General features: G+C 42.9%; 2 protein-coding genes across 3 annotated transcripts; both read left to right on the plus strand.

Moving 5' to 3' along the window:
- The first annotated feature begins 8,809 nt into the window (after window positions 1-8,809).
- foxd5 (forkhead box D5) lies at window positions 8,810-10,665 on the plus strand. The gene has a single exon (XM_020463579.2). It carries the CDS (start codon window positions 9,029-9,031, stop codon window positions 10,070-10,072), a length of 1,044 nt encoding a protein of 347 aa, XP_020319168.1. The 5' UTR covers window positions 8,810-9,028; the 3' UTR covers window positions 10,073-10,665.
- Window positions 10,666-11,585: 920 nt separating this feature from the next.
- Window positions 11,586-57,874, plus strand: pgm5 (phosphoglucomutase 5). Of its 2 annotated transcripts, XR_004205656.1 has the most exons (12): window positions 11,586-12,233; window positions 13,733-13,895; window positions 18,281-18,427; window positions 21,886-22,011; window positions 22,160-22,350; window positions 24,729-24,883; window positions 39,084-39,199; window positions 47,476-47,611; window positions 48,340-48,523; window positions 50,657-50,794; window positions 55,720-57,420; window positions 57,532-57,874. XR_004205656.1 is itself a non-coding variant. In XM_020474792.2 (11 exons), exons 1-11 carry the CDS (start codon window positions 11,976-11,978, stop codon window positions 55,807-55,809), a joined length of 1,704 nt encoding a protein of 567 aa, XP_020330381.1. In that variant the 5' UTR covers window positions 11,586-11,975; the 3' UTR covers window positions 55,810-57,874. The 2 variants fall into 2 exon arrangements, 1 of the variants encoding a protein (XP_020330381.1); XM_020474792.2 differs by having other exon boundaries at window positions 55,720-57,874.
- The last annotated feature ends 14,215 nt before the right edge of the window (window positions 57,875-72,089 follow it).

A 72,089-nucleotide genomic window follows, 5' to 3' on the forward strand; every position in this document is an offset into this window, starting at 1 on the left:
TCTCTCTCTGTCTGTCCATCTCTACCTTTCTGTATCTCTCTCTGTCTGTCCATCTCTACCTTTCTGTATCTCTCTCTGTCTGTCCATCTCTACCTTTCTGTATCTCTGTCTGTCCATCTCTACCTTTCTGTATCTCTCTCTGTCTGTCCATCTCTACCTTTCTGTATCTCTGTCTGTCCATCTCTACCTTTCTGTATCTCTCTCTGTCTGTCCATCTCTACCTTTCTGTATCTCTGTCTGTCCATCTCTACCTTTCTGTATCTCTCTCTGTCTGTCCATCTCTACCTTTCTGTATCTCTCTCTGTCTGTCCATCTCTACCTTTCTGTATATCTCTCTGTCTGTCCATCTCTACCTTTCTGTATCTCTCTCTGTCTGTCCACCTCTACCTTTCTGTATCTCTCTCTGTCTGTCCACCTCTACCTTTATGTATCTCTCTGTGTCTGTCCATCTCTACCTTTCTGTATCTCTCTCTGTCTGTCCATCTCTACCTTTCTGTATCTCTCTCTGTCTGTCCATCTCTACCTTTCTGTATCTCTCTGTGTCTGTCCATATCTACCTTTCTGTATCTCTGTCTGTCCATCTCTACCTTTCTGTATCTCTCTCTGTCTGTCCATCTCTACCTTTCTGTATCTCTGTCTGTCTGTCCGTCCATCTCTACCTTTCTGTATCTCTGTCTGTATGTCCATCTCTACCTTTCTGTATCTCTGTCTGTCTGTCCATCTCTACCTTTCTGTATCTCTCTCTGTCTGTCCATCTCTACCTTTCTGTATCTCTCTCTGTCTGTCCATCTCTACCTTTCTGTATCTCTCTGTGTCTGTCCATCTCTACCTTTCTGTATCTCTCTGTGTCTGTCCATCTCTACCTTTCTGTATCTCTCTGTGTCTGTCCATCTCTACCTTTCTGTATCTCTCTCTGTCTGTCCATCTCTACCTTTCTGTATCTCTCTCTGTCTGTCCATCTCTACCTTTCTGTATCTCTGTCTGTCTGTCCATCTCTACCTTTCTGTATCTCTGTCTGTCTGTCCATCTCTACCTTTCTGTATCTCTGTCTGTCTGTCCATCTCTACCTTTCTGTATCTCTCTCTGTCTGTCCATCTCTACCTTTCTGTATCTCTCTCTGTCTGTCCATCTCTACCTTTCTGTATATCTCTCTGTCTGTCCATCTCTACCTTTCTGTATCTCTCTCTGTCTGTCCATCTCTACCTTTCTGTATCTCTCTCTGTCTGTCCATCTCTACCTTTCTGTATCTCTCTCTGTCTGTCCATCTCTACCTTTCTGTATCTCTCTCTGTCTGTCCATCTCTACCTTTCTGTATCTCTGTCTGTCTGTCCATCTCTACCTTTCTGTATCTCTGTCTGTCTGTCCATCTCTACCTTTCTGTATCTCTGTCTGTCTGTCCATCTCTACCTTTCTGTATCTCTCTCTGTCTGTCCATCTCTACCTTTCTGTATCTCTCTCTGTCTGTCCATCTCTACCTTTCTGTATATCTCTCTGTCTGTCCATCTCTACCTTTCTGTATCTCTCTCTGTCTGTCCATCTCTACCTTTCTGTATCTCTCTCTGTCTGTCCATCTCTACCTTTCTGTATCGCTCTGTGTCAACGCAAGAAGAAACAATGTGTTGTACTTACTAACCACCGATGCCTAATTTTATACAAACACATAATTTCACAGTTGTATTTCCAGAAAGGTTCTCCGTTTGTGGCTTTTAGTTTTGGTACACCCACTGTCCCATCAGTCCGTTGGTTGCCTGGTGATGTTGTTGATACAACAGAGAGGAGTGTCTACACACCCTCAGACTCTCTGCTCTCTGTTTGTATTTTCCTCTCCTAACAAAATGGGGGTCCCATTTGAATGTAGCACATCTTTTACCATGCCACCCACACACAGTATACACATCCACCCCAGGGGGGGGGGGGGGGGGTGAGAGGGTGAGCGCAAAGAAGAGTAAAGTGGAACACCAGCACAAGTGTTACCACCAGACAACTTTGTAATGGTTACTGTATCAGTTTTACTGTTGTATTTGCAGGCAGATAGCCCTTGCAGACTTGACCATCATCAATAAGCCTGCCTTGGTGACTGGAGAGGAGCTCAACCACCTTAGAGACAACTAGTCACCTTTTACACACCTTTTATTAACAAATACACTGTCCTGCTAAAAGATTAGCCAAGTGATGATCTGTTTCAATTTGTAATAGCGCTTTTTGATTGTTCAGATCAGATGTGTGATTACTATATGTTATAGATGGTATTGTTGCGTAATAATAAACATATCTCCTTTCCTCTACAGGTCTCTAAATGGTCTGGTCAAGATTCTGGAAAGGTGGGTTGGTTCATTTGGCCTAAATGAACGGTGGAGGGTTATTGAGCGTGAATCATTGTCTACTGTAGCACTACTCTCATCTGGAGACATAACCAGACATGGAGACAACACCATGCTTCACATCACAGGGCAATTACTATGACTATTCTCAAACACATACAACTAGCACAAGCACACACCCCCAATTATCCCCCTTGCATGTTTTCCCAGCTTTGTCCTTGTATCACAGATTAAACATATTAGGCATGACATTGTATTTTAGCCCCCCACCTCCACAGGGCTGCACCCCCGCCTACACAAACACAACCCCCAACCCTACGGTGTTCAGTTTCCCACAAACCCTTGCTCTCTGACGCCCCACCAGGCACCACCGTGTGTGTGTGTGTGTGTGTGTGTGTGTGTGTGTGTGTGTGTGTGTGTGTGTGTGTGTGTGTGTGTGTGTGTGTGTGTGTGTGTGTGTGTGTGTGTGTGTGTGTGTGTGTGTGTGTGTGTGTGTGTGTGTGTGCGGACGCTCTGCATGTATCAAAGGCAGGGTGTGTCTCGGATCCAACAGAGCACAGATAGAGGGCTAACCTGAACAGCATTCCCACAACTCCTGTCATGTGTCAATGGTTCTCTGTGGACTGGATCTTATAAAGGGTTTAATAACAGTCCAGATGAGTCCTATTCATGGCAGTGGTATTGTATCATCAACATTGTTGCTTTCATTGCATATGCATGTTGTAAAACAAATATCAAAGCATTTTGTGCACCTCTACGTTGACCCACCGTCTACTCCCCTCCCGTTATAATGGAACCAAAGATCAGCCGTGTTTTACTTGGCAGGTTACTTGGCAGAATCTTGTTTCGAGTGGTCACTAGCTGGGGGGGGGGGGGGGGGGGGGGGACATGAATGGACTCAGTGCTGGTAAACCTCTCCACATGAATAGACTCAGTAGTGGTAAACCTCTCTTCACATGAATGCAGTCAGTGGTGTTTTCTCTTCTCCCAGCCAGCTGCAGTGGATTAGTGTGTGTGTGTGTGTGTGTGTGTGTGATGATCCCTGAGGAGAGCCATCTAAACACACTTGTCCACACAGATAGGCCCTTTCCCTGGCTTTCCACCCCCTTCTGGCCTCCCAGAGCCCACGCTGTTTGTTTGAAGAAACCCCCCACCGGTCCACTTGTGTGGCACTAGCAGCAGAGAGGGCTAAAGCTGCTGTACAATGTTTGTTCTCCTTGTGGGGTCAATGGGGGAGGTTGAGGGACAACAGGACAGGATCTGGGGCGGGGGGGGGGGGGGGGGGGGGGGGGTTGCGGTCCACAGCTGATCTCTCTCTTAATATGCCCCAACAGACACACACACACACAGACACACACAGTCTTTTTTAACCTTGTGGGGACACACACTTGATTCTCATTCAAAATCATATCTTCCCTAGACCTGCATTGCTGTTTGCAGTGACATATGAAAAGACCTTTCTTCTTGCAGCCATATAACATCACAGAATGCTTAACAGGCTCCAAAAAAGAATACCATATTAATCTCACAGTTAGATGCTTCCCGATTGAAGAACAAGCCATGTGTTTGCATGGTCCGTTGTCATGTAAACAAAGATACTACAGAAACACTGCACACCTCACTGTTGCTTCTTTATCTTACAGTTTGGCAGAAAAGCTACAGCTTGTGGAAGCAACAAGACCACATCTGGACAATGTAATGAGTGCCAATGGTAATCCATGAAAGGGAAATTACTTTGACTAGGCCTTCTCTATCCATGTCTTAAACAATATCGTTTTGGTCTAGTTTTTTTTCAGACGGCCCACAATCTGGCATTTATAAAGAATAGCTTAGCAGTCGTCTAATCAACAACCACAGGTCTGGGGTCAATTATATTTCACCTTTGAGGAGGTGGGATTTTTATTATTAATTTATTGAATTTCAGTTCACCCCCTGTATTGAAGTGGAATCGGCCCCAGCCCTGCTCTGTATGCAGTGGGCCAGGGAGACACAGTCCTGGGGCAGAGTTTGGCCCCTAATGCCTTCAGGGGCTGACACACTAGTGAAAAGTCCACACTCTGCTTTTCTGTTTTTGTGCTTGTGACAGTAAACCAAGTAAACCAGGATCAATTTTTAGTCTACGACCCAAAGACATCTGTCCTGATTATCCTGCCTCAAATGCCATCATATAGGGAAATGCTGGGGTAGTGTGCTCATTGGTTAGTTGAACGAGACTGGCTTGGCTTGGCAATGGGCTTCAGTCATGTTGTTTGCTCCTCACAACAGCTACCACAGGGCGTGGGCTTGTTAAGGGGGGGGGTTAATGTCTGCATTGTCATCAGTTTTTTGCCAGGTCCCCCTTTCCCACAAATTAGCTAAACCTCCCTTGCCCCACCATCCTCCCCCCCCCCCCCCCCATAGGGCCAAACTCCCCTCCCTCCCTCCAAGTTTCTCTTTTCATGCTAATGGGAGTGTTATACCAAATGAAAAAGGAAGTGTGTAACCTTAACACTTCCTCACAATGCCCAAAATATATGCGAAGTGCCCTTGAAATGCTGTAAGGAAGTATACAGCGGAGGGAGGGAGAGTGGGAGGGTAAAGAGAGGATGGGGGGGGGGTAAATAAGGGCGTCACAGCTGGTTTATGGTGCTTGATAGAGTTGAGCTTTTTGACGAATTCGTGGACAAACCCATCAGCAGCACCTAAAATGTGGTGTGACAATACTATTGTTAAATGTTAAGAATGTGCTGGTTCGATTTAACTATGATTTAATTTACTCAAGCAGGTTATATTGACATTAATTAAAGGATTGTTTTATTTAGCAATATAAAGCATGCAACAGTTTTGTTTCCCAAGTTTTAATTACAACCATAAAGCAACAATAGTCCTTTTTAGAGTAGTCATTTCAAGGACAAAAACTAGTTTACGTTTAGTTGCTTTTACGCTTATAAAATGCAACAATATTAACCATGTGCTGGGCCAATTGTGCGCCGCCCTATGGTACTCCCAATCACGGCCTGTTGTGATACAGCCTGGAATCGAACCAGGGTCTGTAGTGATGTCTCTAGCACTGAGATGCAGTGCCGTGGACCGCTGCGCCACTCGGGAGCCCGAGACTGATGATTCTCGTGAAGGCTATAACATCAATGTTTTGAAACCAAAGAAACCGAACCTTTTCACATCAGAAACGTTCCGTTTTACAATACCTTGTTTCTTTCCAGGATCTTCTGTGAGAGAAAGCATTCAAGAACAAAGCTGGACATCCCATGAATGTCATTCGGTTGAATGTGAAACAACATTCAGCCTTTGTCACTGGTTTTCAATAGGCATCCCTGTGCTAATACAGTGTGCATTTATTTTACAGTATACCTTCCATCAATATCATGCATTTATTTAACTAGGCAAGTCAGTTAAGAACAAAGTCTTGTTTTCAATGACGGCCTAGGAACAGTGGGTTAACTGCCTTGTTCAGGGGCAGACCTACATTTTTACCATGTCAGCTCTGGGATTTGATCTTGCAACTTTTCAGTTACTAGTCCAACACTCTAACCACTAGGCTACCTGCTGCCCATTGATCTTCATGGGAGATGTAAATTGGGCAACATTTGATATGGAAGCAAACTTCAAGTTAGGATTCAATGTTTTGTGTGTCTTCGTTTCTGGACACTTTAGGTACAGTTGAAGTCGGAAGTTTACATACACCTTTAGCCAAATACATTTAAACTCCGTTTTTCACAATTCCTGACATTTAATCCTAGTAACAATTCCCTGTCTTAGGTCAGTTAGGCTCACCACTTTATTTTACAAATGTGAAATGTCAGAATAATAGTAGAGAGAATTATTTATTTAAACTTTTATTTCTTTCATCACGTTCCCAGTGGGTCAGAAGTTTACATACACTCAATTAGTATTTGGTAGCATTGCCTTTAAATTGTTTAACTTGGGTCAAACATTTTGGGTAGCCTTCCACAAGCTTCCCACAATAAGTTGGGTAAATTTTGGCCCATTCCTCCTGACAAAGCTGGTGTAACTGAGTCAGGTTTTTCATTTCTGCCCACACATTTTCTATGGGATTGAGGTCAGGGCTTGTGATGGCCACTCCAATACCTTGACTTTGTTGTCCTTAAGCCATTTTGCCACAACTTTGGAAGTATCCTTGGGGTCATTGTCCATTTGGAAGACCCATATGCGACCAAGCTATCCCAGGGGATCGTGTCTATTGCAGGTAAAGCCCACCAGGTGACGTTGCAGGGGGTCCATGAACTCTACGAGCTTGATGAGTCCCCACAGGTGTGGGGGGAGGAGCCTAGGGTCAACCATCTAGTCTTCATAAGTCAGTGTGTGTGTGCGTGTGTCTGTGCATAAGTGTGTGAGTGTGTATGAATGCATTCTTCTGATGCGTACCTCACTCAATAAAGCCTTTGTATCCCCTCACCTCTACAGGGAGAAACCTGGACAAAGAGATCCTACAGGAACAGTTCATCTCAACAGTACTAAAGGTGGGGGACAGGAACTAAACAAGAACTCCCCCCTCTCTCTCCTCATGGTGAACTATTCCAGTTTATTCTTGATACACTTCACATTTGGACCTACCTACTGCAATTGTGTTAATCCTCATAATTCTGGTGTTCCACTTCAGTCCAGGAGGACCTCAAAACGTTATGGTATTTACTGTTAATGATGACTACATGCCCAATCTGATAAGCATCTTATTGACTACAATACAGTAAGGTTTTACAGAAGACCAATTGTTGAGACTTGGTGTAATTGGGCCACTTGCTCACGGGCCAGATGCTATGAGGAAACATTAGATTTGTGTGTGAACGGACTTAATCCATAATCAACCATGTTGGCTATTTCATTACCCAGTGATACACCTGACCCTCAATCAAGATAAAGCGACAACTTGAAAATAGAGATGTGATTAGTGCCCTTACTGTCATTTTCTCTGTAAATGATTTGAAACTTTGGAAACCCTTAACAATACACCCCGAACAATGAATACCTTATTAATTGAAGTTTGAGTGTATTCCTCAATAGTTAGGCTGTTTTAGGTCTGTAAGTTGTTGGTGAAGTTAAGGTTTTGTACAGACTTTTATCAGATCTCAAAAGTGGTACAACACAAAATTAGGCTGGTCTGTAAATGTCCACGCGCTTGACTATTAGCTTGTGAATACGTTTGTTTAAATTATTGAAATAAACAAGAATCTGATTTAAAGATAGGTGTTTACAATATTTAATGTTTCCCTATTATTAAGTATTGACTGGAATTTTGTTGTAATGGCTAATAATTGTGAACTAGCGAATTGATTTAAACTCGGGTCTTGTCTGAAGGTGTTTAACTAACGTGCGAAAATCCAATGCGATATTCCACAAGGTGCGTAAAAACGCTACAAGCATATAACACCTTTGTTTTATTGTTGTGAAGTGACGTTGCATGGGGTCCCCATTCACATTCTGAATTACTAAGAATTATGCTGACAAGTCTCAGTCAAGGAATTTGCCATAGTGAGAAGATGTAGGGAGTTTTATTTTTGCGATTCATGTAAAATAACGAATTTAAATAAAATAGGTGGAAGTAAACGGCTAATTAGACGGATAATTGCCCTGTAAAATCGGATGGTTTGTCTTAAGTCAAATAAATTTTGGCTTATATTCTATGTTTACAATTTTACCCTATATAATAACTCAGTTAAACTTGTTAAAATGTCATTTTCTAACATCATTGTCTTGCCTAGTTCTAAATGTTCGTCTAATTTGCTGTGGCTATTATGTCCCGTAGCCCTATAGCTCCCCGTGCAGCTGCGCTGTGTTCAACCCGATTCTGATGCTTATTGGCTCGTTAAGTTGCCTCTATAGGCTCTTTACTCTCCCGGCCACGGGGAGCTGTCCCACGGCCATTTTCACGGACACACCACCTGCGGGCATCCCGAGGTGGCAAACTTAACGAAACCACGGGGGTCTGGGGTGTAAAACGCTGCGTTTATTATCAGCGGTAGGCGTGGTGTTCAAACTTCACATTGCATCCCCTGCTCCAGCCGAGCTACTGTGCTACTCTATTCTCTGCCGGACGGAGGCCCTGCGTAGTTTTAATAGGCCTAATTGAACAGGAAATGTGCCACGGTTATCGCTCTAATGTTGACCGTGAATAAAGTTGAACACACTGTATACCAATTAAGGGTATAAAGTTGACCGCAATGTATTTGCATTTGTAGACATAATGTGCCATGTCTGGAGCGGGACACTTTGATAGAAGGAACTGGATACGCATGAGGGATCTTGCTAAAATCACCATCTGATTCTACCCTCGCTTTGTAATAAATCATTTTTGCAAACTATATATAGGAACTACATTATGATAAGTTATATTTCATTTAAAAGTCTTATGCTCCATGAACTTTGAGGTGTCTGCATACTAGATCAATATTATGTATGTGAGGATTCTCCGGAATAGTTTTCCCTTTGTCTGCCCTGACACCCTGGGGCGAGGGACGTCTCTGATAGGTCTGAGTGTGACTGGGCTGTGGCGGGGGGTACAACAACAGCCCACTAATAAAAAACTAAACTCCCACGGTCAACACAAACAGGCTGACCAGGACCACAGGGACAGGACGAGCCGAGAAAGTCAGAGAATACATATATTTGTGCGCTTTTACGCGTGTTATGAATTAATGATACGGTGGTAAAAGTTTCGCTTTTACGCGTGTGTGGACGTTGTGGTCTGAGCCATGACCCTCTCCAAGGAGTATGAAACGTCCCAGCAGACTGGCTTGCCACTGAACGAGGCTGAAGTATACATAGCGGGAGAGGACGAGCCTCTCCTTGACCGGCATCTTCTCTACCGGACGGACAACACCAGGGAGCCTAGCTCATCCGCCGAGTCCAGCGTCGAACTGGACTGCTCTGAGTTCGACTCATCTGGGGAGAGCGAGAATAGTTTCTGTGCATACACATCTTCATTGGGAAGACCTCGCGGTTCTGTAAAGCCCCCGTATTCCTACATCGCTCTCATCACCATGGCAATCTTACAGTGTCCTCTGAAGAAACTGACGCTGAGTGGCATCTGCGACTTCATCAGCAACAAGTTCCCCTACTACCGGGAGAAGTTTCCGGCGTGGCAGAACTCCATCAGGCACAACCTGTCACTCAACGACTGTTTTATCAAGATTCCGAGAGAGCCTGGAAACGCAGGCAAAGGCAACTACTGGTCTCTGGACCCCGCATCTGAGGACATGTTTGACAACGGCAGCTTTCTCCGGCGCAGGAAGAGGTTTAAGAGAAACCAGCCGGAGTATATGAAAGATGGACTCATGTTTTACCCAAACTTTAGCTGTTACCGGCCTTACTGCGTCCAAAGCCAAGTGAGCGTACCGGCTGCCCCTCTCTGGTGTATGCCCGTTCAGGACGGGCTCGTGATGCTACCTTCCTCCTACCTACCATACCCGAGCCTAAGCAGCAGCTGTAAGGTAGTTGCCCCCATGGACTTCAGAAAGCACCTTTACGCAGCAACTCCCGCAGTACAGAAGGCTGCGAGCGAAACACATACGAAGTGTTCATTCAGTATTGACAGCATTATGACTAGAACCTTTCCTTATGTATCACATAACTCAAATCCACAGAACTCCAACCCCCATTGTTCTGTTGATCTTCCCACGGGCCCTGCTCGTTTGGTTCCCGAGCCTGATTCCAGCTCCAATAACAACATTCTGCCCAAGTGCAATGTTGAGCGCTGTTCCTTCAACAACAGAGAATGTCCAAATGCCTTACCTTAGTTGTTGAAGTGTTTGTTTGTTATAGCTTTTACCAAAGAAACCTCTGTGTTTGTATACAAGTGATAAAATGATCCAATGGAGGCACGTTTACGCATTTCTCAAAGAAAGTATTTAAACTGCATGTTGTTTATGTTCATTCAATGTTGAATACAGTATGTCAAATGAAGTTAATGTAAATATGAAGACTGATAATATATTTGTTAAAATGTGAAAGTGGAACAACTTTTGCCAAATGTTAAAAATCCATTGTATTTTGATTTTCGACATTGAAATGAAACAATAAAAATAGTTTGACCGTACCGTCAGTTTGCGGTGTTTGATTATGCTTAGGCCAACTTATTTCCTTCCCCACATTTTATTACACTTAGAAATTGATTGATAGTACAAAATAACCTGAGGAAATGATTGCACCTAAAGGTTTCCCATTTCAATTTCTGGAAAACCAGGTCTAAATTAGCAGGACTCTAATATATTGCACATAATTACTTCGCAAAAAGGCAAAATAGGCATCGGAACAGTAAATGACAGTTGTTATTGTGAATTATTGTAAGCGTAGGCTCATATTTATTTTCATAAATGTTGTTTGTCCTGTAATTGGCGAAACAACCCGTGTTTGTCAATAAAACACATCAGTCTCATCAGTACGAATTTCGTGCCCTGTTTTCTTTTATTGCAAATAATTATTGTAATATTTAATTGAGTCGCTTTTAAATACATTAAATATCCATTAAAATACAATTGATTCTATCTTAATTTCCTTACAAAATCGAATGAAAGCTTGAGAACGTCTGCATCCAGCTATCGGCCAGTTCAATGCTGCCACCGTGTGGCCCAGGTTTAATGCATTTCAATACAGACAACTACGTTTATAGGACCAATAGGCCTACAATTTTGAAAAAGCACGTTTTACAAAAATGTCTTTCCTTGATTTTGCTCCTGGTTGCGCTGTCCACTAAGTTATGCGTCAGTGAACCAGCCCATATGCTTCTCTCTGGCCACCCGTAACGCATCTTGCTCTTCTGATGTTAGCTTTTATGCATTATAGTACAAAGAGAGCGAGAGATATAGAGAGAGCTGCCATTAAATAAGACGCACTCCATTTGTGTCACAGTTTAGTTATCATTCTAGTCCATTAGCTTAAAGTACCATATTAAAACCAACTAGTGTGTTTTAATTTACCATGTACTATATTGCCTCAAATGTGGGACAGGGGAGGTCTGCTTGTGACGCATTGCTTTGCCCATGGCCAACAGTGCGCCCTCGGATCCTGCCTCGTAACTTTTCCGCATGTCTTTGACCGTTAACTACTTAATGCTCGCACACTGACACTGACAGTGCTTTGCCTTGTCCGGTTACAGCCCCAGCTCGACACAATTCTCCCTGTACTCCACCGGGCTATTTTTGTCCAGAGGCGCAGCTGATTGTAGGGGCTTTTGGCCCTCCCTGATTTTGGCAGGCGCATGTCCTTGTGGAGAGTCGGGCTTATTTGGAGAATAGGGAGTTGTCAGGCGGAAGAGAAGACTTGGCTTAATATTACATTAGCCTATCCAAAGCTCTCACTGCACGTTTTCTGTGGCATGTGTTTAAAACCTACAGCAGGCCTATAACTAGCATATATCTCAAACCGAGTTTATAAGCCAAGGAATTTGTTGACGGGGATTTATCATCTTAATAGCCATCCCCCTGGAAAGCGCTGGTGTGCTGTCATTGCGTAAACGCATCCCCCACCTCCCTCGAAAGTGCTACTTCTGGAGGACTAGAGCGGACATCACTGGACGTCTCACCTCCCTAACACAGTCTGTCTCCTACATATGTTTGACTCTCCACCTCTATCCAGCCGACAGTGAGTCATCCCCGGTATAGCCAGTCGACCCGCCACTCCCGGTGGGTTCTTGTGCGGAGGATGGAGACAAACCCCATTCCCGTGGTAACGGTCCAGACGAGCCCGTTTGATGACCAGCGGCCCGGTACTAACGGGCTGCGGCGGAAGACGGCTGTGTTCGAGGGCAAGAAGAACTACCTGCAGAACTACATCCAAAGTGTACTGTCGTCCATCGACCTGAGGGACCGCCAGGGATGCACGATGGTGGTGGGCAGCGACGGACGCTACTTCAGCCGAGCAGCCACGGAGATTATAGTTCAGATGGCCGCTGCCAACGGGGTAAGACAAGAATGTAATTCCAGAAAGTTTGGAATGGTTCAAGGTTCGTGATGATGATGATGATCATGATAAACGAAGCACAGAAATAGCATAATAAACCATGGTATTTTATTGTTAATCCTCCATATGCCTATGGGTCGTATAAACTATGGTTTATACAGCTGAAACTCTAGGCAAGTGCATACAAGGGAATGCTGGACACTAGTTTACCTAGCATAGCCTGCTCTGTTTATGCGCCTCTGAAACGATTAGTCAATCCAGTGGTCTTGTGTTAACAACACTCAGAATTATGGCGATAGGCGTACGTGCATATAGATAGGCAGGCTATGTTACAACCTAAAGCTTATACCCTCTCCCAGTGTCAGTGTGTTTGTTTGTGTGTGTGCGTGCGCGGGCCTGCGTGAGTGGCGGAGCCTTTTAACCAATTGCGCAGGGCGCTTGGAAAGGACAGCAGTCTATTCTCAGATCTATGCGACAACAAGCTTGGTGAAATACCTAAATGAAAAACTGAGGGGAATGTATTTGTTTTGAGATGGGTCTATTTTTTTCTGCTGGCTCAGTTTAATGTCTCCTGCTTTATCGGCTGTTCAATCCCTCGTCCACTCCTGCCCACGCGCCACTCAGCTACATTCCTCCCTGCTTCGTTCGAAGCTTGGGGGATACCCAGTTTAGTGGCCACGAGCCAAACTCACAGGAGATAAGCGCGGGGAAGACATTGAAAGAATATTTGTGAAATTCTGGGGGCAGAGTATGGAATGATGATAGGCGTGACCTACAACGGGTCGCTGACAGGGCAAGGCAGGTGTTAAGTGCGCACCCAAAGTGCACTATTCGATCCAAAGCGATGTCTGGGATATGTTTAAATATATATTTTTATTTTTTACGGGGAGAGAATGTTGTCATTAACACAGCTGATTTTATTTGGTTTTCAAACCATACAATTTTTTTTGCTCTTATGCCAAAAACAAGGTAACCGGGTTTGATTGAATAGAGCCAAGAGTATCTCTCTCTCGAAATCCTGAAGTGAGGAGATGCGCCGACGTCATAATAATTAATTCCACAAGAATGAGGACACTTTTATTTAGAATAGTTGAGATGCTATAGCCTAGGGACAGAACATGCGAGACTGTTCGCGCTACTTCAATAAATGGATGTAGACGCACATGATGACTGTCTGGAATGTAGCCTAGTCCAAGCCTGATAGAGCGTCTGGAACCTCAGTCCGTGCCAAATTCTGGACGCATCTGGTCTGGAAAGATGAAGCCCTGAGCGTCATGACATAAGCCACATGACCAGTTCTAGAAAACATCTCTTGACTAAAGAGTTCTGAAGCTCATTACAATAAAGACATGCGAATTAAATCATTCTGTAAGCTACACTGAGCTAGTCTTGAGTTGCGATGTATGATACAATTAATTACTTCAATATGTACATAGGTCCCAGAATAAGATTCAGTCAGCTAAAGTTCCTCAAACTCTCCCTCTGTCTGTTTCTTTCAGATTGGTCGGCTGGTGATTGGACACAACGGCCTCCTCTCCACCCCTGCTGTGTCCTGCATCATCAGGAAAATCAAGGCTATTGGTGGAATCATCCTGACAGCCAGTCACAATCCAGGAGGCCCCGGGGGAGACTTTGGGGTCAAATTCAACGTGGCCAATGGAGGTGAGGTGCTTATTTGACTGATTGCTGTCAACCTGCCAGCCAGTCAATTTGTCAGTCAGTTAAAGGATTGATGGATGTCCTCCTACCTAAGGAGTTTTCTTTTCACCACTGATACTTGTGCTTGCTCTTCTTGGCTTTATGCCCAGGTTATTAGTGGGCTCTTTATTATAAATGTGTTTGTTAAAAGTGCTATATGAATACAATATTGGTGATTTATTGACTGAGTTAAGAGAGTTGGCACCATAGCCCACTCACAGCCCCAGCAATTATCTGTGTATTCTCTTAACAAGGAATACTCACCTATTCCTGAAGTTCCATCATGGACAGGCCTTCCGGGTTTTACTGTGGAATCTCAGTCATCTTCCAGTCCTATAAATAGAGCAAAGTGGTGTTGCTCTCCTCATCCCTCATGTCTCACGCAACAGTAGTTATCTTTCAGAGCCCACAGACTGTGGCTCTCAAAAGGATTCTACACAATGTTCACTTTGTCAATGTCTACATGACTCCAGTAGCTTCTTTACAATCCTCACATGGTGTATAGAAGATTATGACTACTCAGTAATATGACCGCTCAATCTAGAGCAAAATGTTATTTAACTTCCTATGAATAACAGTTGTGCATTAATATGCCATCATAGGCTTCGCTGTTCTTAAACATGTACAGTGCCTTGCAAAAGTATTCATCCCCCTTTTCCTATTTTGTTGCATTACAACCTGTAATTTAAATAGATTTTTTTTTTTTGGGGGGGGGGGGGGGGGATTTCATGCAAAGGACATACACAAAATAGTCCAAATTGGTGAAGTGAAATGAAAAAAATAACTTGGTTAAAAAGATACATTTAAAAAATAAATGGAGGGGCCTCCCGGGTGGTGCAGTGGTTAAGGGTGCTGTACTGCAGCGCCAGCTGTGCCACCAGAGACTCTGGGTTAGCGCCCAGGCTCTGTCATAACAGGCCGAGACCGGGAGGTCCGTGGGGCGACGCACAATTGGCCTAGCGTCGTATGGGTTAGGGAGGGGTTGGCCGGTAGGGATATCCTTGTCTCATTGCGCACCAGCGACTCCTGTGGCGGGCCGGGCGCAGTGCGCGCTAACCAAGGTTGCCAGGTGTACGGTGTTTCCTCCGACACATTGGTGCGGCTGGCTTCCGGGTTGGATGCGCGCTGCATTAAGAAGCAATGCGGCTTGGTTGGGTTGTGTATCGGAGGACGCATGACTTTCAACCTTCATCTCTCCCGAGCCCGTACGGGAGTTGTAGCGATGAGACAAGATAGTAGCTACTAAAAAACAATTGGATACCACGAAATTGGGGAGAAAACGGGGTAAAAAAATAAATATTTAAAAAAAATAAAAAAATGGATAAGTGGTGCTTGCATATGTTTTCACCCCCTTTGCCTCTAAGTAAGATCTGGTGCAAGTCCACCTGTGTGCAATCTAAGTGTCACATGATCTCAGTATACGCTACCGTTCAAAAGTTTGGGGTCACTTAGAAATGTCCTTGTTTTTGAAAGAAAAGCACATTTTTTTGTCCATTAAAAAAACATCAAATTGATCAGAAATACATAACATTGATAATGTTGTAAAGTCCTATTGTAGCTAGAAACTGATTATTTTTAATGGAATATCTTCATAGGCGTACAGAGGCCCATTATCAGCAACCATCACTCCTGTGTTCCAATGGCACGTTGTGTTAGCTAATCCAAGTTTATAATTTTAAAAGGCTAATTGATCATAAGAAAACCCTTTTGCAATTATGTTAGCATAGCTGAAATCTGTTGTTCTGATTAAAGAAGCAATAAACTGTCCTTCTTTAGACTAGTTGAGTATCTGAAGAATCAGCATTTGTGGGTTCGATTACAGGCTCAAAATGGCCAGAAACAAATAGCTTTCTTCTGAAACTCATCAGTCTAATCTTGTTCTGAGAAATTAAGGCTATTCCATGAGAGAAATTGCCAAGAAACTGAAGATCTCGTACAACGCTGTGTAATACTCCCTTCACAGAACAGCGCAAACTGGCCCTAACCAGAATAGAAAGAGGAGTGGGAGGCCCCGCTGCACAACTGAGCAAGAGGACAAGTACATTAGAGTGTCTAGTTTGAGAAACAGACGCCTCACAAGTCCTCAACTGGCAGCTTCATGAAATAGTACCCACAAACACCAGTCTCAATGTCAACGGTGAAGAGGCGACTCCGGGATGCTGGCCTTCTAGGGTTTCTGGGGTTTCAAATCATTTACAGAGAAAATGACAGTAAGGGCACTAATCACATCTCTATTTTGAAGTTGTCGCTTTACCTTGATTGAGGGTCAGGTGTATCACTGGGTAATGAGATAGCCAACATGGTTGATTATGGATTAAGTCCGCTCACACACTAATCTAATGTTTCCTCATAGCATCTGGCCCGTGATCAAGTGGCCCAATTACACCAAGTCTCAACAATTAGCTCTCCGTAAAATCTGATTGTATTGTAGTCAATAAGATGCTTATCAGATTTGGCATGTAGTCATCATTAACAGTAAATACCATAACGTTTTGAGGTCCTCCTGGACTGAAGTTGAACTCAAGAATTATGAGGATTAACACAATTGCAGTAGGTAGGTCCAAATGTGAAGTGTATCAGGAATAAACTGGAATAGTTCACCATGAGGAGAGAGAGGGGGGAGTTCTTGTTTAGTTCCTGTCCCCCACCTTTAGTACTGTTGAGATGAACTGTTCCTGTAGGATCTCTTTGTCCAGGTTTCTCCCTGTAGAGGTGAGGGGATACAAAGGCTTTATTGAGTGAGGTACACATCAGAAGAATGCATTCATACACACTCACACACTTATGCTCAGACACACACACAGTGCTGACATATGAAGACTAGGTGGTTGACCCTAGGCTCCTCCCCCTGTAACATCACCTGGTGGGCTTTACCTGCGACATGATCCCCTGGGATAGCACACACACACACACACACACACACACACACACACACACACACACACACACACACACACACACACACACACACACACATAGTTCAGAGACTTAGACATACATACAGTACATCTGTTCTGAAAGTCCCCAAAGTCTGCAACACCACTAAGCAAGGGGCATCATGAAGACCCAGGAGGTCTCCAAACAGGTCAGGGCCAAAGTTGTGGAAAAGTACAGATCAGGGTTGGGTTATAAAAAAATATCAGAAACTTTGAACATTCCACTGAGCACCATTAAATCCATAATAAAAAAATTGAAAGAATATGGCACCTCAACAATCCTGCCAAGAGAGGGCCGCCCACCAAAACTCACGGACCAGGCAAGGAGGACATTAATCAGAGAGGCAACAAAGAGACCAAAGATAACCCTGAAGGAGTTGCACTGCTCCACAGCAGAGAATAGAGTATCTGTCCATAGGGCCACTTTAAGCCATACACTCCACAGAGCTGGGCTTTATGGAGGAGTGCCCAGAAAAAAGCCATTGCTTAAAGAAAAAAATCCAAACACATGGCAGAAGGTACTCTGGTCAGATGAGACTAAAATGTAGGTTTTTGGCCATCAAGGAAAACGTCTGGAAATGTCTGACACAAACCCAACACTTCTCATTACCCGAGAACACCATCCCCACAGTGAAGCATGGTGGTGGCAGCATCATGCTGTGGGGATGTTTTTCATCGGCAGGGACTGGGAAACTGGTCACAATTAAAGGAATGATGGATGGCGCTAAATAAAGAGAAATTGTTGAGGGAAACGTGTTTCAGTCTTCCAGAGATGTGAGACTTGGACGGACAGAGGTTCACCTTTCAGCAGGACAATGACCCTAAGCATACTGCTAAAGAAACACTCGGGTGGTTTAAGAGGGAATATTTAAATGTCTTGGAATGGCCTAGTCAAAGCCCAGACCTCAATCCAATTGCGAGTCTCTGGTTTGACTTAAAGATTGCTGTACACCAGCAGAACCCATACAACTTGAAGGAACTGGAGCAGTTTTGCCTTGAAGAATGGGCAAAAATGTCAATGGCTAGATGTGCCAAGCTTATAGACACATACCCCAAAAGACATGCAGCTGTAATTGCTGCAAAAGGAGGCTCTACAAAGTATTGACTTTGGGGGGGTGAATAGTTATGCACGCTCAAGTTTTCAGTTCTTCTTTTCTTTTTTCTTGTTTGTTTCACAATAAATAAATAAAATGTATCTTCAAAGTGGTAGGCATGTTGTGTAAATGAAATGATACAAACCCCCCAGAAATCAATTTTAATTCCAGGTTGGAAGGCAACAAAATAGGAAAAATGCCAAGTGGGATGAATACTTTCGCAAGCCACTGTATAACAACAACCATAGGCCAGGAACAGGGTACATAATGTGCAAATATTGGTGTCCATGGTAACCGTGTCCCCCCCCCCCCCCAATAGGCCCGTCTCCAGACACGGTGATGGAGAAGATTGCCCAGGTGAGTAGGACGCTGGAGGAGTATGCCATATGTCCTGACCTCCGCATTGACCTGGCCAGGCTGGGACGCCACGACTTTGACCTGGAGAACAAGTTCAAACCCTTCAGAGGTACTGGACACACACACGGGCTAGACACACACAGACCAGACGCACACAGAGCCAGGGGCATAGAAGCCACTCTGACATTGGGGGGAACTATTTTCCTATGTGGGATTTTTTGTTGTTGAAAAAATAGGCTTTAAATGCTCATTTCTAGTGACTTTTGAAAAAAGGGTACAGAAAAATATGAACTTACAAATGGTCAAATTTACAAGGCTTAAGGGGGCCCTTGTAGAGGGGCACGTACTCCGATATAGTCCAATCAGTCTTGAGGGCCATGGCCATTCCTACTGTACTGAATACCAGTGTGACTGTTAATGTGCATATATTCAATTACACAACCATTTTGTACTCTTTCTCTGCTACTGTATGATTCATTTCCTAGTATTTTTCTCACTTCCACAATGTCAGGTTGTTACAACTGCTGCTCTACATACAGTATGGGTTGAAACTTAATGTAATATTTTCAACTTATAATACAGTTATTATACTGTGTTAAAAACTGTTTTGATAAATAATAAAATATCATCATGGCTGCCTCTCTCATGCATGAAGTTAACACATGCAATACACCCTCGACTTAAACTGCTATCGTTTCATCAGAGACCATATTTGATCATTCCGATTGATTCACACTCTGACAGATCATCAGTCTATGAACTCTATGAGCTTGGAGAGGCACTTCTCACTGTCTTACCTGCTCTCCCTCTCTGCTATCTGTCTGTCCGTGGGAATCATCATCGTTGCCTCTCTCCTGAATGAAGTTAACACATGCATTACACCCTCTAGACCAGGGCTTCCCCACCTCGGCCCATGCAACCCCAAGGAGTGTACGTTTTGGTTTTTGCCCTAGCACTACCCAGCTGATTCAAATAATCAACTAATCAACCAGCTTTGGAAATTTGAATAAGCTGTGTAGTGTTAGGGCAAAAACTAAAACGTGCAACCCTTGGGTTCCTTAGAACCGAGTTTGGAAAACGCTGCCCTAGACCCCTCAGACTCAACTCTGGACCGTGAAGCCAGTTCCAATCCTTTTTTTTCATTGTTCCCCTCTAATCAGGGACTGATTTAGACCTGGGACACCAGGTGGGCGTAATTAATTATCAGGAAGAACAGAAAACTAGCAGGTTTGTAGGGTAAGAGTTGACTGCCCCTGCTGTAGACCAAGGATGGGCAATTTTGATGGGGGTCGGGGCCACAAAAAATCAGAACTCATCACGAGGGACTGCAGTGGCTGTCAGGTCTGATTACCCACATCCATACCCACACCTGCAGTCAGAGTCGCCCCTAGCGTTTGGGGGCCCTAAATGAAATTTAGTTGGTGGTTAATTCTACTCCGCCCCATGAGACAAATGTCTTGCAATTTCCTGGAGAGAAATGTTTTCAGTTTTTAATATAATATCTGAGTGAGAGTGACTAACAAAATCAATGGGGGCTCCCTGGTCGGTAATTCGACCATAATTACTACAAGTTTAGATAGCTGGCTAGACATGCATTTTGTTAGCTGACATGGCTAATTGAGTGACTCTCAGTGACTGACATAACAAGGGTGTGGGCAGTCTATGTTGTTTTTTCTATGATTTTGGGATGTTTTCTATTTCTATGTTTCGGCCTAGTATGGTTCTCAATCAGAGGCAGGTGTCATTAGTTGTCTCTGATTGAGAATCATACTTAGGTAGCCTGGGTTTGACTGTTTGTTTATGGGTGATTGTCTATGTTGGTTGCTTGTGTCAGCACAGTTCTCATTATAGCTTCACGGTCGTTATTCGTTTATTGTTTTGTATAGTTTGTATTCAGTGTTCAGTGCTTTCTTTAATTAAAAACTTCATCATGAACACATACCACGCTGCATTTTGGTCCGTTCCTTACGACGATCGTGACAGTTACATTACAGCTTTAACCAAAAATTGATTCAATCGTTCCCCCCCCCCCATCAATCTATACCCCGTAATGACATAGAAAAAAACAATACAATTTTTTTTTTTATATCACATTCACATAAGTATTCAGACCCTTTGCTCAGTACTTTGTTTAAACACCTTTGGAAGCGATTACAGCCTCAAGTCTTCTTGGGTATGATGCTACAAGCTTGGCACACCTGTTTGGGGAGTTTCTCCTATTCTTCTCTGCAGATCCTCTCAAGCTCTGTTAGGTTGGATGGGGAGAGTCGCTGCACAGCAATTTCAGGTCTCCCCAGAGATGTTTGATCAGGTTCAAGTCCATGCTCTGGCTGGGCCACTCAAGGACATTAAGAGACTTGTCCTGAAGCCATTCCTGCGTTGTCTTGGCTGTGTGCTTAGGGTCGTTGTCCTGTTGGAAGGTCAACCTTCACCCCCAGTCTGAGGTCCTGAGTGCTCTGAAGCAAGTTTTCATCAAGGATCTCTCTGTACTTTGCTCCATTCATCTTTCCCCTTGATCCTGACTAGTTTCCCAGTCCTTGCCACTGAAAACATCCCCACAACATTATGCTGCCACCACCATGCTACACCGTAGGGATGGAGCCAGGTTTCCTCCAGACGTGACGCTTGGAATTCAGGCCAAAGAGTTCAAACTTGGTTTCATCAGACCAGAAAATATTTTCTCATGGTCTTGAGAGTCTTTAGGTGCCTTTTGGCAAACTCCAAGCAGGCTGTCCTGTACCTTTTACTGAGGAGTGGCTTCCGTCTGGCCACTCTACCATAAAGCCCTGATTGGTGGAGTGCTGCAGAGATGGTTGTCTTTCTGGAAGGTTATGCCATCTCCACAGAGGAACTCTGGAGCTTTGTCAGAATGACCTTCCGGTTCTTTGTCACCTACCTGACCAAGGCCCTTCTTACCCGATTGCTCAGTTTGGCTGGGCGGCCAGCTCTAGGAAGAGTCTTGGTGATTCCAATATTCTTCAATTTAAGAATGATGGATGCCACTGTGTTCTTGGGAACCTTCAATGCGGCAGACAATTTTTGTTACAATTCCCCAGATCTGTGCCTCGACACAATCCTGTCTTGGAGCTCTACGGGCAATTCCTTCAACCTCATGGCTTGGTTTTTGCACTGACATGAACTGTCAACTGTGGGACCTTATATAAACAGACCTTTGCCTTTCCAAATCTTGTCCAATCAATTGAAGTCTGAATACTTATGTAAATAAAGTATTACTCTTTTTCATCTTGAATACATTTGCAAACATAAAAAAAATATGTTTTTGCTTCGTCATAATGGGGTAATCTATGTAGATTGATGAGGGGGAAACATTATTTAATCAATTTTAGAATAAGGCTGTAACGTAACAAAATTACAATAAATTGAAGGGGTCTGAATACTTTCCGAATGCACTGTACGTTCACACACTCACACGCCAGGCATACACAGTCTCACCGCACATACACTCTGTTCTTGCATACAAGTAGCATACATGCTATTGGATGGATAGACACATGCAGATACACACTAGACTCTGAGCCACTGCCCTCCTCTTCTGTGTGTTGTTAGTTGAGATAGTGGACTCGGTGGAGTTGTACCTCAACCTGCTGAGAACCATCTTTGACTTCAACGCCATCAAGAGCCTTCTGACAGGACCTGAACAGCTGAAGATACGCATAGACGCCATGAACGGAGGTAGGACAATGCTAATAAAGACCAAAGTAATTACAGTATTGTATCAGGTGCTTACCAGTGATTATATTGTATTGTGTGCTATTGTATTTTGTTGTATTGTATTATATTCCATTGTATTATTTTGTATTATATTGTACTCTATTGTCAGTGATGGGTCTGTACGTGCGCCGTATCATGTGTGATGAGCTGGGGGCTCCTGCCAATGCGGCTGTCAACTGTGTCCCCATGGAGGACTTTGGGGGCCGGCCTCCAGAGCCCAACCTCACATACGCAGCCCCATTGGTTGATGCCATGAAGGGCGGAGACATTGGTTTCGGAGCTGCGTTCGATGCAGACGGGGTAAGACATCTGAGGAGGAGAGGAAGACTGCCTTCACAAAGTATAGTATTCACTTGACTTTTTCCACATTTTGTTGTGTTACAGCAGTGGTATTCAAACTTTTTCAGCGGGGACCCCATTTTTTCCCACAAGAATTTCTTGCGACCCCACCCAAAATCTAATGACACCATCTTAAAATCATTACGTTTCGATTTTTACATCAACAAATAACCTTCAATTCATTGCATTTTCATCTCTTATCAAAATGAAAAGAAACCAATAAATACATTAATTCAATAAAATTGTATCTTTCTTAAAAACATTTGTATATTGTCCCATACAATAATCTGTACTCTTAACTGTTATTTTTATTTTTATTTTGGTGATCCCACTGCAGAACTTGACTTTGAATACTTTGTTAATACTTTTTTTCACTGGCCTACACGCCATAATGTCAAAGTGGAATTATGTTTTTTGGACATTTTTACTAATTAATTAATGAAAGCTGAAATGTCTTCAGTCAATAAGTATTCAACCCCTTTGTTATGGCAACGCTAAAAAATCTAAGTTACATGGACTCACTCTGTGTGCAAAACCGTATTTAACATGATTTTTTAATGACTATCTCATCTATGTACCCCACACATACAATTATCTTCAAGGTCCCTCAGTTGAGCACTGAATTTTAAACACAGATTCAACTACAAATACCATGGAGGTTTTCCAATGCCTCGCAAAGGGCACCTATTGGTAGATGGGTAAAAATGTAACAAATCAGACATTGAATAACCCTTTGAGCATGGTAAAGTTATTAATTATATAGTGGATGGTATATCAATACACTCAGTCACTACAAAGATACAGGTGTCATTCCTAACTCAGTTGACGGAGAGCAGGGATTTAACAATGGAAACTTTAAAACAGTTATGGAGTTTAATGGCTGTGATAGGAGAAAACTGAGGATGGATCAACAACATTGTAGTTACTCCACAATACTAACCTAACTGATAGAGTGAAAAGAAGGAAGCTTGTACAGAATAAAACATGCATCCTGATTTCAATATGGCACTAAAGTAATACTGTGAAAAATGTATCAAAGCAATGAAATTTTGTCCTGAATACAAATCCAATACAACACATTACTGAGTACCACTCTCCATATTTTCAAGCATAGTGGTGGCTGCATCATGTTATGGGTATGCTTGTAATTGTTAAGGACTGGGGTGTTTTTCAGGATATTTTTTTTTACGGAATGGAGCGAAGCACAGGCAAAATCCTAGAGGAAAACCTGGTTCTGTCTGCTTTCCACCAGACACTGGAAGATTAATTCATCTTTCAGCAGAACAATAACCTAAACACAAGGCCAAATCTACACGGGAGTTGCTGAGTGGCAGAGTTACAGTTTTGATTTAAATCTGCTTGAAAATCTATGGCTACCTGAAAATGGTTGTCTAGTACTGATCAACAACCAATTTGACAGAGCTTGAATAAAGTGTGGAAAGCTTTTGGAGACTTACCCAGAAAGACTCTGTAATCACTGCCACAAAGCGATTCTATACATTTGCAAAAAATTCCAAAAACATGTTTTCACTTCATCATTATGGGGTATTGTTTGTAGATGGGTGAGAGAAAAATCAATTTATTCCATTTTGATTTCAGGCTGTAACACAATAAAGTGTGGAATATGTCAAGGGGTATGAATACTTTCTGAAGGCACTGTATAATGTACAAAGTACTACAATACACTTTCAGGGGAGCTGATGAGGACATTTGATGAGCATGTTTGATTCTGCTTCATTGGGCAGCGTTTACACTTTTGGGACTATTCCATTGGTTCCTTGGCAGCAAGCCAAATCAAGCCAAATCAAGTATTTGAAAGAAGAAAAAAAAACTTGACCTATGTGGACCCAGGTCTGCTTTCTAATGGGAACGTGGAATTGCCTTTATTTGTTTTTGTCTGCATTTATTTCCTTGTCAATAGCAGGATGTTAGGCAATGGGACCAGCTAATATCTGTGACAGACATCTCTTTTTCCCCCACAACATCTCACATAGTAATTTGTACCAGCGCCACGCTCACGCACATTAGCCTAACTCAATTACCGGGCCGAGCATCGGGAGAATTATGTCACTCTTTTGTGTTCCATTGGAGCCCTCTCCCAGTGCTTACAGTGTTGCATCTTAGTAGGAAGGAGTGTGTCCCATACATTTGATTTGATTGGGAGAGATGCAATTAAAACAACCGTGTATCAACCAGTAGGGATGGGAGTGCCAGTTAGAGTAACAGCAAATGTTTATCTTTAACATACTTGAATTAGTGGATTAGATGAGGTATTTATTGCTTAGGCATTGTATATTTCTTCATGTATTACTGTATGTTGATGAGTGTATGTGTTGCAGGACCGGTATATGATCCTGGGTGAGAATGGTTTCTTTGTGAACCCTTCAGACTCCTTGGCTGTTATGGCTGCCAACCTCTCCTGTATCCCCTACTTCAGACAGCTGGGACTAAAGGGCTTCGCTAGGAGTATGGCTACCAGCACTGCCTTAGACAGGTAGGACACACACACACACACACACACACCAATATCCCTATACCCTGTTTGTGGCTGCTGGATAAAATGCTCCACATGACTTTTCCATTTTTCAACACCTCTTCACCTTAGCCTCATCACCCCCCCCCCCCCCCTCTGTCTGTCTGTCTGTCTGTCTGTCTCTCTCTCTCTCTCTCTCATCCCTCTCTCTCATTCATCCCAATGTCTCCCACTCTTGCGAACCCCCCCCACACACACACACACTGATCAAGGGGTCAGTAATGTACATTAACGTTGTGTGTGTGTGTGAACCTGGCCCCTGACCCTCTCTTCTCTTGAGGGTTGGTGGACTCAGTGGCGGTCCTGTTAATGCTGGCAGTCATGGAGGAAATGAGCTCACTCCCCAAGCCCATATCTCAAGGGGCCGCAGCCGCTATCGCTAACCCTAGGTCACTTGTGAGGTTGACGTGACATCACGTCATTGATGGCCCCCTCGCCGTGGAACTGATCTCACGCGCACATATGTACAGTATACACACACACACACACGCATACGCGCGTGCACACAAAAGAGGGAGAAGTCAGGGGATTAGCAGAGTAATTTGAATAACAAGACAATCCATTTTCAAGCCCTCATCCTGTCCACTAACTAAATATGTACTATATTATAGAAAGTCAAAAGTGAAAACATTGTACACGTACCTACTTCGGTTGCACAGGTAACTAACCACCGTACCATTTCCCTCCTCCTCCAGTTCAGCGTAGACAGGGTTATCCTCATCACCTGATGAACGAGAGCTGGGGCTATGTCTTCTGATATAGAAACATCATGGACACACTGATGACTGCAATGTCCTGTTCCAAAACACACTGACACATGAAAGATGATCTTCATGAGTCCCAATGGACCACAAGGTCATCCAACACCCATTAATACAAAAACGCCCATATGACACACACACACACTGGCTGATTCCTGTACTGTATCGGTACCGGTGTCAGCGTATCTCAATAGTGTTGTGTTATTTAGTGAGTGCTGGGGAGCTTTATGATGGCCCCAGCCCAGTAGTATGCCTTTTAAGGAGTGTGAGAGCAACCGTGCTCTATCTATCTGTCTGTCTGTCGGTGTGTGTGTGTGTGTATATGCTTGCCTGTATATATGTGTTCTTGTGTTTATGTGCTTGTGTGTCTCAGTGTAGACTTGTATATTTGTGTGATTGGTGTGTGTGTGTGTGTGTGTGTGTGTGTGTGTGTGTGTGTGTGTGTGTGTGTGTGTGTGTGTGTGTGTGTGTGTGTGTGTGTGTGTTTGTGTGTGTGTGTGGGTATTTATGTGTGTGTGTGTATTTATGTGTGTGTGTGTGTGTGTGTGTGTGTGTGTGTGTGTGTGTGTGTGTGTGTGTGAGTGCGTGTTTGTGCGCAAGCAAGGGAAGCCCTATGTTTCTGCAGTGAGGGAAGGGAAGGTGGGAGGGGAAACATCTGCCTCTGCTTTGGCCACTCCAGGGAGGGGGGATGGGAGGAGAGAGGGAGGAAGAAGAGGGGAGGAGGGGTTTGGCTAGGCCACCGTTCTGCTTGTTACTAGGATAAACCAGTGAAAAACAAGGCCTTTTTAAAAAGTTTAAATTCTTTCTCCCTGATCTTTGTACTGGGATAAGTGTGTGTATGTGTGTGGGGGGTAGGGTTGGGTCTGTGTGTGTGCGCGCTCGTATCTGCATTTGGGTGTGTTTACGTGGGTCTCATCTATAAGACTGGAAAGTGACGCTAGTTGCCAGGGAGACATTGCTGAGCCCAGCACCTGTTGCGAAAATCCCCCCACTCATCCTTCTCTGTCATCCTGAACCTGAGGAGGGGTACAACCGGATATATGGAGGACATTCAGGAGACCAGATCCATTCTTATACAATGTCTGTTACAGTGAGGGAACAGTGTAAACATGCAGAAGACGGTTGGTTCTTACTGACCCTCATGTCCCTAGGCCAAACTGTCCATCTTCTCCCCACGTCTCCAGTAACACTCGTCTGCCAACATCCCTCCCTTCTGGCTTAGACTGCTGTGAAAGAGGCTGTTTTCATTGTGGACACAGATGGAGGGACTGAGAGAAAGAGAGAGAGGGAGAAGGGAGGGAGGGAGGGATGGAGAAAGAGAGGAGTGGGGAGAGAAATAGAGAAGGAGAGAGAGAGAGCACAGGAGAGAGAGAGAGAGACAGAAGGAAGAGAGAGATGGAGAAGGAGAGAAAGAAGTAGTGCTCACCCATGTGTCCATTTCTAACATGGCTTTTTACACTGGAGAGATTTAACGAGCAGAGAGATATCAGCCTTGGATAGTTTGATTGACAGTTGGACATGAGCTTGCTTCTCAGATACAGGCCCAAATAGCTCTCATTAGAATTTAACTACTGTGTTTACTTCTCCTAGTCAACAGGAGAACACAGATGTGGGAACACAACTCTCATACTGAAACAAAGAACAGGTTTTTGTAATTGTGGTTATAAGAGGACATACATTTGACGACAAATCTTTGTCTTACTGAGAGGAAAATGAGGATGATTGCATCTGGAGAACAAGATACATGCTAATTAAATGACTATGAAGCTTTTGTCTTTGTATGTGTCTTCCAAGCCTTTCCTGACAGCTGAATCAGGACACACCCATGGGAGGAGTAATACTGGTCTAAAAACTATCTGTGTACCGATATCGGCTATCATCACCGAAGTCCATTTTTGAAAACAGTTGCTGTTCCCAGTCGGGTTTAACTGAAAGCATGAAGGGAGTCAACCAAGTCAACAAGCAACTGTCCTCTTCCCTTTAGAGTTTGCCTATTGAGACAATTGACAGCGTTGCTAAAGCATCGCTGGAATGTTTGGGGAATGTTATGTGTCAGCTGTGAGCTCGTGTCAGGTTGTTTCGTGTGTGTCAGCTCTGAAGGGGCCTAGTGCTTATGTTATGTTGTTGTCAGGTTGTGGTCAGGGCACAGCTGGTGCGAGCATTAAGCCCTAGAAAAGCACCCCATTCCCTCAGCACTGTTATGATGTCGTGGAAAACAAACAACTTTTTCCCAACATCCCCCCCCATCGTTGCCCCAACATCCCCTTAACGTTGCAGCAACGTTCTGCATGACCAGGGCCGTGCTTGTGTTGGCTGCAGACATGCGAATGAAACGTCAACAGTGAGTCAAAGGGTCAGAGTTTCCATTTTCTTGTTGGAACGCCAGGCTTTCTGTTCCAGAGCCCTTCCCCGAGGGAAATAAAAAGGCTTCACACACACAAACACTGTGGGTTTATTTCACGGTGCAGACAACAACTCAACGTCTCACCCACCGGGATATCACCCCCTCAGAATTCCAACTGAATTCCACAATCCAGCATTCAGCATCTGGAATTGAAGTGCGATGTGTTCAGGAGTTTTTCCAACTTGGGATCAGCAAACAGTTATGTTAGTTGCATGTTCTTTTGAATGACTCATTTGTGATGGAAATAATAATAGTCACCCATCAAATCAAATGTTATCGGTCACATACACGTGTTTAGCAGATGTTATTGCGGGTGTAGCGAAATGCTTGTGTTTCTAGCTCCAACAGTGCAGTAATATCTAACAATTTCACAACAATACACACAAATCTAAGTAAAGGAATGGAATTAAGAATATATAAATATTTGGACGAGCAATGTCAGAGCGGCATAGACTAAGATACAGTACAATAGAATACAGTATATACATAAAAGATGAGTAATTATTAAAGTGACTACTGTTCCATTATTAAAGTGGCCAGTGATTTCAAGACTTTGTACAGTATATAAGGCAGCCGCCTCTAATGTGCTAGTGATGGCTATTTAACAGTCTGATGGCCTTGAGATAGAAGCTGTTTTTCAGTCTCTCGGCCCCAGCTTTGATGCACCTGTACTGACCTCGCCTTCTGGATGATAGCGGGGTGAACAGGCAGTGGCTCGGTTGGTTGTTGTCATTGATGATCTTTTTGGCCTTCCTGTGAGATTGGGTGTTGTACGTGTCCTGGAGGGCAGGATGTTTGCCCCTGGCGATGCGTTGGGAAGACCGCACCACCCTCTGGAGAACCCTGTGGTTGCGGGCAGTGCAGTTGTCATACCAGACGGTGATACAGCCCGACAGGATGTTCTCAATTGTGCATCTATAAAAGTTTGTGAGGGTTTTAGGTGCCAAGCCAAATTTCTTCAGCCTCCTGAGGTTGAAGAGGCACTGTTGCGCCTTCTTCACCACACTGTCTGTGTGGGTGGAGCATTTAAGTTTGTCAGTGATGTGTACGCCGAGGAACTTGAAGCTTTCCACCTTCTCCACTGCAGTCCCATCGATGTGGATAGGGGGGTGCTCCTGCTGTTTCCTGAAGTCCACGATCCTTTGTTTTGTTGACGTTGAGTGAGAGGTTATTTTACTGGCACCACATGTAGGCGGTCTCGTCATTGTTGGTAATCAGGCCTACTACTGTTGTGTCGTCTGCAAACTTGATGATTGAGTTGGAGGCGTGCATGGCCACGCAGTCATGGGTGAACAGGGGGCTGAGCACACACCCTTGTGGGGCCCCAGTGTTGAGGATCAGCGAAGTGGAGGTGTTGTTTCCTACCTTCACCACCTGGGGGCGGCCCATCAGGAATCCCAGGACCCAGTTGCACAGGGCGGGGTTCAGACCCAGGGCATCGATCTTAATGATGAGCTTGGAGGGTACTATGGTGTTGAATGCTGAGCTATAATCAATGAACAGCATTCTTACATAGGCATTCCTCTCATCCAGATGGGATAGGGCAGTGTGCAGTGCGATTGCGATTGCATCGTCTGTGGATCTATTGGGGCGGCAGGCAAATTGAAGTGAGTCTGGGCTGTCAGGTAAGGTAGAAGTGATATGATCCTTGACTCTCAAATCATTTCATGATGACAGAAGTGAGTGCTGCAGATGCTTTGATGTATTTCCTGAGAGTTAGGTGAGGAGGTGTGGGGTCATCTTGGTTCTTTACTAGAACTTTGACCTGCTCTCTCCCAGAGAACAGACTACAAGTTTAGTCTCTCTCCCTCCCTGCCTCCCTCATCTCCTGCTCTAACTCTCTCTGCCCCTTTATCTCTAACTCCCTCCCCTTTTCCCTCTTTCCATATATGTTCTCCCTTTCTCCTTCCCTTTGATATCTCTATCTATTTCTTTCTCTTTAGACTTTCCTTCCATCCTGCTCTCTTCTCCCTCTCGATTTCATCTCTCTGCTTCCTCACTTGAAACCAAAGCAATTGAGATAAACAAAAGTGAGAAGACAAAACAACACTCAAAAACTTTAAAAAAAAGTTAGACATTTCAGGTGTTATTTTAGCAATGCACAAATAGTTAAAGTATGAATTAGTAGGGAAAGATAAATAAACAGGTAAATATTAGTGTTATTTACAATGTAGTTTGTGCTCCATTGGTTGTCCTTTTCTCATGGCAACGAGCCACAAATCTTACTGCTGTAATTGCACACTGCAGTATTTCACCTAACAGATATGGGAGTTTATCCATGTTTGATTTGTTTTGTGGGTCTGTGTGATCTGTGGGAAAAGCGTATCTCTAATGTGGTCATACATGTGGCAGAAGGTTAGGAAGTGCAGCTCAGTTGCTACCATTTTAAGGGCAGCGGGCACATAGCCTGTCTTCTCTCGATGAACCAGATCTGCCTATGGCGGCCTCTTGCAATAGCAAGGCTATGCTCATTGAGACTGTATATTGTCAAGGATTTTCTTAATTTTGGGTCAGTCACGGAGGTCAGGTATTCTGCCACTGTGCACTTGCTATTTGTGGCCTTATAGCATTACACTTTTCTCAGTTCTTTGGTTGATTCTGTCAAAAATATTTATCATTTTGCTTTCTCATAATTTGGTTGGGTCTCATTGTATTGCTGTACTGGGGCTCTGTGGGGTCTGTTTGTGAACAGAGCCTCAGAACCAGTTGCTTGTTCATCTCTCTGTAGGTGAGGGCTTTGTGGTGGAATGTGTGTGCATCGCTTTCTTTTAGATGGTTGGAAAATTTAACAGCTCTTTTATGGATTTTGATAACTACCGGGTATAGTCCTAATTCTGCTCTGCATGCATTGTTTGGGGTTTTGCGTTGTACACAAAGAATTGTGCAATTGGGTTTGTCCCATTTTGTGAATTATTTGTTGGTGAATGGGCCCCAAACCTCCAACCATAGAGGGCAATGGGTTCTATAATTGGGTTGTCGATTTTCATGTTCCGTTTGATGGCATAGAAGGCCCTTCTTGCCTTGTCTCTCAGAGGGTTATGATGTTGAGGCCCGGGTTAGGTATAGTTTGATTTAATTTGATATGATCCCCATTAGCCGACGCCAAAGGCGACTGCTATTCTTCCTGGGGTCCGACACAACAAAAAATACATTACAGACAAAAGACTTTACAATTTACATACGTTTCTAAACATTAACATGTAGTATGTGTGTGGATCAGTTACACATACAGTGTATTCGGAAGTATTCAGACCCCTTGACTTTTTCCACATTTTGTTAAGTTACAGTTATATGTTATATACATAAGTAATCAGACCCTTTGCTATGAGACTCGAAATTGAGCTCAGGTGCATCCTGTTTCCATTGATCATCCTTGAGATGTCTCTACAACTTGGTTGGAATCCACCTGTGGTAAATGCAATTGTTAGGACATGATTTGGAAAGGCACAAACCTGTCTATATAAGATCCCACAGTTGACAGTGCCCGTCAGAGCAAAAACCAAGCCATGCGGTCGAAGGAATTGTCCGTAGAGCTGCGAGACAGGATTGTGTCAAGACACAGTTTCTGCAGCATTGAAGGTCGCAAAGAACACATTAGCCTCCATCATTAAATGGAAGAAGTTTGGAACCACCAAGACTCTACTTAGAGTTGGCTGCCTGGCCAAACTGGGTAATCATGGGAGAAGGGCCTTGGTCAGGGAGGTGACCAAGAACCAGATGGTCACTCTGACAGAGGTTCACAGTTCCTCTGTGGAGATGGGAGAACCTTCCAGAAGGACAACCATCTCTGCAGCATTCACTATGGGGTATTGTGTGTCGATTGATGAGGGGATAAAACTATTTAGTCTATGTTAGAATAAGGCTGTAATGTAGCAATATATGGAAAGAGTCAATGGGTTTGAATACTTTACAATTGCACTGTACGTGTCAATAAATACACACAACAAATCGGTCACATGGGGTAGAGGCATTGTGCCGTGATGTGCTTTATTTGTTTTTTAAACAAGGTTTGCTGTTCACTTGCATTATATAAGATGGAAGGGAGTTCCATGCATTCATGGCTCTGTATAATATTGTACACTTTCTTGAATTTGTTTTGGACCTGGAGAATGTGTAAAAAGACCCCTAGTTGGGCCCCTATTCCCAGTGATTGTATTTGTATACATGTGCCCTTTGTTCACCATGGTGCTGTCAATTATTGTTACTATGTCCATTTTGGTGCGTGTGAGTACCTGTGTTTTGGCTTTTGTGCCATTGTGGATAGCGCAGATGATTACGGGTCTCGTCCCGTGGGTTAATCATTGTGCGTGTGTTATTTATTCACGGTACTCCTCGCTCTTTTGTTTTGAGTTTCTACCCTGTGTTTTGTTACGTGTTTGTTTGGTCTTTGTCCCCGTGCCTTTACACGGCACGCCGTAATTTGGGCTAAATAAAAAAAATGATTACGCATTCCTGCGCCTGTCTCCCGACCCTTCATACCGACGTGACAGAATAATCTACCATTAAGAGAGACAGCGGGAATGACCCGTCCGACGTTGCTGCAACTGGTCTGTATGGCGTCGCCGCAACTTCGGCAGCTGCAACTGGGCCGTCCGATGTCGCCACAACGGTTCCGTCCAATAACGCAAAATCAATAGCTGCAACTGGTCCATCCGACGACGCTGCAACTGCAGGCAGCTGCAACTGGCCCGTCCGACGACGACACAACTTCGGCAGCTGCATCGGGTCCTGGTCGACCCGCACTGCGTTCCTGTGATCTCCCTCGAGGCCGGGACTGTTGTGCTGCTGGTGTAGCGTGTCGGGATTGTAGATTGCGCAGATGATTACGGGTCTCGTCCCGTGGGTTAATCATTGTGCGTGTGTTATTTATTCGCGGTACTCCTCGCTCTTTTGATTGAGTTTCTACCCTGTGTTTTGTTACGTGTTTGTTTGGTCTTTGTCCCCGTGCCTTTACACGGCATGCCATAATTTGGGCTAAATAAAAAAAACTATTAAGCATTCCTGCGCCTGTCTCCCGAATCATTTATGCCAACGTCACATGGTGGGGTAAGTGTGTGTACCAGTGCTGTGTGTAAGTTGACTATTCAAACGATTTGGAATTTCCAACACATTAATGTTTCTTATAAAAACAAGAAGTGACACAGTCAGTCTTTCCTCAACTCTTAGCCAAGAAAGACTGGCATGCATAGTATTAATATTAGCCCTCTGGTTACAATGAAGAGCAAGACGTACCGCTCTGTTCTGGGCCAGCTACAGCTTAACCAGGTCTTTCTTTGCAGTACTTGACCATATGACTGGACAATAATCAAGACAAGATAAAACTAGAGCCTACAAGACTTGCTTTGTGGAGTGTGGTGTCAAAAAAGCAGAGCATCTCTTTATTACCGACAGACCTCTCTTCCCCTTTACAACCATTGAATCTATATGTTTTGACCATGGCCGTTTACAATCTAAGGTAACACCAAGTAATTTAGTCTCCTCAACTTGTTTAACAGCCACACCATTCCTTACCCGATTCAGCTGAGGTCTAGAACTTAGGGAATGATTTGTACCAAATACCATTCTCTTAGTTTTAGAAATGTTCATGACCAGTTTATTAGTGACCACCCATTCCAAAACAGACTGTAACTCTTTGTTAAGGATTTCTGTGACTTCATTAGCTGTGGTTGCTGATGCATATATGGTTAAATCATCAGCGTACATGAACACATATGCTTTGTTTAATATCAGTGGCAGGTCATTGGTAAAAATAGAAAAAAGTTGAGGGCCTAGAGAGCTTCCCTGCGGTACACCACACTTGACATGTTTGACAAGCTTCCATTAAAGAAAAGCCTCTGAGTTCTATTAGATAGCTCTGAATCCACAATATGGCAGAGGTTGAAAAGCCATAACACATACGTTTTCTCAACAGGTTAATAATATCAAAGTCTGCACTGAAATCTAACAGTACAGCTCCCACAATCTTCTTACTTTCAATTTCTTTCATTCAATCATCAGTCATTTGTGTCAGTGAGTTCCCTTCTCTTAAAGCATGCTGAAAGTCTGTTGTTCATTTGTTTACAATTAAGTGTTGTAGCTCCCGGGTGGCGCAGTGGTCTAAGGCACTGCATCTCAGTGCTAGAGGCGTCACTACAGACCCTGGTTCAATTGATTGGCAGTACCATATGTCGGCGTACAATTGGCAAAGCGTCGTCCGGGGTAGGCCGTCATTGTAAATAAGAATTTGTTCTTAACTGACTTGCCTAGTTAAATAAAGGTTGAGTAAAAAAATAAATACAGAGAAGCATTGTTGGTCAAACACATTTTTCCCCCAACAGTTTTCTAAGAGCCGGCAGCAAGCTGATAGGTCTACTGTTAGAACCAGTAAAGGCTGCTTTACCACTTTTGGGTAGCAGAATGACTTTGGCTTCCCTCCAGGCCTGACGACAAAGACTTTCCTCTAGGCTCAGATATTTCAGATATGACAGATAGGAGTGGCTATAGAGTCAGCTACCATCCTCAGTAGCTTTCCATCTAAGTTGTCAATGCCAGGAGGTGTGTTATTATTGATCTATAACAATATTTTTTTCCACCTCTCCCACACTAACTTTACAAAATGTAAAGTTGCAATGCTTAGTTTAGTAACATAATTTCTCAATTTGCAGTAAGTCAGCCAGTCAGATGTGCAGCCAGTGTCACGACTTCTGCCGAAGTTGGTCCCTCTCCTTGTTCGGGCGGCGAATGGCGGTCGACGTCACTGGTCCTCTAGCCATCGCCGATCCACTTTTCATTTTCCATTTGTTTTGTCTTTGTCTTTCACAACTGGTTTCAATTCCCCAATTACTTGTTCATTATTTAACCCTCTGTTCCCCCATGTCTGTTTGTAAGTAATTGTTTGTATGTAAATTCATCAAGCACAGCGTCTGGATGCTCCTTATTAATCACATCAGACCAACAAATATTTTTAACATCATCCACATAAGAGTCACAGCAAAATCTTTTGTATGATCTCTAATATACTATTTTAGGCCCAGCTTTTGGAACGTTGGCCTCCCTGGATATAGCCACTATGTTGTGATCACTGCATCCAATGTGTACGGATACAACTTTAGAACAAAATTCTACAGTATTAGTAAAAATGTGATCAGTACATGTGGATGATCTTGTTCCTGTAGTGTTTGTAAACACCCTGGTAGGTTGATTAATAACCTGAACCAGATTACATGCACTGGTTACAGTGAGAAGCTTCCCCTTGAGAGTACAGCATGATTTAAAAAAACAGTCAATATTTAGGTCCCCAAGAAAGTAGATCTCTCTGTTTACATCACATAGACTATCAAGCAATCCACACATCTTATTTAGATTAGAGGTCGACCGTATATGATTTTTCAACGCCGATACCAATACCGATTATTGGAGGACCAAAAAAAAGCCGATACCGATTAATCGGCCGATTGAAAAAAATATATATATGTATTTGTAATAATGACAATTACAACAATACTGAATGAACACTTATTTTAACTTAATATAATACATCAATAAAATCAATTTAGCCTCAAATAAAATGAAACGTGTTCAATTTGGTTTAAATAATATAAAAACAAAGTGTTGGGGAAGAAAGTAAAAGTGCAATATGTGCCATGTTAAAAAGCTAACGTTTAAGTTCCTTGCTCAGAACATGAGAACATATGAAAGGAGTCTTCAATATTCCCAGGTAAGACGTTTTAGGTTGTAGTTATTATAGGACAATTTCTCTCTATACGATTTGTATTTCATATACCTTTGACTATTGGATGTTCTTATAGGCACTTTAGTATTGCCAGTGTAACAGTATAGCTTCAGTCCCTCTCCTCACCCCTACCTGGGCTCGAACCAGGCACACATCGACAACAGCCACCCTCGAAGCAGCGTTACCCATCGCTCCACAAAAGCCACGGCCCTTGCAGAGCAAGGGGAACAACCACTCCAAGTCTCAGAGCGAGTGACGTTTGAAACGCTATTAGCGCGCACCCCGCTAACTAGCTAGCCATTTCACATCGGTTACACCAGCCTAATTTTGGGAGTTGATAGGCTTGAAGTCATTAACAGCTCAATGCTTGAAGCACAGCGAAGAGCTGCTGGCAAACTGCACGAGAGTGCTGTTCGAATGAATGCTTACGAGCTTGCTGGTGCCTGACATCGCTCAGTCAGACTGCTCTATCAAATCATAGACTTAGTTATACATAATAACACACAGAAATACGAGCCTTAGGTCATTAATATGGTAGAATCCGGAAACTATCATTTCTCGAAAACAAGACGTTTATTCTTTGAGTGAAATACGGAACCGTTCCGTATTTTATCTAACAGGTGGCATCCATAAGTCTAAATATTCCTGTTACATTTCACAACCTTCAATGTTATGTCATAATTACGTAAATTCTGGCAAATTAGACGGCCCAAACTGTTGCATATACACTGACTCTGCGTGTAATGAACGCAAGAGAAGTGATACAATTTCACCTTGTTAATATTGCCTGCTAACCTGGATTTCTTTCAGAAAAAAATATACAGGTTTAAAAATATATACTTGTGTATTGATTTTAAGAAAGGCATTGATGTTTATGGTTAGGTACACATTGGAGCAAGACAGTCCTTTTTCGTGAATACGCACCGCATCGATTATATGCAACGCAGGACACGCTAGATAAACTAGTAATATCATCAACCATGTGTAGTTAACTAGTGATTATGATTGATTGATTGTTTTTTATAAGATAAGTTCAATGCTAGCTAGCAACTTACCTTGGCTTCTTACTGCATTCACGTAACAGGCAGTCTCCTCGTGCAATGTAATCAGGTGGTTAGAGCGTTGGACCAGTTAACTGTAAGGTTGCAAGATTGAATCCCCGAGCTGAAAAGGTCAAAATCTGTCATTTTGCCCCTGAACAAGGCAGTTAACCCACCCTTCCTAGGCCGTCAATGAAAATAAGAATGTGTTGCCTAGTTAAATAAAGGTGTAAAAACTACTTGCCTAGTTAAATAAAGGTGTAAAAAATAATTATAAATAAATAATAACATTTAAAAAAATCGGCCAAATCGGTGTCCAAAAATACCGATTTCCGATTGTTATGAAAACCTGAAATTGGCCCTAATTAATCGGCCATTCCGATTAATCGGTCGACCTCTAATTTAGATACTGACTGTTAGCACTTGGTGGCCTATAGCAACAGCCCAAAAGAAAAGGCTTTAGATGTGCCAGGTGAACCTGCAACCACAACACTTCAATAACAGTTGACATAAGATCTTCTCTAAGCATTACAGGGATATGGCTCTGAATATATACAGCAACACCTACCCCATAAGCATTCCTGTCTCTTCTATAGATGTTTTATCCTTGTATTGCTACTGCTGTATCATCAAACAAATTATCTAAGTGAGTCTCAGTAATGGCTAATATATGAACTTGACCACAATCGGTCTGGCCCTGTCACCTGGGTCGGTGGTTGGTTTTCCAGTCCTATGGGCATGCTCCACCTCAATCTTCCTGTGTTCAAATCTTCAGTTTCTCCGAGATCATTTCCCTCACTTTGTCCACAACCATGTTGTTCGACCTTGATTGTCTCTCGAGATAATCTGATTTATCCGTCATTGTTGGATTCACATACAGAAATTATGTAATCTCTGAATGACTTAGATTGCTGTCACCAGTATTGACTCCACCAGTATTTGGACAAAACACTTGAAGCTATTCTCTTGTTGTTGTAACAACTGCTTGTAGAACTCAAACAGCAGGGGTCTAGACAGCCACAAGCCCGGGACAATCCGTGGTCCCAGCCATAATGTCGCGGGCTGTGTTCAAGCTCTCAGGAAAACACCACTACCTTGATAGGCAGCTAGCTAGCAGCTAGGCTAGCTGCTACGCCAAACAACTCCTCAGACTCGGCCTTGGTCGGCAGGATCACTGGACAGATAGTTGCGGTCCCAGCAAGTAATGTCAAACGTGTCGCGGGATCCAAACTCAAAAGGTAGCTAGCTAGTAACCAAACTTTTTCAATAGACTTTCCAAAACAACAAACCGAGCTCTCCCTTGTTCCGCGTTCAACAGGAAGTGACGAGTTCTTTGTGAGCTCTAGGGCAACGATGTCTACATATAGTTTGTATTTGTTGTCCAGGCTACTGGGCCTTTTTTGGGACACCATTATTTTTGTCTTCCTGAGATTCACTCTCATGACCTAAGTCTGACAGAATCTGTGCAGAAGATCTAGGTGCTTCTGCAGGCCCTCCTTGCTAGGGGACGGAAGCACCAGTTAATCTTCAAACAGTCAACATTTGATTTCCGAGTCAAGTAGGTTGAGGTTGGGTGCTGCAGACTGTTCCAGTGCCCTCGCCATTTCATTGATATACAGTATATGTTGAAGAGGGTGGGACTCAAGCTGCATCCCTGTCTCACCCCACAACCCTGAGGGAAGATATATGTGTGTTTATTGCCAATTTGAACTGCACACACTGTTTGTGTACATTGATTTTATAATGTCATATGTTTTCCCCCAACACCGCTTTCCATCAATTTGTATAGGAGATCCTCAAATTGAATCAAAAGCTTTTTTGAAATCAACAAAGCATGAGAAGACTTTGCTTTTGTTTTGTTTGTTTGTCAATAAGGGTGTATACATTGTCTGTCTCTTTCTCTCTCTGCGACTGTGTGATAGAGCACATGGCTCAATTAGATGAAAGGTTAGCTAGTTTTGATGCTCTCTTTTTTCCTTATTAAGTTATTGGATGAGTAGATGGCAGATTGATCTGGCAGGCCAGCAGCCTGAAAGGTCACTTTGTAGTTTGTGAGCTCTGACTCATAACTGGAGAAAGGGGCTACTCATACATTGGAGAAAGGCTAGTGTTGATTATGTTCTCCAGAGGTGTGTTGTCAATCCAAATGACGTGTGTGTGTGTATATTTATGTGTGATACATACTGTAACTATCACTAACCCGTGCTCTGTTTGTGTGTGTGTGTGTGTGTGTGTGTGTGTGAAGTGTGGCCAAGGCCTTGAAGGTGGCTCTGTATGAGACTCCTACAGGCTGGAGGTTCTTTGGGAACCTGATGGACTCCGGGAGGTGCTCGCTCTGCGGAGAGGAGAGCTTCGGGACAAGTGAGTGTTACTGACTGTTTCTCTCTACTCCTGTTTGACATTTACATTAATCTGAGCCATACTGCAGCTTGTTAACAGCTAAGTTTGCTCAACTTTCAGTAAAAGCCAGTCTGTTCCTGCAGCATCCATATACAGTACATCACATCCTTAAATAGAGAGGCCTGGTAGGAGTCATCCCAGCATAATACATATGAGGGGATGTGTGTGTGTGTAAATAATCCCCATTCTTCTGCTATAAAAGGAGAGAGGAGCTCTGTGAAACGCCAGAACCCTCTGCTGGCAGCTGCTCAACCCACCAGGAAAAACGTGTTTTCTCTCTCTCTCTCTCTCTCTCTCTCTCTCTCTCTCTCTCTCTCTCTCTCTCTCTCTCTCTCTCTCTCTCTCTCTCTCTCTCTCTCTCTCTCTCTCTCTCTCTCTCTCTCTCTCTCTCTCTCTCTCTCTCTCTCTCTCTCTCTCTCTCTCTCTCTCTCTCTCTCTCTCTCTCTCTCTCTCTCTCTCTCTCTCTCTCTCTCTCTCTCTCTCTCTCTCTCTCTCTCTCTCTCTCTCTCTCTCTCTCTCTCTCTCTCTCTCTCTCTCTCTCTCTCTCTCTCTCTCTCTCTCTCTCTCTCTCTCTCTCTCTCTCTCTCATTTAAGGGGCTTTATTGGCATGGGAAACATATGTTTACATTGCCAAAGCAAGTGAAATCTGAGGAATCTAAGATGGAGAAAGAGATAGAAAGGGAAAGAGGAGTATGGAGAGAGAAAGAGGGAAGGTGGGAGGGAGGGAACAGGAGAAAGAAGTAGAGAAAGTTGAAGTGAGCAGGAGAGAGAAAGGAAAGAGAGATGCAGAGGGACAGTAGATAAGGAGGTAATTAAGGGAAAACAGAAAGAGGGGGAATGGAGAGCAGGGGAAAAAATTGGAAGAGACAGAGATGAATAGGACGGAGTGCTATGTGACTTTGTGCTTTGCTCGACCCATTTAAGGCTAAACGGCTAGAAAGAGCAGCAGTAAATTAGGGCTATGTTCGATCCTCTCTCTCCCTGTCAAACAGCTTCAGCTGAAACTTTTATTCATAAACATTAGTCCGGTCTGTATTGTTTGCCTTCTAATTTACATACAGAGAATCCAATTTGAGCTTTGAGATCTTCTCAAACCGCTTCATAAAACCATTACATTGTTTTTGGTCGTTGTCTTGAAATTGGTGGTTTGTTTGAGATTATTATCATTGTTTTTTTCATTCCTCTTCTTATTGTTATACACTACGAGGCAGATGGGGAAAGGACTGATCTTGTGATTTTGATCTTGTGATTTTTTTTGTTTTATTAGACAGCTTGTAAAGACATCCAGTGTCTCTGTGTGTGTGTGTGTGTGTGTGTGTGTGTGTGTGTGTGTGTGTGTGTGTGTGTGTGTGTGTGTGTGTGTGTGTGTGTGTGTGTGTGTGTGTGTGTGTGTGTGTGTGTGTGTGTGTGTGTGTATGTGTGTGTGTGTGTGTGCGTGCGTACATGCGCGTGTCCACAACAAAATTCACTTCAATGAAATCAGAAAGACAGAGAGGGGGTGGAGAGAGACAGCGGCGGGGCAGCGGAAATTGGCAACTGTCAATTTCCCAACAGCCGTACAGTGTTCTATTAGGGCCAGACTTACTAAACATTTACTCCACAACAAAGTATGCACCTCTTAGTTTCCACAGGAAACAAAACATAGAACATAACAAAAAATATATGTTAAAAAGAAAGGATCAGATGTAAAAGGTACAAGTTGGAACCATAAATATGGTTCTTTGAAGAACCATACAAAATCCCAAACCGGAAATGTTTTGAATAGCCCTGCTTTTAACCCTGATTTGCATATTTCCCAGGGTGCCTTTAGAGTGAATTTTAGAGTTACCAGTACAACCCATGACTGTGTTTGCAAGTGATAGAGACATAGTTGTTGAGTTCAATCAATCAATGTACATGCAAACACATAGATATTTAAACAAACAATTATAAAAATCTACTTGCAATAGAGCATGCTGGGAAATATGATAATGATGGGCATGGTTTTGGTTCAACTCTGGTTATTAACCCCAACACTGGGGTTATTTTACACCACTGAATGTTATTTTAACTCTTTATAGTAATGTTTTAACTCAACACTAGAAATGTTCAACTGAAGAATCAACACTAGTTAACACTGGTGAATTTGCTGTGTGCTATGAAAGGGACACATCTGCAGGCTTCCATACATTTTGAGAACCTTTGGAAGAACTGGAGATATCACGTCCAGAACCCCACTCTTAACTCAAAGGTTCTTTATCGAGCAAGAATTCTCCAAGGAACCTTAAGAGCCGAGGAAGAACCTTAATTTTTTTCAGTGTACTATAGGCCGATTCCGACTTAGCAAATTCCGCCTTTCTTGCGCACGCCTTTCCTACGCACTTCTTAGTAGTTGCTATTCAGACTTATGAAGGTGCATAATGGGCTTTGCAGGCGTGGTTCACTTGCGCACGCTGAATAAATGTCATTCAACCGCTGAAAACCCTCCCACTTGCTGGCCAACAGATTTTCTCTTGGAGTTTTCATTCAATAGGGGTTTCAGTACATTTATCTTAAGCCATCCCTTTAAATATGGTGTACCTTTAATTACAATTTTGCCGACAGACTAGAATACATCGAGAGAATGGGTTCAGAAAATAGGGATCCGTGAAAGACAGCCATCTATGGATATTTGTCTCAGTTCAGCATCAAGTGGTAGATTTTTTATTTTTTATTTAGGCACATTTTAGGGTTAAGGAAAGTATGTATGAATCATGAAAGAAAACAGGTTTAGAGAGCCTTTATGCACAAAATATATTGATGAATAATACATACAGTGGTTTGATTCATCCTGACAGTTGTCATATTCAAGTTCAAACCATGAAATATTGGAAGGTGAAAAGAAAAGTGTACAATAGGGGTTGAATAATAGTCCTATGAATGTACCCAAACTCTCACTAGTCATGGAACTGTGATGACAACGGTCCAATCGTCGTGAACCATGCGCCAGGCTCTAGGTTTAACCTGCTACGTGTGGTCTGAGTTCCAGAATTATTCAAATAGGCTACATGTCCTAAACTATTGCACAGCATTAGCCTAATATGATCCAGTAACCCTCAGGAACAACTTACACTGATGTGACAGAGGAAAGAAAGGTAAATTCAGGGAATGATGCAAAATGTAAGCTTCAAATTGAAGGAAACAAACATTAAAGTGACTGTTATTAACGTATGTGGGTCTTACTAATGCTGGCTGCCGATAGTGGCTAATATTTAACATGATACAAAATGTTGTTTTTTTTAAATCAAATGGAGAAACGCCCAGGCATTGGCTATAATTATAACATTCTAAAGCTCAGACATGAACTCTGCAGGTTTAGCCCTACAGAAGCCTGTAGTTTGGGTGTCCAAAATTCATCCCCCCAAATTATGAGGGCACACAATAAAAAGTCTGGGAATAACGGCATAGCTATTTATAGCCTATTTCACTGTGGCTCATTTTACTTTTTTTCTCTAGGGATCACAAGGAAAACTCATCTAAAACAGTTGCTATGTGTATTTACAATCCCCTTCCCCAATCGGATTACTCATTTACCGAGCTCTTATCAATAGCTCTTATCAATAGCTCTTATCAATAGCTCTTATCAAGTTGTAAAATACAGTGCATGGAGAATCCTGTTATTTATATCGGGGGGGGGTAGATTTTTTTTCCCACTTGGAAACAGCACGTTCGTTCCACCTTATTCATGTTTGCTCACACGTAAAGGTGGTGGAATTATGAGGGAATTACATCAAGGCCAGAATTTTGTTTATTTGTAGACACAGCTCTGCCACGCCTTCCTTTCGCAGATCTCCGCCCCGAATTAATAGTGAATAGTGGGTGAATAGTATGCTATTCTCATTCTTAAGTTAAAGTTAAAAAAAATGGGCATAGACAGAAAAGTGCATAAAAAGGGAATAACATTCCATTGTACGCTCGTTTAACTCGAGTTGGAATTGGGGCCTACGTGAATAAAGATACAGTCCATTCGAAAAGTATTCAGACCCCTTGACTTTTTCCACATTTTGTTAAATTACAGCCTTATTCTAAAATGGATTAAATAAATAAAAATCCTGATCAATCGACACACAATACCCCATAATGACAAAGGAAAAAAAGGTTTAAAAAAGGTTTTGCAAAGGTATTCAAAATAAAAACAGAAATACCGTATTTAAATAGGTTTTCAGACCCTTTGCTATGAGACTCAAAATTGAGCTCAGATTATTCCAATTTCCATTGATCATCCTTTAGATGTTTCCACCTGTGGTAAATTCAATTGATTGGACATGATTTGGAAAGGCACACACCTGTCTATACAAGGTCCCACAGTTGGCAGTGCATGTCAAAGCTCTGTGGTCAAAGGAATTGTCCACAGAGCTCCGAGACAGAATTGTGTCGAGGCACAGATGAGAGGAAGGGTACCAAAAAATGTCTGAAGCATTGAAGGTCCCCAAGAACACAGTGGCCTCCATCATTCTTAAATGGAAGAAGTCTGGAACCACCAAGACTCTTCCTAGAGTTGGCCGCCCAGCCAAACTGAGCAATAGGGGGAGAAGGGCCTTGGTCAGGGGGGGTGACAAAGAACCGGATGGTCACTCTGACAAAGCTCCAGAGTTCCCCTGTGTAGATGGGTGAACCTTCCAGAAGGACAGCCATCTCTGCGGCACTCCACCATTCAGGCCTTTATGGTAGAGTGGCCAGAGGGAAGCCACTCCTCAGTAAAAGGCACATGACAGCTCACTTGGAGTTTGCCAAAAGGCACCTAAAGACTCTCAGACCCTGAGAAACAAGATTCTCTGGTCTGATATAACCAAGATTGAACTCTTTAGCCTTAATGCCAAGCATCACATCTTGAGGAAACCTGTCACCATCCCTACGGTGAAGTATGGTGGAGGCAGCAACATGCTGTGGGGCTGTTTTTCAGCGACAGGGACTGGGAGACTAGTCAGGATCGAGGAGAAAGATGAACGGAGCAAAGTAGAGAGACATCCTTGATGAAAACCTGCTCCAGAGTGCCCAGGGCCTCAGACTGGGGTGAACGTTCACCTTCCAACAGAACAACAACCCTAAGCAGACAGCCAAGACAATGTAGGAGTGGCTTCGGGAACAAGTCAATTCAATTCAAGGGCTGTAGATTATTTAGGCACATTTTAGGGTTAAGGAAAGTATGTATGAATCATGAAAGAAAACAGGTTTAGAGAGCCTTTATGCACAAAATATATTGATGAATAATACATACAGTGGTTTGATTCATCCTGACAGTTGTCATATTCAAGTTCAAACCATGAAATATTGGAAGGTGAAAAGAAAAGTGTACAATAGGGGTTGAATAATAGTCCTATGAATGTACCCAAACTCTCACTAGTCATGAAACTGTGATGACAACGGTCCAATCGTCGTGAACCATGCGCCAGGCTCTAGGTTTAACCTAGTGTGTACCAAGCTTGTAGTGTCATACCCAAGAAGACTTGATCATTACCAAAGGTCCTTCAAGAAAGTACAGAGTGAAAGGTCTGAATACCTATGTAAATTAGATATTTCGGGGGGGGGGGGGGGTTCCTCATAATTTTGCTTTGTCATTATGTGGTATTGTGATTAGATTGATGAGAAAAACTATTCAATCCGTCTTAGAAAAGGCTGTAACGTAACAAAATGTGGAAAAAGTAAAGGGGTCTGAATACTTTGCGAATGCACATAACTTTATTGTTTGCGTCTTTTATTCCCATCTAAAACCAACAGGTGCGAATTTTGCACTGCAGCTCACACTTAGATCTGGTCCTTAGTGTAGAATAGCCCACCTCAGTTAGAGATCACTGGCAGTGTGAACAGACTGATCTCGCCACAGGGAGACTAGCTGCACTTAAAGAGATACCAGTCTGTTTGTGTTAGTATACTCCTCTCTCCCCAGCCGACTTTGTTTTTATTTTGACCTTTATTCAACTTGGCAAGTCAGTTAGAAACTAATTCTTATTTACAATGACGGCCTAGGAATAGTGGCCTAGGAATAGTGGCCTAGGAACAGTGGGTTAACTGCCTTGTTTGGCGGCAGAACGACAGATTTTTACCTTGTCAGCTCGGGAATTCGATCTAGCAACCTTTCAGTTATTGGCCCAATGCTCAGTTGAAGTCGGAAGTTTACATACACTTAGGTTGGAGTCATTAAAACTCGTTTCTCAACCACTCCACAAATTTCTTGTTTGGAAAGTCGGTTAGGACATCTACTTTGTGCATGATACAAGTCATTTTTCCAACAATTGTTTACAGACAGATTATTTCACTTATTCACAATTCACTGTTCACAATTCCAGTGGGTCAGAAGTTTACATACACTAAGTTTACTGTGCCTTTAAATAGCTTGGAAAATTCCAGAAAATTATGTCATGGCTTTAGAAGCTTCTGATAGGCCAATTGACATAATTTGAGTCAATTGGAGGTGTACCTGTGGATGTATTTCAAGGCCTACCTTCAAACTCAGTGCCTCTTTGCTTGACATCATGGGAAAATCTAAAGAAATCAGCCAAGACCTCAGAAAAAGATTGTGGACCTCCATAAGTGGACCTCCAAATGCCTGAAGGTACCATGTTCATCTGTACAAACAATAGTATGCAAGTATAAACACCATGGGACCACGCAGCCGTCATACTGCTCAGGAAGGAGACGCGTTCTGTCTCCTAGAGAATGTACTCCCAGAACAACAGCAAAGGACCTTGTGAAGATTCTGGAGGAAGCAGGTACAAAAGTATCTATATCCACAGTTAAACAACTCCTCTTATTGACATAACCTGAAAGGCCACTCAGCAAGGAAGAAGCCACTGCTCCAAAACCGCCATGAAAAAGCCAGACTACGGTTTGCGACTGCACATGGGGACAAAGATCAAAAATAGAACTGTTTGGCCATAATGACCATCATTATGTTTGGAGGAAAAAGGGGAGGCTTGCAAGCCGAAGAACACCATCCCAACCGTGAAGCACGGGGGTGGCAGCATCATGTTGTGGGGTTGCTTTGCTGCAGGAGTTACTGGTGCACTTCACAAAATAGATGGCTTCATAAGGAGGAAAATTATGTGGATATATTGAAGCAACATCTCAAGACATCAGTCAGGAAGTTAAAGCTTGGTCTCAAATGAGTCTTCCAAATGGACAATGACCCCAAGCATACTTCCAAAGTTGTGTCAAAATGGCTTAAGGACAACAAAGTCAAGGTATTGGAGTGGCCATCACAAAGCCCTGACCTCAATCCTATAGAAAATGTGTGGGAAGAACTGAAAAAGCGTGTGCGAGCAAAGACGCCTACAAACCTGACTCAGTTACACCAGCTATGTCAGGAGGAATGGGCCAAAATCCACCCAACTTAATGTGGGAAGCTTGTGGAAGGCTACCGGAAACGTTTGACCCAAGTTAAACGACTTAAAGGCAATGCTACCAAATGCTAATTGAGTGTATGTAAACTTCTGACCCACTGGGAATGTGATGAAAGAAATAAAAGCTGAAATCAATTATTCTCTCTACTATTAAAATTAAAGAGATGATCCTAACTGACCAAAGACAGGGAAATTTTACTAGGATTAAATGTCAGGAATTGTGAAAAACTGAGTTTAAATGTATTTGGCTAAGGTGTATGTAAACTTCCGGCTTCAACTATAGCTGATGTCATATGGTCAACCCTTTATCTAAATACTTTACAGTTAACACAGACTGTAAGTCACTCTAGATAAGAGTGTCTTCAAAAGAACAAAACTTTTACTCATATATTCAGCATATGTGGCATGCGGAAATCAAACCCACAACCCTGGTTCTACAAGCACCATTTTCCAACAAATGAATAGTACTACCAACAGAATGTGTTGTGAGAGAGCTGGCTTCCTGTTCTGTAGAAAGCCATCAGACTCCCAGAGAGACTCAGGAGAGGCATCCATCCAGTGTTTGTGTGAGAGCCAGAGAAACAAACTAGTGGCTGTTAAAGTCTATGGCTCAGAGTTGATCTGAAGAAAGGGTTCTTGTCAGAACGCCTGTTAGAATGTCTGTTAAAAGGCCTATGAAATAAACCTTGTTTTAATCCGTTTTAGCCAAGGAATCCTCCAGGGTAACATCCCTTAGAAAATATCCCATGCTGGTCTAACATCCCACTCTATATGTTTTGTAACAGGTAATAACAGGGTTATGAAGGTTTAAAACAGGGTTATAACAAGGTTATGAAGGTTCACGTTCTCCTGGGCTAACTTTTCTCCACCCGTGTACAGGTTCAGACCACATCCGTGAGAAGGACGGTCTGTGGTCGGTGCTGGTGTGGCTGTCCATGATGGCTGCCAGGAAACAGGGCGTGGATGAGATCGTCAAGGATCACTGGGCCAAGCTCGGACGCAACTACTTCTGCAGGTCACTGCAGTCGATACTCTGCTATGCAATCAATTAATGGACCCCCTCCCCCCTTGGTGTTGCATAAGGTGTCCCCCTCTCCTGCCCCGGATGACTCCGTTATGCACCCCCCCCATTTGTCTCTTATCTCAGTCCGTCCCCCTGTCCCCACCCCTCTTCTAGCTCTTATTTTAGCTGCTCCCCCAGGAGAGACCGAGAGTCTAGTACTGCCAGTGTTCCTCATTGTCCAAATACATAATCCTCAACATTCCCACGTAAATGTTCCTAAACCCGACACAGACTTCCCACAGGACACAGAGGGAGATGGAGGGGAAATAACCACCTCAGTCTCAACACAGACCAAACTGTTTGGGACTTTGTTTGGGCTTTACTGTGAAGACTTAGAAAATGAATGGAGTTTTATATAAGGAATTGTGCAGTGTCTTTAAATGTCAAGGCTCCAACTTGGTTTAAAGAAGCTCTACAATTAATAAGTGTCTTAAAATGTGTTTGTCTCTATGCTTGTGGTTTCAAGGAGTGTTTGTGTGTCTTTATGCTGCGTTTGTGTATGTGGATTTAATCCCCGAGCCGACTAGGTGAAAAATCTGTCGATGTGCCCTTGAGCAAGTTACTTAACCCTAATTGCGCCTGTAAGTCGTTCTGGATAAGAGCGTCTGCTAAATGACTAAAACGTAAATGTAATCTGTGCGCGGGCACCTGTGTTCACACCTGTGTATGTGTGTCCCCAGGTTTGACTATGAGGGCGTGGACCCCAGAGCAGCCTTCTATCTGATGAGGGACTTGGAGGGGGTGATCACAGACAAAGCCTTCCCAAGCCAGAAGTTTGCTGTGGGGAACACCGTCTACAGCGTGGAGCGAGCTGATAACTTTGAGTACGTCGACCCTGTGGACGGAACCGTGGTCCGCAACCAGGTCAGTCTACCTGCTCCATGGCTCTGAGAGGAGGGAAGGAGAGGAGGAGAATAGGGGAGAGAAGAGGAGGGGAGGAGGAAAGGAGGTTTGGTTGTCTATGAGGTCTATTTAATTGGTCACTTTATTAGTCAAAAAGTCGGCATATATTCCTCTTCCCTCTATCCTTCTCTCTTTCTATCCTCCTACTCCACCCAGAGTGCATGTGCCCAGAGTGGGGTTCCATGTTTGGGCATGGCTGTCTCTATCCCTCCTCAGCCAGTAAACACACACACACACATCCAGTAGAGCACTGCTTTGCACCAGTACTGAGAGACAGAAACAGGGCAGCTAGACAGGCAGAGATACAGTAGTGGAGTGATATACAACCTCTGGTTAGGAACAGTTGGCCTACTGTTGATGTTGAACATACTTTTGAGTGGTAAACACTTCTCTCCGGTTCTTACTTCACTGGTTCCCAAATGGTGTGAAGGCCCCGCTGGTCACAGTCGAGTCCTGCGTTTTCTTTTTCAGAAGCAAAGCTATTCAGCACATTAAACCATGTCTATGGCATTGGTTCTGGTGACATGTTGAGTCATGAGAAGACTCCCAAAGTTGTAGGTGGGTCACAGGGCTAAACGGTTTGGGAACAAGTGATGTGCATAAGGCAGTGATGTCACAGTGGCTAATGTTTTGGCGTGCCCTTTATTCTGATTGGTAGACTTGGTTTCGTCTAGGGCTTGTAATGTCATTGGTGGAGGCAGATATGTCTCGGCTGGGGCCTTTGTTGTGATTGGTGTAAAGACTGATGAATCGGAGTCTGTGTCAGCCATCCACACACATCTCAGTAAAGATGATGAGTGTTAAAGACAGTCTACTGTTGGTGAATATAAACACAGACACACCCGCCACTGCCCCGCGCCTCCATCATATCCATGTCTGTGAAGCTTACCCTGCGGACTACCTCGTTCTGTCCTGGAATGTGTGGAAACTAGCCTGGCATCGACATTTCTCAGCCCCAGCTCATAAGACACACACAGACCAACACAGACAAAATAATGACTCATAAAATCCTGATGGCCACCCATTGGTGTCAGGAGTCTTGGTCTGGGATGTATGATGACATAAGAGATGGAAGCGTGTGTGTCTGTCTAGTGTGTGTGTGTGTGTGTGTGCGCGCTCGCGTGTGTTTGTGTGTGTTTAGCTGTACGTTTGTGTATGTGTGTGTTTGCAGTCAGTCACAGTCCCAATCGGGCCTGTGACAGTAGCAGGATCAAACCTGGGCCATCCTTCACTTTCACCGTGAGCTCACAATGCTCCACAGAGGCACAGCAATTACAGCTAGTAAGTCAGTCAATCAAAAGTGTGACATTCCTCCCCTCCCCCTCCCCCAGTAAACCCTGCTCCCCCTTGTCCATATTATTACATGATACATTCCACATAGACACAGGGTTGTGTCAGCTGTTGTCTCTCCCCTCTGCCTGTCTGCTTGTGAGAGGGAGGGCGGTGTCAGCTGTCCAACACATACATGTGTACACACACATACATACACACACAAGCATATTTACACACACACACACACACACACACCGGAGTATACATACATTCTTAAAACAGAGACACAAGCTCACAAATGTTCACACATACAAAGATACTGTACACATGCTGTGCACATACAAACAAACACACATGCGCACACACACATAGACTGGCTGTGATGACATGTCGAGGGAAGAGAGGCTTTACAGAGCTATGAGTGGGTTGTCTCTGTAGCCTGCTACTGAATTCTTACCACATAGACAGATTACACACATACTATTGTACATTGACCCTCACTCTCCTGACACAAACAAACAACTATATGTACACAAACACAGATAGGGTTGCACTGTAGGTAAGCATACACACAGCCAGGTCAATTCTTACCTTTACTCATATGACTACAGCGGCATCTAGTGGATGTAATTTGATACTGCATTAAACAGCAGACTGTCCTCTGTCTCACTGCCTCTGGACTGTCTGTCTACCTGTCTCAATGCCTCTGGTCAGTCTGTCTACCTGTCTCAATGCCTCTGGTCAGTCTGTCTACCTGCCTCAATGTCTCTGGTCTGTCTGTCTTCCTGTCTCACTGTCTCTGGTCTGTCTGTCTATTTACAGGGTCTGCGGATCATCTTCACTGATGCATCCCGTCTGGTCTTCCGTCTGAGTGGAAGTGGGGGAGGGGCCGGGGCCACAGTCCGGATCTATGCAGAGAGCTTAGAGAGAGACCCCGAGAGACAAAACAGAGAAACTCAGGTAGGGAGTTTACACTGGAATCCATTATGATAGGTACTATAACATTACAGTATGTGCGTGTGTGTGTGTGTGTGTGTGTGTGTGTTTGTTTCCGATAACTCAGCAATGGCAATAAGAGGGTCTTTCTGTATTTACAAGCTTACAGGCCCATGAACTAGGGAGAGGATCTAGAGTCTTAGAAAAAAGGTGCTAAGTAGAACCATATAGGATTATTTGATTTGTTCCAATAGGGGAACCCTTTTTGCAGAGGGTTTAAGCTAGAACCTTCTATATAGGATTCTTCATAGAATCACCTGTAAATTGTTCTGCCTAGAACCCTCTCTTTAAAACTGCAACATTGCCTCTGCACCCCATGACAAAATGTGTCAAGTTGCAGGAAATAAGCTTTAAACCTGCTCAATGTTTTTTCCACCAATAAGACGGGTGTGAACAGTCTCAGTCTCATGTACAGTGCTTGTGCCCATAGAAATAGACGTGGCGCATATTCCCCAATGCTGGAAGTGGGACCAAATGATAACAGCTGCCACATACTTAACCTATAAAGAATTGCCATACTGTATCTTCAGTGTGTATATAGTTGATGTTTATGGTGTCTGGTTGGACAGTTATCTGTAAGACTGGAGGGCTTTTGGTTTTATGCTCAGGCTGTAGTTGTCATTTGTTTTTGGTGGTTTACAGTATAACCCTGATTTCTGAAGGTGGTTTTAGATGCTTGATTAAGTTTGTACAGTACAGCTATATGTAGTTCACTACTCCCCAACACTGGATTCTTAGTGGAACCAATGTGGGTAGTGTAGAAGGCTCCGGGGTTAGGGTTAAGGACAATGCCAATGCAATCAGGCTTATAATCTATCACTACTACTGATTACCTTCAATGCCTTTTACACAGGGACGTAAGGGATTAACATATTCTCAGTCACTGTCCCTTGGCCGTCCTGCGTTTTGAGTATGCTGTAACTATGTTGCTAGTATACCAATACCACACTCACATTGTACACTTATTGGAAGTGGGTAGTGAGTAGTGGTAGTGCATCCTTTCAAGGTCTCTAAATGAAAACGTTTGGGAACCCCTGCCCTAACACAGTGTTGTTAGGAAACTCCTGGTTTACAGGCCACATCAGGGGCCTCGTTTAAAAAAAGATATCTTAGATTTATACTTGAACTTAGTCGTAAGATCATTTCTGACAGTGTGCTTACGTTCGATTCATTAAAGATACTGAGCATAAAAAACCTTGCTTACGCAGGTTCTTAGAAGCCCATTTGTAACTTACGCACCTGTGATCTATAAATCTCAAATGAACTTACAATTGACGGCACCTGAACGTGTCTTACAATCAGCGATTTCCCCTTATAGAACGCTAGCACAAATGAGGGTTTAGTCAGGAATAGCCATGGACCAAAAGAGACAAGGAAACTTTTTGGAAGACGAGATCACGGAGATGGTAGAGGAGATTGAAGACAGGCAACACGTATTATTCGGTGGACTAAATAGTGGGTTGACAAACAAAGCCAAACAGGTAGCTTTGGAGTGTGTCACCGCTGCAGTGAACGAAGTGGGGCAGCAAGACAGAACTGTGGCTGATGTGAAAAAGAAATGTTCTGACCTTTAACTGCAAGGGATAAAAAGAATAGCCGTACCTAACCAGCAGGAAAATGACTTACGTCAAGTCTAGACTATGTGTGGAGATAAGATCATTTCCACGTCAAAGTAAGGTTTTTATAAATAACTACTTCAAATGTGGTTTTCTGCGCAAGTTATACTTAAGATCAGTAAATCCGTTTTATAAATGAGGCCCCTGGCCAGCAAGTCACATAATTACAGCAGGGAAAAATTTTGTGTAATTCCTATTGGAATCCAGCCAGAGTGAGGATATCCAACAATTTGAACTTTTAATCACCTGCAATCTGCATTCAGAATTTGATTAATGTAACTACCTAAATCATCTAAACTGGAACAACTATCTCAGTAACGGGTGCAATAAATCCAAATACTAACATATTGGATTAGTTTAGGACAATGTATGTTATTTATCTTTGTGTAGAATAGGATTAATCAACCAATCAACATACATGCAAAAACACATATATTAAAACAAACAATTATGAAAATCAACCTGCATTAGAGCATGCTGGGAAATATGATAATGATGGGCTTGGTTTTTATAGTTTGACTCTAAACACAGTAAAAATTACACAATCACACTCAAATCTGGTTGTTAACACCAAAACTGGGATTCTTTTTAACTCCTTTATCAACACTAGAAATATTACACAAAAACAAACACTAGGTAAAACTGGCCAATTTGCCACAAATGTCAGTAAGACTGTCCATGATTGAGTCTTTGATTGTAGAGATGGAGATAAACCTGTCTAGTTTGAGTGTTTTTTTGCAGCTCATTCCAGTCACTAGCTGCAGCGAACTGAAAAGAGGATCGACCCAGGGATGTGTGTGCTTTGGGGACCTTTAACAGAATATAACTGGCAGAACTGTTGTTGTATGTGGAGGATGAGGGTTGCAGTAGATATCTCAGATAGAGGGCCCAATAATGTTTTATAAATAAGCATCAACCATTGGCAGAGAAAGCTTGTTGGACACTAAGAAAACTTTGTTGTAGAGCATTTAACACAAAATTCGGGGAGGGGCGAGCTGAGTATAAGACTGTATCATCTGCATATGAATGGATGAGAGAGCTTCCTACTACCTGAGCTATGTTGCTGATGTAAATTGAGAAGAGCGTGGGGCCTAGGATCGAGCCTTGGGGTAATCCCTTGGTGACAGGCAGTCAGAGAGGTAGTTAGCAAAGAACACAATTCTGTTCTGGGTAGAACTCTTTGCCTGACAAAGAACATGTGTCTTCCAAAAGGATTGTTCAAATGAAAACGGTTCTTGGAAGAACCCTTACTGTCCGCAAAGAACGCTTTTGAAAGAGTGTATGGAACATTGTAATTTTCTTTTTATCTAATTAATTAATTTTTTAACCACAAGGACAATGGCATTGTCAACAATAGGGGCATGGTTCACAATGGTCACAAGAAGATGTCTTGATTGTGTACATCTTCACACCCCAGAGTTAATAATACTTGGTGGAAGCTCTTTGGCAGTGAACAGGATGTGGCCACCACAATACTTGAAAATACAGAGGATAAACAACCTTGAAAAGAATGAAGCCTGTGTTCAAATATCTACTCCAAATCATCCATTATGTGTGCAACAAGGCTGTTAAGTAATAATACAAGAAAACACGGCGAAGAAATGAACTTTTTTGCCCAAATTAAAAACTGCAGGCTTGGGTCAAATCCAATACAACACAGAGTAAAATCCTCTGTATTTTCAAGTATTGTGGTGGCAGCGTCATGTTATTGGTATTCTTGTCACCACCAGGGACTGGTGAGTTTGTCAGGATCACAATGAACATGAAAGGAGGACAATCCACAAATTCTAATGCCCAAAAAATATAAGTGACAAAAAGTCAAACCAGAATGGCTTTCCAAGAGGTGTTGAGTATTCCAGAGTGGTCCAGTTTCAGTCCTGACTTAAAATTGCTTGAATATTGCTGTCCATCAATGATTCCCAACCAAATTTACTGAGCTTGAGCAATTCTGACAAAACAATGGATCAATGTTGTCCTAAGAGTTGTGCAAAGTTAGTAGAATCATGTTCAAGATGTTTCACAGCTGTAATTGCTGCCAAAAGTGCTTCCACTAAGTATTAAACGGTCCAATGCAATCCGTCCCACCAAAACAGGCTGACATTTCAGGCGGTCTTTTCAAACAGCTCTTACTCTAAAAAGGCATTATCATCATTTTTTACAATTTCACAGTATTATTCCAACTTCATAGTGTGGAACTATATATAAAAAAAAATTGACTGCACTGGGCCTTTTACTCTGGGGTGTAAAGACATACACAGTCAAGACATCTTAGTTTCTTTATTTTGTATTCATTTGGAAAATGTTCTATCATTTTATTTCATTTTGAAAACGTGGAAAGTAGATTGTGTTGATTGTATTCCAGTTTTAAATGTAATTTTAAGGCAGAAAATGTGAAGACTGTGAAAGGGGTCTGTAGACTTTCACTAGTGACTGTAGGTGAGTCCTCCCTTACTAAACAAACCCAATCAAATGATAACAACTGCCACATACTTAACCTATAAAGAATTGCCATACTGTATCTTCAGTGTGTATATAGTTGATGTTTATGGTGTCTGGTTGGACAGTTATCTGTAAGACTGGAGGGCTTTTGGTTTTATGCTCAGGCTGTAGTTGTCATTTGTTTTTGGTGGTTTACAGTATAACCCCGATTTCTGAAGGTGGTTTTAGATGCTTGATTAAGTTTGTACAGTACAGCTATATGTAGTTCACTACTCCCCAACACTGGATTCTTAGTGGAACCAATGTGGGTAGTGTAGAAGGCTCCGGGGTTAGGGTTAAGGACAATGCCAATGCAATCAGGCTTATAATCTATCACTACTACTGATTACCTTCAATGCCTTTTACACAGGGACGTAAGGGATTAACATATTCTCAGTCACTGTCCCTTGGCCGTCCTGCGTTTTGAGTATGCTGTAACTATGTTGCTAGTATACCAATACCACACTCACATTGTACAATTATTGGAACATGAGTAGTGGTAGTGCATCCTTTCAAGGTCTCTATGGGCATTCTAATGGGCATTAGAAAAGAAAGCCTGAAGTAGTGGCAGTAATGGGTGTATTGTGTGAAGTGTGTATGAAGCAGTGTGTGCTGTCTGTATCCCAGGCGGTGCTTGGTCCCCCCCATTGTCAGTATTAGTGCAATGTGTGAAGTGCGTATAAAGCTGTGTGTGTGTGTTCTGTGTCCCAGGCGGTGCTTGGTCCCCCCCATTGTCAGTATTAGTGCAATGTGTGAAGTGCGTATAAAGCTGTGTGTGTGTGTTCTGTGTCCCAGGCGGTGCTGGGTCCCCTCATTGCCATCGCCCTGAAGATCTCTGACATCCACGAGAGGACAGGACGCCGCAGCCCCACCGTCATCACCTGAGCTCTGCTCCACCGCACACACACACACACACCTGAGTGCTCCCCCCCACAAAACACACACGCATCTCTGAGGCCACCACGTCCTGCTTGTTGTCACACCTGGGGCCAATAGCAAGCAAGCGCTATTCACTCTCTATTTATATCAAAATTTTAAATATGATTTGGTCTGCAAAGAAAAGAAGCAAGCTGTGTATTTTAGCAGTTGAAAAGACACCAATTGTTAATATCATGCCTCTGTTTTGAAAGTTTTGTGTTCTGGATGTGTGAAATTACAGCCACAAAGCCTGTGTCTTTATCTATGTGTGTGTGTGTTTGTTTGCCTTATCATTCATTATAAAGGCGACTGACGGAATTAAAGGCAGAAGTCCAGTTGTTTATACAACATGTTTTCTTACGATATATTTTTTAACATAGTATAATTTTAAGCAGCGTTTCACCTTTCAGGAAGTTTCTGCCACATGCATGCATGCGTGCACACACACACACACACACACACACACATTCTTCCAATGTATGTTTGTCTTTTGCCACGAGTAAATCGCACATACAGAAAAATGATATATTGGAATATATTTCAATAAAATATAAATATATTTAAATATATGTGGGAAATGTATTTATCAAATACATAAATAAATAAAATATATGTACATGTATATTTGTAAAATACACACTCACCTCACAACCTTCTCCGTCCTTAGCACTAGGTTCCCAGAGTGGTGTTTTGCAATGCTAAGTTGGATCAACTGGAGTTGCAGTTGAAAATAAATTCTACAGCAATTGAGGTATAGCCTACCTGCCACTTATGAAACATAGTAAAAAATAAATGAGGTGTTATTTCGGAAACTTAAAACACTTGAAAGTAATTTTTTTAATACATTAAAATATGTTTCCCGAGCTGTCAATTACAATTTGAAACGTTCCCGATCCCCATCCACCTCCAATTGAAGGAGCAGACTTTACAATTTTGAATTTTTGAAGAAGGAGAAGAGCTGTTGTCACCGCCAAAAAGCTTTTGCTCATTTTATTATCCATTCATAACATTTAATTAAAATATGTTTTTAACCTGATGGGTGACGAAAGAAGAGTTTTCAACGAACTTGCTAACTAACACAGCTAGCTACCTACCTAGCTAGCTCCTTCTTTAGCTTGCCACGAACATGCAGTGTGACTGGTAAGAATTGTTTTGAAAATTAAAGTTCAGTAGAGTTAATGTCATGTATTAGATATCATTTCATTGCCAAAACTATTGTTAAAATGTTCTTGGCTAGCCAAGCAACGTGTTGCTTGCTAGCTAGCTAACTTAGCTAGGTTTAGTGAGGGGGATATTTCTGATAGAACTGGCTAGCTGGATTATTTATAGCAACAACAAAAAATATATTTGTACCTCCTGCAGTGGATCCTTCTGGTCTGGAGCACAGTTGCCTATGGATAGACCCCATCCAATGTAAGTCGTCTTTTGTATCATTTAGTTAGCTAGTTCCCAATTCAATAAAAATGTGTTCACAAACATTAACCCCTTGTTTATTTTTTATCTTGTGTGGAATTGTTTCACTGACTCCATTATCCACAAGGTAACTGTCAACTTGTCAGTCAGCAATGAACACTGGAGGTGAGGGAATCTACATTATAAGTATCAATTTGATGCTAATGAACATAAACCCCTAATTCTTCATCTTGTGTCCAATGTTTTCACTGACTCTTGTCTTTGCGTTATTCACAGGGTAACTGTTAACATGTGACTCTGAAAATGGACATTATAGGTGAAGGAATCTACATTGGAAAACTGATTGAATGAATGTTGTTTCCATGTCATTTAACAAAAAATGTAATGTGATGATGTTGAATAAAATGTGGAAAACTGATTGGATTTGCAAAAAGTCATCAATGTAGGGTAATTTCAAGTTTTAACCTAAATGTTGAATTTTTGTTGATTTCACGGTGAATTAACATTAGTTGACAATGACTCAGCCAAATGTAAAATCAAAACTAGATGTGGAAATTATGTCTGTACCCAGTGGGAATTTGAGAGCAAAAAAATAAATATATATACTGTCACACCCTCATCTGCTTCACCTGTCTTTGTGTTTGTCTCCCTGTTTCGAATAAATCATCTGAGGACTGTACAATCCGCCTCCCGTGTCTGGATCAGGGTCATGTCCTGATTTGTGATATATACAGTGCCAGTCAAAAGTTTGTACACACCTACTCATTCACAGGTTTTTCTTTATTTCAAAGTAGCCATCCTTTGCCTTGAGGACAGCTTTGCACACTCTAAGCATTCGCTCAATCAGCTTCATGTGTTTTCTAATACCTTTTTATGTCACGCCCTGGCCATAGAGAGGCTTTTTATTCTCTATTTTGTTTAGCCAGGGTGTGACTAGTTGAATGGTTGAAAAAATATACAGTACCAGTCAAAAGTTTGGACACAAATTTATTTGTATTATTTCCTACATTGTAGAATAATATTGTAGACGTCAATCAAAACCATGAAATAACACATATGGAATCATGTGGTAACCAAAAAACTGTTAAACAAATCAAAATGCATTTGAGATTCTTCAAAGTAGCCACCCTTGCCTTGATGACAGCTTTGCACACTCTTGGCATTCTCTCAACCAACTTCAACTAGAATGCTTTTCCAACAGTCTTGGAGATCCCACATATGCTGAGCACTTGTTGGCTGCTTTTCCTTCACTCTGCGGTCCAACTCATCCCAAACCCTCTCAATTGGGTTGAGGTCGGGTGATTGTGAAGGTCATCTGATGCAGCACTCCATCAATCTCCTTCTTGGTAAAATCGCACTTACACAGCCTCAAGGTGTGTTTGGGGTCATTGTCCTGTTGAAAAACAAATGATAGTCCCACTGCAGAATGATGTGGTAGCCATGCTGCTTAAGTGTGCCTTGAATTCTAAATAAATCCCAGACAGTCACCAGTAAAGCACCCCAACACCATCACACCTTCTCCTCCATGCTTCATGGTTGGAACCACACATGCAAAGATCATCCATCCACCTACTCTGGTGGTTGGATCCAAAAATCTCACATTTGGACTCATCAGACCAAAGGACAGATTTCCACCAGTCTAATGTCCTTTGCTTGTGTTTCTTGGCCCAACGAAGTCTCTTATTTTTTGGTGTCCTTTAGTAGTGGTTTCATTGCAGCAATTTGACCATGAAGGCCTGATTCACGCAGTCTCCTCTGAACAGTTAATGTTGAAATGTGTCTGCTACTTGAACTCTGAAGCATTTATTTGGGCTGCAATCTGAGGTACAATTAATTGCCGATTTCTGAGGCTGGTAACTAATGAACGTATCCTCTGCAGCAGAGGTAACTCTGGGTCTTCCTTCCTGTGTTAGGCCTCATGAGAGCCAGTTTTATCATAGTGCTAGATGGTTTTTGATGAAACTTTCAAAGTTCTTGAAATGTTCCGGATTGACTGACCTTCATGTCTTAAAGTAATGATGGACGGTCGTTTCTCTTTGCTGATTTGAGCTGTTTTTGTTTTAGTATGGACTTGGTCTTTTGCCAAATAGTGCTTGTCAGAACACAACTGATTGGCACAAACACATTAAGAAGGAAAGAAATTCCACAAATGAACTTTTACAAGAAACACCAGTTAATTTAAATGCATTCCAGGTGACTACCTCATGAAGCCGGTTGAGAGAATGCCAAGAGTGTGCAAAGCTGTCATCAAGGCAAAGGGTGGCTACTTTGAAGAGTCTCAAATATAAAATATATTTTGATTTGTTTAACACTTTTTTTGTTACTACATGATTCCATATATGTTAAAATATATTAATTTTGTAAGTATAATAATGATGTCAACATTTGCATTATGCATTTGCATAATGCATTTTGGTTATAAAGGGCTTCATCACAAACTCAAAGACGGGGTGTTTTGCATTACATCAGTGTTTCTTAATCCTCGCCCTGAGGACCAAAAGGCATACACACACATGATTACACTAATCAAAGGTTTGATGAGTTTATTATTGGAATCAGGTGTGTAGTGCTAGGGACAAAAACACAAATGTGCACCCCTTGGATCCCCAGGACCAGGATTAAGAAACACTGCATTATATTAATGCATTAATAGGTGTTTACACAGACTATAAAGCAGCTATGAGCTCTTGTGAATACTTATAAAACATCAATGTGCATTTCAGCACATTGCATGCATGAGTAGTCGCTAGGTTTTCCTGTGCCTCTTATCTCACCTTTCCCTGAAGCGCTAACGAGCCCCAGTCCGTCCTGCTCTAACCCCTTAGTCTTTCACTGTTTGTGAATCAACACATGCAGGTGAAAGATTATGAATGGCTAGCATTTCCTCGTGTGATATTGTGAATGGCTGCTTTCCTGCCCTCCTGAACACACTGATGAAAAGGCCCTTTTATCAGTGTTTGTAGTGACGCTCAGGTAGAGATACAGGCTTTTGTAATACCTGCTCTTATCAATGACACGTTCATCTTCTACATGGCCTTACCTTGCTGAGCTCATGCTGGGGGCGAGTGGAGCTAACCAATGCTAAGGTATCGCAGAATACCTCTCCATCCTCTATGGCGATATTAACTCAATGTATATTTCCAATGCATCAATACTGTATCCCCAAGGTTTTACTCAACCCTGATTGGTTCAGTTTAGTTTACACAAGCAGTTGGGAATAATAACCAAACCAATTCAATCATGTGACTTGTGTCCAATATGATGAAGTAATACAGTGCATTCGGGAAGGTATTCAGACTCCTTTACTTTACTTTACTTTTTCCACATTTTCTTACGTAAAAGCCTTATTCTAAATTGATTAAATCGTTTTTTTCCTATTCAATCTAAAAATAATTTCCAAGATGGCGTATCTTTTTATATATTTTTTCTTCGCATATCTTTTAAAAATATTTTCTTAACCTCCACTTCAACATACTCTCCTGCAATCCACCTCTTTTGAACCAGAACCCCCAATAGAAGCTAGCCAGCTAACTAGCTACTAGCTAGTAGTCAGCTAGCCACTGCTAGCGGTCATCAGCTAACCTTTAGCCCGGACAACTCTTGCCAGTCTGCACAGCGGGATTCAAACCAGAGCAAATTGGTCTTATTTTTTCCCAAATCTCCGGATTCCTACCGCAAGCTCTGAACCTTTTCACCTGGATCATCGCAGCTAGCTAGCTGCTATCCGAGTGGCCACTCCTGGTTAACGTCTCTGTCCCGAAGCAAGAACCAATTAGCCTGGAGCTAGCCTTTGCTAGGCCCATCTCCCGTCTAGCCACTCTTTGGGCTACAATACCTATTTTACCAATTGGCCTGGACCCCTTTTACTGCCGACAATGAGCCCCGCCGATCCATCACGACTGGACTACTGACGTAATCTGCCCAAGGGTTTTTTTCAACTGGCTCCTCCGTTGCGATGAATGCCCATCTGCTAGCCGCAGCCCGCTAGCTGTCTAGAGCATATCGGACTGTTAGCTGAAGAGGCCCATCGGACAAATTCTTTGGCCACTATACCTATTTTGCCAATAGGCCTGGACCCTTTTACCACACGGAGCCCTGCTGATCCATCACTACTGGTCTGCCAACGTAACAGCACAAGGGGGCTACAATAGACTTCTTCTGTCGCGACGTCCATCTAAGGCCCTTCTGCTAGCTTGCTCGCCCCGGCCTGCTATCTGTCTGAATCGCCGTGACTCCATACTCACTGGACCCCTATGATCACTCAGCTACGCATGCCTCTCCCTAATGTGAATATGCCTTGTCCATTGCTGTTTTGGTTAGTGATTATTGCCTTATTTCACTGTAGAGCCTCTGGCCCTGCTCAATACGCCTTAGCTAACCCTTTATTTCCACCTCCCACACATGCATTGACCTCACCTGGTTTAAGTGACGTTACTAGAGACAATATCTCTCTCATCGTCACTCAATGCATAGGTTTACCTCCACTGTATTCACATCCTACCATACTGCCAAGTTAACAAACAGATCACCGACCATTTTGAATCCCACCGTACCTTCTCCGCTATGCAATCTGGTTTCCGAGCTGGTCATGGGTGTACCTCAGCCACGCTCAAGGTCCTAAACAATATCATAACCGCCATCGATAAGAGACACTACTGTGCAGCTTTATTCCTCGACCTGGCCAAGGATTTCGACTCTGTCAATCACCCCATTCTTATCGGCAGAATCAACAGCCTTGGTTTCTCAAATGACTACCTCGCCTGGTTCACCAACTACTTCTCAGACAGAGTTCAGTGTGTCAAATCGGAGGGCCTCTTGTGCGGACCTCTGGCAGTCTCTATGGGGGTGCCACAGGGTTCAATTATCGGGCAGACTCTTCTCTCTGTATACATCAATGATGTCGCTCTTGCTGCTGGTGATTCTCTGATCCACCTCTACGCAGACGACGCTATTCTGTATACTTCTGGCCCTTCTTTGGACACTGTGTTAACTAACCTCCAGACGAGCTTCAATGCCATACAAGTCTCCTTCCATGGCCTCCAACTGCTCTTAAATGCAAGTAAAACTAAATGCATGCTCTTCAACCGATCGCTGCCCACACCTGCCCACCCGTTTCTGGATGGTTCTGACTTAGAATATGTGGACAACTACAAATACCTAGGTGTCTGGTTAGACTGTAAACTCTCCTTCCAGACTCACATTAAGCATCTCCAATCCAAAATTAAATCTAGAATCGGCTTCCAATTTCGCAACAAAGCATCCTTCACTCATGCTCATCCTCGACTTCGGCGATGTCATTTACAAAATAGCCTCCAACACTCTACTCAGCAAATTGGATGCAGTCTATCACAGTGCCATCTGTTTTGTCACCAAAACCCCATATACTACCCACCACTGCGACCTGTATGCTCTCGTTGGCTGGCCCCCGCTTCATATTCGTCGCCAAACTCACTTGCTCCAGGTCATCTATAAGTCTTTTCTAGGTAAAGCCCTGCCTTATCTCAGCTCACTGGTCACCATAGCAGCACCCACCCGTAGCACGCGCTCCAGCAGGTATATTTCACTGGTCACCCCCAAAGCCAATTCCTACTTTGGCCGCCTTTCCTTCCAGTTCTCTGCTGCCAATGACTTGAACAAACTGCAAAAATCACTGAAGCTGGAGACTCATATCTCCCTCACTAACTTTGAGCACCAGCTGTCAGAGCAGCTAAGCAGATCACTGCACCTGTACATAGCCTGCCGGTAAATAGCCCATCCAACTACCTCATCCCCATACTGCTATTTTTTATTTTGCTTCTTTGCACCCCAGTATCTCTACTTTCACACTCATCTTCTGCACATCTATCACTCCAGTGTTTAATTGTTATATTGTAATTATTTAGCCACTATGGCAAAATATTTATTGCCTTACCCCCTTATCCTACCTCATTTGCACACACTGTATATAGACGTTTTCTATTGTATTATTGACTGTATGTTTGTTTATTCCATGTGTAACACTGTGTTGTTGTTTGTGTCGCACTGCTTTGCTTTATCTTGGCCAGGTCGCATTTGTAAATGAGAACTTGTTCTCAACTAGCCTACCTGGTTAAATAAAGGTGAAATAAAAATATATATATATTTTTTTTACATCACACAATACCCCATAATGACAAAGCAAAAACAGGGTTTTAAAATCTTAGAACATTAACCTTTTTTAATTTTTATATATCACATTTACAGAAGTATTCAGACCCTTACAAATGTGAAAAAAAGTCAAGGGGTCTGAATACTTTCCGAAGATACTGTAGGTGTTCAAGGCACCTGAAGTGTAGCCTTGGTCAGGAGAACTTTACTCAATGTCCAGACTGATAGATAAGGCTACTGAATAAGGGCCTTATAAAAGAAACAGTGAACTGGAAATGCACTGTAGGATATTACTGGCCTCGCTGTAAGACAATGGAATGAATCTCACGGAATAGAATTTCATGGCTTGTGTTTATTGCTGTTTTAAACATTCCTAATTAGTAATTAATCATACATCAGAAGAATAATATAATTTGTCCACCAGCAATGGTATATTCCACCATCCCCTTACAGTGGCAAACTCCTCTCACCAATCATGGCCCTATGGCTCAAATGCATCATAATAAATATCCATTTCAAATCTTAATCGTTTTGACTTCAGCCTATTGGTTGAAATGAGATAGTTTTGACCCGTTTGTCAGTTTTGTCTGTCGCTAGTGATTAGTGGTCCGTAAAAGTAGATAATGAGTGTCTCTATCAGCGGCAGACTGTTTATCTCTAATGAACTGTTCCAAGAGCTTACTGACCATTTGAGACAGAGGCATGAAGATTGTCTTATTAACCTGCGTTTTGCAGAAATACACAAGACAGTAGACCCTAACCCTAGCTTCATGTCCAAGCCATAGTTCAACTCTAACCCTAGCCATAACCCTAACTTTAACCCTAGCTTCATGTCCAAGCCATAGTTCAACTCTAACCCTAGCCATAACCCTAACTTTAACCCTAGCTTCATGTCCAAGCCATAGTTCAACTCTAACCCTAGCCATAACCCTAACTTTAACCCTAGCTTCATGTCCAAGCCATAGTTCAACTCTAACCCTAGCCATAACCCTAACTTTAACCCTAGCTTCATGTCCAACCCATAGTTCAACTCTAACCCTAGCCATAACCCTAACTTTAACCCTAGCTTCATGTCCAAGCCATAGTTCAACTCTAACCCTAGCCATAACCCTGACTTTAACCCTAGCTTCATGTCCAAGCCATAGTTAAACTCTAACCCTAGCCATAACCCTAACTTTAACCCTAGCTTCATGTCCAAGCCATAGTTCAACTCTAACCCTAGCCATAACACTAACTTTAACCCTAGCTTCATGTCCAAGCCATAGTTCAACTCTAACCCTAGCCATAACCCTAACTTTAACCCTAGCTTCATGTCCAAGCCATAGTTCAACTCTAACCCTAGCCATAACCCTAGCCATAGCCCTAATCCTAACCCTAACTTTATGTCTACACTCCAACTCATTCCTAACACTAAACCACAACTTTAACCCTTATGTTCAACCCTGGCTCAACCCTAGCCCTAGCCATCCCCCTATCCCTAACCCCTCTAAACAGAACTCCCTTCCCTATGAATCCTCAATCGAACCACTGGTTGTAACCAGCGTGAAAATGAAAACAAGAAGCTAATCAAACATCCAAGGACACACAATCAATAAACAACTTTGGTGTGAGCTCAGAGGCAGTCTTTGGGGGTTGATGTAGGGCTTATAACTGAGTTATAATTATAGATGTATGAAGATCCATCAGGCAAGCCAGTCCCATTAGTGTTGGGGACATGGACAGAACTGAAGGACTGCTCGTTAATCAGCTGGACCCTGATGAAGACCTGCCCTTCCTTCCTCCTAACGTCATTAATACACATCACACACTCACAGCAATATGGAACATTACACTACTCATCTGTTATAGTGTCATACACACAATCACGCCACGGCAGGACAACGCAAGCACAGAGCACACACTATATTGATGAAAGTGTACATGGATGTCACGTAGAGGCAGTCACATACAATACACATGTGCACAAACATAAGCTTGCAAAATATACACACACACACGCACCCGCACGCACACACACACATTTTAAATACCTTATTTTAATCCGCAAATCACGTTACATCATAAAGGATTCAAACATTTCAAAGGTCATTGATGCTAGGAAACTTAAGGAACCAAAAGCACATTCTCCTCTTCACAGCTAGGCTGGCCATAACGGCTGAAAGAGAGCAGTAGCTTCTCCTCCACACAGCTAGGTTACCCATAAGGGCTGAAACAGAGTTGTTTTGCTCTACTCTTAAGCAGGCCTGCAATCTGAAGGCCACGTACCGTAAGCCTATGTACGTGTCCCAGACTGACAAATATCAATGCCACCAACTTGCATCTATATCCCAGGCCGACTAGGTGTGATATGAGGGGCTTGTCCGATTAGGCCTACTCCTTGTAATTATCAAATGAGCAGCCCACTTTCCTCCACAACAACAATATCTGGTTTATTCGGCATACAAGAAAACATGTTATCATGAACATCAAACCAGCCTCTTCTGATAAGAGAATGTTTGTGTATGTGTGCTGTTGATGAGCCATATTTTCCATAACCCCTAACTGTAAACCTAACACTAACCTTAACCTCAACCCTAAGCCTAACATTAACCACTAATCCTAACCCTTACTCTAAACCTTAAGCCCTAACCCTAACTCCTAACAGGGTTAACCTAACCCCTAACTCTAAATCTAACCCCTCGTGGGGATGAGGGAATTGTCTCCAGGAGGGAGAATTTTCCTTGTTTTACTATCGTTATGGGGACTTTTGGGGATTTGTGGTACACCCACACACACACACACACATAATATGTCTTGACTGCAGTGAACGCAGAGGAGCCTACATTGGAAAACTTCAGAAATCCAGAGGGGGCGCTATTGGACTGTTTTTTGGGTGGTCTTAAACAAACTTCTATGATGAGGCCCATTTGGTTGGGATTAGGTCAAGGGGCATGCAATGTATAACAGACTATATACATGTGATCAACTTTAAACATTGTGTCCTAGTACTATTGGCAACAATTACATGAACCAGAACCAAACATAAGTGGAAAACAAACAACAACTGTACTTTCATGGTCTGCTGGAAGCAGTGACAAGATTGTGTTGCATCGATACCCGAGTAACATCCTACTGACGTCATTTCAACACCTAGTTTTATTTACATTTGGTTGAGTTGTCAACTAACATGAATCCGACGTGAAACAAAAAACTAAAATGTCATATTGTCATTGGATTTAGGTTCAAAGTTGGGTGTGGGAAGAAAATACAATTCCCTTACCTTGATGACTTTTTGCAATCAGTTTCCCCACGTTGATTCAACGTCATCACGTTGACTTGTTTTGTTGAAATGACGTGGAAACAATGTTAATTCAACCAGTTTTTGCCCAGTGGGATAGAGTAACATTTGAAACATGATCTTGTAATGTAATGACTCTTGCAGTTCTATAGGACTAATCAAAACAATTTGGGAGCATATGACAGATGCTGTCAGTCTGGTTTTGATAACTAAAGTCTAACACAGGGAATTGTGGTTGAGATTTCCCACACATTGTCCCATCTAACAGCTCTTCTGGTTTCCAGGCAGCAAATAACGTCTGTCTGAAACTATGCACTTGTTTTACAATCACATCAATCTTTATTGTTATGGAGAAATGTCTTATCACTCAACTATGAACATGGGAGGCAAGCTAACAGATGATGTTACCATGCAAGCTTACTTTTTGTTTCGCATATTTGAGAAGCAGTAGTACTAGTGACTATTCATTCAAAAATAACAGATATTTTTGCGTCACCACTTTTTGCATCACCAAGCAGCTTGGAACATTATCGCACTCGTGTCGTACTCTCAGAACACTCTGGTGCTGTGCCCATGCAATGCTCTTTTTTTTATTAGGCTACCCCTCATGTGACTGTGGAGAGGATGTGCTTGCCAGATGTGTGTGTGTGTGTGTGTGTGTGTGTGTGTGTGTGTGTGTGTGTGTGTGTGTGTGTGTGTGTGTAGTGTGTTCTGCTTGCAGCTCCATGCACTGGCTTTTATTTAAAATATTCTGTCATGTTTCAACAAAGACATGTCTCTCACCTCATTCACCCATTGACCTCTTCACACCATACATACTGTCTTACCCTCTTGGGCTTTGTCACAGGGAGAGACACCACAACGCAAAATACGAAGCGTGTTTGTCTTGCTGTAACATTTAGGAATATGTCATTCAAACCCAAAACATGACGATGCTCATATAATTCCATTACAGCCATGTGTGTAGACTTACCTCCAGGGTAATACTAACCATTAAAGTCCTCAACTCCGATCCGTGTTTATGGTGTTGAATTGGGACCGGGCTGTAGTGGAACACGTTGCTTCCCCTTGTAGCAGTGGACGATATCCAGGCAGTTAGTCCGTCGTCTAGACTACCCCTGTTAGGTGGAGGCTGGAGCAGTAGAGGATCGATGTGGAGATCGATGGAATCCCGGGGAGTTTTAATAGGCCTGTTGCTGCTCCACGGCTGAACCATACACACAGAGAGAGGGAGGCTCAGCAGACAGGGGGTATGGATGTCACACACACACACTTGGTTATTTATTTACACTTTTCTACCAAATACACTGCAACAGTCTATACCACTATGGTTCGCATGAAGACATGAGTTTCTAAGGATAGGGTATTGAAAAAAAACTGTTTTGAATAGATTGTCACAAGGCAGTGTGGCAATTGACGTAAGGCAGTGTGGCAATTGACGTCTACCTCCAGAGGTAACATCATTTTTGTGGTTTTCTCTTTGGACACCTATGCTTTGAGTGTCTGTGGTTCCTTACTCTGGATCTCTAAAAATAAGACTATGATATTCTCAGATCAGACATACCATGGAAGGAAAAATCTATGGGTCTTTTTATAAATAAAGGGGCCAATGTGTGACATCGGGGTCAACGTTTAAAAATGATTCACATTTAAATATTATTTCCTTGCAGCTGTGTAGTTGCAGGGAAAGTAGTCTAGATAGGCACAATGAGACCATAACTCCACATAGCAACAACAAAACATCTACTTGTCATTCAAAATGTATTTGCCATACCTAGTAAACATCAAATTATTGCTTTGTCCTTTTTTTCCTCCACTCCTTGCCTCTCCTTGAAAGTGCATTGGAGCCCGAGGGGAGAAACCTTCCCTCCTCTCCTCTCCCCCAATGTGCTTTGACAGGGATTTGAGGAAACAAGGAGAGAATCTCAATTGCATTTCTTTCATTCCTCACATCCTCTCTCCTCTCAAACCCATTGGATAAGAAAATAAGAGGGGAGGGACCTCTGACCTTCTCATCCAATGGGTTTTAAGGGGACGAGGAGAGAGGATGTGAAGAATCAAAGAAATGCAATAGAGATTCTCCCAAGGACAGAGGAAGCATAAAATTTTTTAGACAGTGATAGACTGACAGACTGAGCTACCATAATACCCATGGCCTGTCCAGAAACAACCCCTAGCCCCTACTGCCCAGAGTCTAGACACTTGTGGAGATCAGAGAGGGATTGATGGCTTTTGAGATGATGAGAGTGCCACCTTACCTTCCAGTATGTTTGGTGGAATTCTTGCAGTACTGCATCTCCACAAGTGTCTAGGGGTTGGGGCTAGGGGTTGCTTCTGGACACTGCCCCACAACCCTTTGGGTGTGTGGTGAACCTACAGCACGACACTTGAGGCATTGGTTGGATGTTTAATTCCATTGCTATACACACACAGATTTGCTCAGATGTAAGTGGCCCAGATTGTAAAAAATATATATAACATTTTTTAATGAAATATTACATTTGCATAAGGATTCAGACCCTGTTACCTTGTACTTTGCTGAAGCACCTTAGGCAGCGATCACAGCCGTAGGGTCATTGTCCTGTTGAATGTGAACCTTCGCCCCCATCTGTGGTCCTCAGTGCTCTGGAGCAGGTTTTCATCCAGGATCTCTCTGTACTTTGCTCCGTTCATCTTCCCTCGACCCTGACTAGTCTACCAGTCCCTGCCGCTGAAAAACATCCCCACAGCATGATGCTGCCACCACCATGCTTCACCGTAGGGATGGTGCCAGGTTTCCTCCAGACGTGAAGTTTGGCATTCAGGCAAAATAGTTCAATCTTGGTTTCATCAGACCAGAGAATCTTGTTTCTCATGGTCTGAGAGTCTTTAGGTGCCTTTTGGCAAACTCCAAGTGGGCTGTCATGTGCCTTTTACTGAGGAGTGGCTTCTCTCTGGTCACTCTACCATAAAGGCCTGATTGGTGGAGTGCTGCAGAGATGGTTGTCTTTCTGGAAGATTCTCCCATCTCCACAGAGGAACTCTGGAGCTCTGTCAGAGTGAACATCGGGTTCTTGGTCACCTCCCTGACCATGGCCTTTCTTCCTCAATTGTTCAGTTTGGCCGGGTTGGCCAGCTCTAGGAAGAGTATTGGTGGTTCCAAACTTCTTCCATTTAAGAATGATGGAGGCTACTGTGTTCTTGAGGACTTTCAATGCTGCAGAACAGGCCCCCATTAACATCGCTGGGGCTGAAGTGGAGCGGATCGAGAGTTTCAAGTTCCCTGGTGTCCACATCAACAATGAACTATCATGGTCCAGACACCCCAAGACAGTTGCAAAAAGGGCATGACAACACCTTTTCCCCCTCAGATCCTCAATAAGTTATACAATTGCACCATCAAGGGCATCCTGACCGGGTGCATCACCGCCTGGTATGGAAACTGTCGGAATCTGACCTTAAGGCGCTACAGAGGGTAGTACGTACGGCCCAGTACATCACTGGGGCCAAGCAGGACCTATATACTAGGCGGTGTCAGAGGAAGGCCCCAAACATTTTCAAAGACTCCAGTCACCCAAGTCATAGACTTCCGTGCGGTAGCAGAGAGAAGAATCGGTACTGGAGCGCCAAGTCTAGGACCAAAAGGCTCCTGAACAGCTTCTACCCCCAAGCCATAAGATTGCTGAACAATTAATCAAATGGCCACCCGGACTATTTACATTGCTGCTACTCGCTGTTTATTATCTATGCATAGTGACTTTTCAAATTACCTCGACTAACCTGTACCCCCGCACTTTGACCCTGTACCGGTACCCCCTGTATATAGCCTCATTATTGTTATGTTATTTTCTTGTGTTACTTTTTATTTTTATTTTATTACTTTAGTTAATTTAGTAAACATTTTCTTAACTCTATTTCTTGAACTGCATTGTTGGTTAAGGGCTTCACGGTAAGGTCTTCACCTGTTGTATTTGGCGCATGTGACAATTTTTTTTACATTTGAAATGTTTTGGTACCCTTGCCGAGATCTGTGCCTCGACACAGTCCTGTCTCGGAGCTCTACAGACAATTCCTTCGAACTCATGGCTTGGTTTTTGCTCTGACATGCACTGTCAATTGACTGAATTTACCACAGGTGGACTTCAATCAAGTTGTAGAAACATCTCCAGGATGATCAATGGAAACAGGATGCACCTGTGCTCAATTTTGAGTCTCATAGCAAAGGGACTGAATACTTATGTAAATAAGGGAGAAGATGGGGCCGGAGGGGAGGGCTGCTGTTTTATAGTCTCTGAACCAACTGTGCTATTTGTGTATCCCAACCAGAAGCCATGGATTACATGCAACATCCGCACTGAGCTAAAGGCTAGAGCTGCCACTTTCAAGGAGCGGGACTCTAACCCGCAAGCTTATAAGAAATCCCGCTATGCCCTCTGATACACCATCAAACCGGCAAAGCGTCAATACAGGACTAAGATCAAATCGTACTACACAGGCTCCAACGCTCGTCGGATGTGGCAGGGCTTGCAAACTATTACAGACAAAGGGAAGCACAGCCGAGAGCTGCCCACTGACACAAGCCTACCAGATGAGCTAAATAAATGTTATGCTCGCTTCGAGGCAAGTATCCCTGAAACATGCATGAGAGCACCAGCTGTTCCGGATAACAGTGTGATCATGCTCTCCGCAGCCGATGTCAGTAAGACCTTTAAACAGGTCAACATTCACAAGGCCGCTGACCAACTGGCAAGTGTCTTCACTGACATTTTCAACTTCTCCCTGTCTGAGTCTGTAATGCCAACATGTTTCAAGCATTCCACCATAGTCCCTGTGCCCAAGAACACTAAGGTAACCTGCCTAAATTACTAACGACCCATAGCACTCACATCTGTAGCCATGAAGTGCTTTGAAAGACTGGTCATGGCTCACATCAACACCATTATCCCATTATCCCAGAAACCCTAGACCAACTCCAATTTGCATACCACCCCAACAGATCCACAGATGATGCAATCTCTATTGCACTCCACACTGCCCTTTCCCACCTGGACAAACGGAACACCTTTCTTAGAACTGCATTGTTGGTTAAGGGCTTGTAAGTAAGCATTTCACTGTCTACACCTGTTGTATACGGCGCATGTGACAAATAACATTTGATTTATTTCTGTTTTTTAAATTTTTAATACATTTGCAAACATTTCTAAAAAAATTATGGTGTATTTTGTGTAGATTGATGAGGGAAAACATGTATTTATTCCATTTTAGAATAAGGCTGTAACGAAACGTAAAGTCAAGGAGTCTGAATACTTTCCGAATGCATAGTATACTGTACTTCCATTCATTTTGTAAACTGGTACCAGGATACTTTCAGACTTGTCTTGTGAGGCTCGTGAGCGTCCTAGAGCAAAACGGAGAACACCGACATGTACTTGTCCATGAGAGTCTCACCTTT

The sequence above is a fragment of the Oncorhynchus kisutch genome, linkage group LG3 (genome assembly GCF_002021735.2).
Source record: "Oncorhynchus kisutch isolate 150728-3 linkage group LG3, Okis_V2, whole genome shotgun sequence".
Classification (NCBI taxonomy): domain Eukaryota; kingdom Metazoa; phylum Chordata; class Actinopteri; order Salmoniformes; family Salmonidae; genus Oncorhynchus; species Oncorhynchus kisutch.

Bases quoted from the DNA above. Each gene is read 5' to 3' on its own strand.
- foxd5 (XM_020463579.2), top strand. From the start codon at position 9,029: ATGACCCTCTCCAAGGAGTATGAAACGTCCCAGCAGACTGGCTTGCCA.
- pgm5 (XM_020474792.2), top strand. From the start codon at position 11,976: ATGGAGACAAACCCCATTCCCGTGGTAACGGTCCAGACGAGCCCGTTT. The intron at 24,884-39,083 runs GTAGGACACACA...GTGTGTGTGAAG, and splicing joins ACCAGCACTGCCTTAGACAG to TGTGGCCAAGGCCTTGAAGG. The intron at 39,200-47,475 runs GTGAGTGTTACT...ACCCGTGTACAG, and splicing joins AGAGGAGAGCTTCGGGACAA to GTTCAGACCACATCCGTGAG.